The sequence below is a fragment of the Xyrauchen texanus genome, chromosome 12 (assembly GCF_025860055.1).
Source record: "Xyrauchen texanus isolate HMW12.3.18 chromosome 12, RBS_HiC_50CHRs, whole genome shotgun sequence".
NCBI classification, from domain to species: Eukaryota; Metazoa; Chordata; class Actinopteri; order Cypriniformes; family Catostomidae; genus Xyrauchen; species Xyrauchen texanus.
In genome coordinates, this window is record NC_068287.1 from 43,434,822 (window position 1) to 43,495,769 (window position 60,948).

The following is a 60,948-nucleotide window of genomic DNA, read 5'->3' on the forward strand; positions in this document are numbered from 1 at the left end:
TTCTTATAAAAACGCATCGCTTCGCTTCAGAAGGCCTTTATGAACCCTCTGGATTACTTCTATGATGGATGGATGAACTTTTTTAGGCTTCAAAATCTAAGGTACCATTCACTCCCATTATAAAGATTGGAAGAGCCAGGATATTTTTTAATATAACTTTGTGTTTGGCTGAAAGAAGAAAGTCATATACACCTAGGATGCCTTGAGGGTAAATTATGGGATAATTTTCATTTTTGGGTGAACTAACCCTTTAAAATGTGCTTCTAATAAGACACTATACTGGCATTATCCTGTCATATAATGTCAGCATAGTAAAGCATAAACATTTATTTTGTATGCTTTAAAATCTCTCACCTGTATGAATGTCAACTTCAGTCAGGTCCTGAAAGTGAACATGTTTAAAAAGAGAGAATGCTGTCTTTAAAATATTCTTATTTATGACTTTAAATATTCTTGAAAGGAATATTATAGGATTAACAAAAAGCATAATGTTGATGACCACAAAAAAATACTTTCAATTTACCCAATCTGGGAAAAGAATGTGTGTTAACATGAGTTTAGTGTGATAAAATCACTTACTAACATGTTCTGTATAAAGTTATATTCAATTTTACAGCTTATTTGCAGTAAATATTAAAACGCCTGTAAAATTGACGATTTAAACAAATCTAAATCAAATTTACAGCTCAAATTTTAACAGAAGAATTAATGCAAGTGCTTTTATAAAACTATAAGCTTCACATTTTTTGCCTTTAAACCCTCCAAAAATCGTCCCCATCACTTCCATTGTAAGGTCCTCACTGTTATCTCGATTTTTGCTTTTTTAAGGAAAAGGAGGAACGAGTCGAAATCAATTTTTGAGGTAATCAACATTGACACAAATGCTGTCGATTGAGCTCAACTTGTACTGAACCCGGACTAAACCTTTTTGTCTCTGTTCTTGATGACCATTTGGAAGTTATCCACCATCACAGCGATGATCACACTTGGAAGGAATAGCAAAAAAAATAGAAAGAATAAAGTAAAAGCACATTCCTTTACCAAAAATATAATTATAATTGACAGGAAATGGAGTGGTGTATTTCCTGGCTTACTTGAAAAAGATAAAGTATTCAATTATGATGAAAAGGGCCAAGAAGATGATAATATGAGGTGCACCTGTTAACACGTCAAAAGAAATGTGTCCTTTAACCTCAACTTAAAGTAAAATATTTATATGTGATGTCTGTCACCTACACGTCGTTTCAAACCTGCATGTCATGAAACAAATATTAAGAGATTTTTAAGAAATGTATTGATTGCATTTTCATGCAAACACAATGAATCAGCAACAAATAATTCAAGCTAGTTTTGTGAACAGGATTAACTGATTCTGATTTACCGAGCTCATTTACATGGACGCCAGAGAGCCATTTATTGCAAGAAAGCTGCATAAGAGACTAAACCGGTGCTCGTGTTGCCATGCAATGTGTTAGCATTTTAGGGTGTGTTCACACTTCTAGTTCGTTTCTCTTGGACCGAACCAAAAAAGAAAATGATACATTTACATTTATGCATTTGGCAGATGCTTTTATCCAAAGTGACTTACAGAGCCCTTATTACAGGGACAATCCCCCCCGGAGCAACCTGGAGTTAAGTGCCTTGCTCAAGGACACAACGGTGGTGGCTGTGGGGATTGAACCAGCGACCTTCTGATTACCAGATTACCAGTTATGTGCTTTAGACCACTACACCACCACATTTAGTCCTGGTTTGCTTTGCGTTCACACTGGCATTTTTAACACCGAACCTAACGATACAAAACCAAAAGGCATAAGGATAAGTTCACAACCTGGACAGCTTTTATGGCGTATATATTTTTGCGACAGAACTTGCCGATCATCCAAAACAATGCTGGCTGCTGGACGAAATGCTCTCGTTATATGTATGTATATATGGTGGTATTTTTACCAGCTGAGAACAAACGAAGAGTTAATAAAATGTGGAAAAGAGTTAAAACAGCACCATGAATTCCTCCGTTGTACACAGAAATGAAGATATGCTGCATCGGTTCCGATGCCAGTACCGAACTATAATGGGAAACATAGCTCCTATGATGAGAAGAACCAGGTATGCTTGAGGTCAGCATTAAAGGCAAATTACATCCTGTTTTTGGTCCGTTTATACGTCTTTGGTCCATGCTGCGTTCATATATCAATCGAACCACGCCAGAGTTAGTTTGGAAGCGGACCGAGACCCACTTTTCAGGCAGTCTCGGTCCGCTTGTTTGGTGCACACCAAGGTTCGGATGGCAGCGTTCACACTTGTTCAAATGAACCGCACTAACAGAGAAATCGCACCAGAGTTCGTTTTAATAAAATCAAACCTGCCAAGCGTGAACACTCCCTTAGTCTTTACCCCTGTATAAATATATATGCGGCTCAGTAAGCAGGGTAGGGTTGCACCAGCTGTGCGTAAGGTCTCACTTAAGTTAGGATGTAATGTTTACACCAAGGGCTTAGTAACTACTAGCCAGTTGTTACGTCCTCTGATGTATTGTGCAGCAGGTGGTGCTGTGTTGTTGTCTCCCTCTCTTTGACTCTCCTCCCCAGTCACAGGATTGGCCCATGGTAGGACTGGCTACTTTCTGGGACTGGTGCATGTTGGAGAGTCTGGGCTATTTAAATGGAGCTTGTCGCCCAGAACAGAGAGACTGCTCTCGAGGCCAAGGGGCAGCCCGGACGATATGCCGTATAGCTTCCCTTTTGTGTGTAATGGTTGATACTGAGAGTGTTTACAATCGTTGTTGATTTTATTGCTGTTAAGGTGTGTGCTAATGTGTTAACTTTGAGATTTCAGTAGGGCGCAGTGGGAGGTACGGGCCTTTACTTTTATCTTTGTAACAATTTTCTCTTGTTTATATTGAGTTAAGGTGATAGCGAAGTTGTCTGTATTTTGTTTTGATTAGGAAAGTGATATCTTATTTGGTGGAGGTATGAATGTTTTGCTAATTGTTTTTGCCATTGTTATCTCCAATGTCAGTGCTTCCTATCCTATTCCTATTGTTTGTGTTGCATCCTTACCCCTAGACGGAAAGAACACAGTGCTTAATTTGGTCACACTTTTCCACCACCTGTTCTTAAGGCAAGACTTTGCTAGTAGGTCGTAAACTCTCCATAATGCATAGTCGCGTAACAGTTGGCAGAACAATAACGTCACTTCATTTCATCACTATTTGTAGGCAACTAAGCGAAGACTGTTAAAACAGTAAATATAAATTAGCCTCTAAACCGCTTTCCCTTAATCCCTTAAAAGACGTAAGGAAAACGGCGTTTGCGTTTACATGCTATTTCAGAAGCCTGTGAATAATCCGTATGACAATTTGATGGTGCTTTTGCATCCTTTCTGAAAGCCAAACAGGTTTGGAATGACATGAAGGTGAGTGCATGAATCTGTAAACATGTGCTTGTACCATTATCTCGGCTGGTGTAATAGATGCTTGTCCACTCATCGAATGTCAAAACCTGGAAAAGTGTAAACACTGTATCTACCAGGGAACCAAAGCATTTCGGATCAGACTTGTTGAAGGTTTCTCGGAACATAATGATAAACATGAAATAGACGCAACACATGAGGATTAGGATGAATCCAATTGACTTGAAAGACTGTTGGAGGAAGGTCCCGATGAACTTGAGGCCCTGGAAAACACTGAGATTGAGACAAAGGTCTAATTAGACTCCATTTAATTTAGTGGGATAGAAAGAATCAAATACCATATAGCTACACCAGGCGTTTCAAACGTGTTGTCCTCCGGGTCAATAGAGTTTGAGACTCCTCCTAATCCACCCTAAGAAGTTAAAGGTTTCAACTTAATTTATTGAGTGGTAAAGATTGATGCAAACTCTCACCGTATAGCCCGTAAAATCCTGAAGACCCTGATGGCTCTAAATCCTTTGAAAATTTTGAGCAGGCGGAAAAAGTTGGAGATTTGACCAGTTCCAAAGTATTTACCATGGTTTATGAGGGGTAGTATCAGGTCTACCATACCCATCAGAGTGATCAAGAGGTCTGGAAAGTTGAGGGAACAACAAATCACATGAGAAGAGATTTCACGTTCGCTCCCATCGTGCTACACTGAATGCTTCTGGATGTTTTCAGTGACTCACCCAGAATATTCCATAGGCTTTTAAAGTACAGAAGACCAAATGTGATGATCTTCAGCATACACTCCACTGTATAAAAAGCCAGGAATACCGGATCCAGGGCTGACAAATGCCAAACTGGGAAAGACCAATGAGATTTCCTAATTTTAGGGCGGAGGACCACCCCACATTTAGTTGATCTTGTGAAAACGTGGTTCTCAGGGATTCTGAAGCAGGTTTTGATTTTCAGTTTTCAACACATTGCATGTACTAACACAAAAATAAATTATTGTGTTTATGGAATGTTCCAAGAAGCATTTCATTGAGTTGAATGGGGGGCTGTCATGGAGAGCTGATGACAGCAGCAGAGACATTTTTGGGATGTAGTGTTGTACCTGCTGTGACAGCGACCCTTTCAAATGTCAGGGCCACTTGCGTTCCAGTGTTGATCGCAACCACAACGAGCATGACATGCTCAAAGAACTTAGTGAAGATGGAAATTTTGTGATGCAGTCCGTGAGCCCAGTCCTTCAGGGTTTTCCACACCCTCAACATGCTCTCTGTAAAATAAAAGAAATTAAAAGGGGTTTGATGTAGGTATACACTTCCCAGTTGATGTCCCAGAATATAAATGCTGCTAAAACAGAAATTGTCCAAGCTCATTAATAAAAGACACAGCCTAGTATTTTACAAAAGCAAATGAAGACATTTTTTTGAGACATTTGGGACAGTGTTTTTATTTTTTTATTTTCTTTATTATATAATGCAAAATAAGTAAATATTAAATATGTTTATTAATTATAGAAAATACCATTCATATTATTATTTATAATTATAAATGTAATAATAATATTTTGTCTATTCATAAATTCTTTATAATTATTGTTATCAATAGATAGATCTATTAAATATTTTATAAAAAATATTTTAAATTGTGAAGTAATTGTTAATCATTGTAATATTTCGTACTGCCTTTAAATTAAGCTAATTTTAATTTGAAAAAAAAAATATATACACACACACACACACACACACACACACACACATACATACATACATAGATTCATACACACACAATATATATATATATATATATATATATATATATATATATATATATATATATATTTGTATCCAGCCAGAATGGTTTATATTACTAATAAAAGACATGGATTTAACCCTGTAAGCTCGGATGGGCCCACCAGGGCTTGGAAAAAAAAAAAAGTCAAAATATGAATAACTACAGCCTTGACCAACACAAAATAGGTATTGTTTGAAAGCTTATAAGCTCTATTTTCCAATGCATGCAGGCATTATGACCAAAACTGAAAAGTATAAATGTAAAATGAACTGAACTTTAAATATCACATACCATTACTTAGAGGAGGTGATTGTATTTCAAACGAGAACACACACACAAGGTATACAATGCATACATCATTAGATAATCCACATGAAGCACAATGTTACATATGGCCACCAGGAGATGGCGCCAAATACAAGACACAAACTCAATGATGACTCAAATGACACAGAATGAAACTCATTCTGTGAAATCTCATTACTATAATCGTGTCTGCATTCTATGCAAACCTTTAGTCATTGTTGTGTTTGCAAGTGTGATTAGTTCTTATGTACAATTATTATGTTTTATTTGTTTGGAGAGGCTTTTGGACTAGACTTGCCATGATATCATAATTTTGACACCGGTGCGGTGTTTACGTTCAAACCGACTAATACAGGTATTTCTGCTGGTTTGATGCTAAGTGGTACTATGGAGTCATTTTCATTAAGCAATAGCCTACACAATAACGCAAGGCAGCTTGATTTCAAACTTTTAACTTAATTTTTTATTTATTTGAACTAAAAATTATAACGAAACTGAAAAAGATGGAAGTGCAATTAAAATATGTGTTGTTCAGCTTTTCAAAAGTTGCGAAGGGCAACATCTCTTTGGCAACGAACGTACTTCATCCGTGCATTCTCTCCATCATGGGCTACTGGTCAGGTATTTAGTTGTCCGGGCAAATACATCAATTATTGTGGGTTGTTGCGGGATTAATGTTTTATTACCTTTCATCCCAGGACCTGCTTCGGAAGGGTAATGACTTTGAATGTGTATGAATATATTAATTTAGTTTACTCCTAGGTCTGGGCGATATGCAAGAAATATGTCGATATCACAATATCCAATTACATCGTCACAACTTTACATTTTTCTCAGATATAGTTGACATGATTGAGAACAAAACAAAAGCAGTTTTTCAGAGCCACACCCTGGGATATCTAATGTCACATAAGAAAAAAAAAACTTTAATTATAATATTATAGATACTAATATTAATAATAATATAAAATCTTAGATATAATATATTATTTATAATAAATATAAATACATATTTATAATAAAATATATTTATATTTAAATTGTAATGTAATTATAAATGATTGTAGTATGTTGCACTGCCGTTAGTGCCGTTAAAGTAAGCTGATTTTTATTTGAAAATAAATAAAATCCTTGTATCAGGGCGGGATGATTATCTTCCTTGTTGTGAGATCTTAATGCACACAGAATATGCGTTATTTTATTAATGCAACATATAATTGATCTTTTATTTTATTTTTGGGGTGAAAAACAATCAATGTCATGACAGGGTTTAGATAAACATCCTTGGGTACAAGATTACCTTGCGTTGATTTGTCGACCCGCGTCATGACGCTCATTTACTGTGCAAACAGGGTGTAAAAGAACATCATGTTAATAATAATAAAAAACAACAACAACATTGTAAAAAAAAAAGTGTAAGAACTTTAAACTAAAAGGTTTGCTGGCTGACCTCGCGCGCACGGTTTGTGCAGCGTTGAATGCGTTGTTCAAATCAAACTCTTGTCGTCTTGAAATGACATCCGCAAACTACGTTTAAAGGTACAGGTAGTGCGTTAATTTAAGACGTTATTACAATTTGATATCAGGTGCAATACCAAACATAACTATTCTTTTCTCCTAGAAGTAGAGTTTAGCTAAAAACCACGGCTTATATTTCTTAAAGGTGCAGTAAGCGATTTTCGAGTTCTGACAGAACCGTTGAATTTGCCACGCCCCCTCATTCCAAAACCCCGCCCTCCACAGATAATTTTGACACAAAAACTGAGCAAAAGAGCAGTGCTGTTTGTTCCTGTGGCTGTTAAATTCAACAGTGGCACAATAGCGTCCTCAACTGACAAACATTATGAATCATAGCCTCAGTGATCCACTTCAAACGAGAACGATCTAAATTATTGACAGGTGAAAAGCATCAATGGCCGCGGTCCACGGACACATCTTTGCTTGCTGTTTACAAAGTCTACAGCTGTCACAGAGACCGGTGAGATATCTCAGGACACGTATTTCATTCATATCTTTTAAGGAATAGGATTACCTTTCTTTTGTGGCGACACATAGGGGCGGAGCGACACGTATAGCTCCGCCCACATCTGTTTTCATTGGTTTATCCAAGTACTCCAGAGTTCAGTCTGAATGATGGGGCGTGGTGACACATTGGGGCAGTGACACGTGTAGCTCCACCCACATCTGTTTTCATTGGTTTATCCAAGTACTCCAGAGTGCATCTGGACGATGGGGCGTGGTGACACATTGGGGAAGTGACACGTGTAGCTCTGCCCACATCTGTTTTCATTGGTTTATCCAAGTACTCCAGAGTGCAATCTGGACAATGGGTCATGGTGACACATTGGGGCGGAGCGACACGTATAGCTCCGCCCACATCTATTTTCATTGGTTTATCCAAGTACTCCAGAGTTCAGTCTGGACGATGGGGTGTGGCGACACATTGGGGAAGTGACATGTATAGCTCCGCCCACATCTGTTTTCATTGGTTTATCCAAGTACTCCAGAGTTCAGTCTGGATGATGGGGTGTAGCTCCGTCCATATCTGTTTTCATTGGTTTATCCAAGTACTCCAGAGTTCAGTCTGGACGATGGGGCGTGGCGATACATTGGGGTAGAGCGACATGTGTAGCTCCGCCCACACACAACAAATATTTGTTATGAATTTAAAGATTAATGACTAATGTCTTTGAAGCCCATCGTGGATTAACTGCAGAAGTTCACAGAGATGCAATTGTCCTTGTTAATTGGCTGATGAAGGCTTTTGTTGGCAATTAAATGATAGTTTATGTATTCCATGTTAAGAGTGTAGTCCATCAATAGATAAAGGTGTTGCAGGTGGAGATTAATGAGGTGCATCTCAGTTCAACCTGCAGGTCATTTCGGTGAGGTCTATCCTAAGTCCAAGGTTCAGGCAGTGGCAGATGAAGTATCCCATGTCTTATGGTTGGAGTTGGCATCAGTTCATCCTCTGAAGTTCATCGTAATAGACTGAAGTGATGTCTGGCTGGCACCGGCTGCATTGAGTCCGACACCAAGCAGGAATGGAGGTGGATCCGGCCGGCTCGGGTAACCTCGGATATGAATCTCGAGGTTGAGACATGGAAACAAATAGAACAATATTAGCATAGATGCCATTCAATATTTTGAGTTATAGATCATGATCAATGTTTCTGGTTCCGCAGACCCAACTAAAGCAGCCCAATTGTGAGTTGATGGATAAATTAGGTGTATGTCTGGCTAAATAGACAAGTCTTTAGTCTAGTCTGAAACAGAGTGTGTGGCAGAAGCATGACAGAAGGTCACTTAAGTACTGTGGAGCTAAATCACTCAAAGCTTTGTATGTAGTTAACAGAATTAAAACATTAATACGCAATTTAACAGGTAGCCAATGTAACGATGATAAAAATGGGGCTAATATGATCATATTTCTTGGTTCTCGTCAGCACTCTGGCTGCTGCATTTTGAACCAATTGAAGTTTATTTATTGATCTTGCTGGACATCCTCCCAGTAATGCATTACAATAATCAAGTCATGAGGTCATGAACGCATTAATTAGTTTTTCAGCATCAGCAACAGAGAGCTTGTGTCATAACTTAGCTGGAAATGTTATTTTAAAAGGACAGATATAACACTCAAGTTCTTTCCTGTTAAAGATGATGTAACCGTTCATCCATCGAGAGTCAAATTATATTTTAGTGGCTTATTTTTAGAGGTTTTTGGTCCAATAATTAGTACCTCTGTTTTGTCAGAATTGTGTAGAAGGACATTTCTGGCCATCTGATCTTTGATTTAATTGATACACTTCGTTGGGTTTCGAAGAAATATAAAGTTGGGTATCGTCGGCACAGCAGTGGAAACATATTCCACAATTCCTGATAATATCTCCCAGGGGAAGCATAGATAAGGAGAAAAGCAGAGGCCCTAAAACTGATCCCTGTGGCACTCCATACTTTACTTTTGTTTGGTTTGACATTTCCTCGTTTACACAGACAAAGCGGCTGCGTTCTGATAAATAGGACCTAAACCATGCTAATGCAAGTCCACTAATGCCAACATAATTCTTCAGCCTATTCAAGTGAATGTCGTGATCTATTGTGTCAAATGCAGCACTGAGATCTAAAAGCACTAGAAGAGAAATGCAGCCGTGATCAGATGATAAGAGCAAGTCATTTGTAACTGATCAGTTTAATCTCTGTACTGGGGCCTAAATCCTGACTGAAATTGTTCATATATACAATTTCTCTGTAGAAATGAACATATTTGGGAGGATACTACCTAACAAACTGGAAATTTGATATTGTTCTATAATAGTTCTACAGGATCAAGTTGTGACTTCTTAATAAGCGGTTTGATAACTGACATGTTAAAGTTTATCGAGACGTGTCCTGAGGATAGCAAGGAGTTAATAATATTAAGAGGTTCTGAGATTATAGGGAATACCTCTTTTAAGAGATTAGTTGGTATTGGATCTAACATGTTGTGACTTGATTTTTTTTATGTTTTGTTAGCTCTTCATGACCCATGACAGCGAAGGATTGAAGTTGCTTTTGAGCAAAATTATTAGACACTGTTTTGTGAGGTGCTGTAACAGATGATTGCAAAGACATTCATTCACTCTTGTGCTCCAACGGAATATCTGAAAAGAATGGTGGCTGGAAATTTGAAGGTCCAAAAAGCACATAAAGCTGCATGAAGGTAATTCATGTGACTCCATTGGTTTAATCTATATATTCTGAAGCAATGTAAGTGTGGCTAAGAATCAGATCAATATTTAAGTGCTTTTTTTTTTACTATCAATCTCCACTTTCACATTCATCTTCGGTTTTGGCAATTCACATTCTTCATGCACATCACCCCCTACTGGGCAGGGAGGAGAATTTATAGTAAAAAAAGGACTTAAATATTAATGTTTCTCACCCATAAGACATGGATATAACCACTGGAGTCATATTTATTACTTTCATGCTGCATTTATGTGATTTTTGGAGCTTTAAATTATTGGTACTCATTCACTTGCATTTTATGGACCTTTGAGCTGAAATATTCTTCTAAAAACCTTTGTGTTCAGCCTAAGAAATTAAGTCACACATATCTGGGATGGCATGGGGGTAAGTAAATGAGCACATTTTTATTTTTGTTGAACCATCTCTATAATGTAAAAAATAATAAAAAATATAGCCAAAAGTATTAATTAGAAATGTATACCGTTTTAATAAATATTTGTATTAACATAATAAAATTGTGTAAACCTGTATGTGTATATATATATATATACACACACACAGGATGTTCAAAAGATTGAAGTCGCATGACTGAAATGTACTCATGATCTTAAAAATATTTTGATCTGAAGGCGTATGCTTAAATATTTGAAATTAGTTTTGTAGACAAAAATATAATTGTGCCAACATATGAATTTATTTCATTACAAAACTAAAATGTTATTTTAAAAAAAGATTTTCAAATGGATGACTTGACCAACTAATTAAGAAATGCAGCCAATAAGTGCCCAACATAAACAGTACTGTTCAAAAAGCATCCCAAGGTGAAACCTCAAGAAGTTGCTTGAGAAAATGCCAAGAGTACGTTTCTGGTTCCTTTTTCGCTTTGGAATTGTCGTCACCACATAATTCCATTTTTGCCATTCTATAGTTTGGATGACTTCATTATTATTCTAAAATGTGAAGAAAAAAATATTAATAAATAATGAGTGTGTGACCCCAAACCTTTGAACGGCAGTGTATATATACACATGTGGGGCGGCTGTGGCTCAGTTGGTAGAGCGGGTCAGTCCCATGTGTGGACCCTCTCCATGTAGAATAAAACAGCTTTTAAAAGGTTACTGACATGACTGGAGTCTTCATTTGAATGTGAGTGCTCATGATTTTCTACATGGGTTGTAAAATTACAATGCATGTCTTTAGGAGTTAGTCATTTTGAACTGATTAAATTTGTTTTGATTAGTTAAAATGGTTACCTAGAATAGTTAACTGAAATGAATACAACCCAATTGAATTGTGTTTAAAGACAAACATCTGTTTGTAGCCCAGCTGTGAACCCGTATAACACAACAGAACGAGACAGACAGAGAATGGGTTTAATTATAAAACTTTATTGAAGGCTTTTCCTTGATCAGGATGGAATGATATGAAAAAGACATGTGACTCCATCTCCATGGAAATAAGGAGTAGGAAATAAAACCAGACGATTAAAAGAAAGAAAAATTCAGTGCTCTGCATTGCACCTGTTCACATTAAAACCATTCAGCTCCAGAAATGCTTCACTCAATACCAGCCAAAATCCAAAAATCCACATTAAACCATTTCAAGATGCATTCGCTCACTCTACACCACTGCATTTCAAACAGCATCTGTTCATCTCAACAAAATAAGTGTGCTTTCAGTTACCAGTCCTTTTAAAACAGCAAGCAATTCGGAAAGCACCGCTACGATTCAAACCCACAACAGTGGATCCCGATCTGCAGTGCTTTTAAATCAGCTGATTTTGGATGACTTTTCAGTGCGCTCCAGACTCGACGGCAGCCGTAGAACGTCCACTTTGGCCTCTTGATCATTGGCAACGTGTAAAATCTAGCTGAGCTAAACACAAAACAAGCAGACGAACGCACACACCCCCAGTGAGATCACAGGCTGGCCTCTGGCGAAAGGCAATACGTGACCACCAAAGCAGTCATCTGCGTCCTAAGAAGGATGGGCCATGGTTTGGCTATGTGGGAGGTGTGATGTGCGGCTATAATTTCAGCGTTCCTGGCGGAAGACTTCCGTTACACAGTCTGTAGAAGCGCAGATCGTTCACCAGACGATACACTCCCTGAGAAAACGATGGCAGGTCCTGTGAGGGGTGGTAAAGACAGGAACAAGACATGACTCGCATGTTCAAACATGAGGAGAGTACATGCTGTACATTTGTACCTAATCGCACAAGTCTTGTTCGTATATTCTCATTACCTTAATGTCAATTAAACACATCATAGTAGTATTTGTTGTACTTTAATCTCTATATAGTCCATTTTGGATCACATGCATGTTCTCCACTGTTTCAACAAATATCTCGGCCTCTGAGTGGACTAGAAGCTCAATCTAGGTGTTGCTCTAAAGCCGAGATCCTAATCTTTTACGATGATATATAACATTACATCGATAGTTGTTAACATTATGCAGATTATTTGTTTATCATGCTTTATCATGCTGTACTGCAATTTATTTCTGGATATCTGAGATATAACATTACATTATTTAAACAAGCAAGCAAGCTCAAGGACAAATGAAAATAGCTAATTTGATTGAAAACAGCTGAAGGTAAGAGCTGATATAGAGTTTGTGGTTACTTTGGGCTTACAGAAGCAGTGATCGGAGCAGACATGAGACGTTTGTCTTTGTGGTCTTTAAGAGATCATATTTAACTTGTGAAAGGTTGACTTTTGATAAGCATTCAAACTCTGTACTGTTATTTTGTTGCCAAAACACCAGTCACATTACTGAGAACAAGACCTTTCATTTGATATATGACATGTCTATTAAAGGTCTATGTAAAAAGATTTGTATTTCCACATCATCTCCTCTAGGTGGCGATCATTTGGGAAGTGGAGGTTATTAGTAGAGGTCGAGTGATAGTGGATTTTGCCAAAACCGATAACTTAAGGTGGTGGGAAATACCAATAAACAATTAATTTGCCGACAGTTTTCAAAATCGATTTGTATTCTTTACTACGGTGGGCAAAGACAAAGACTTCAAAATGAATAAAATCCCAGATGCAGTTTTTATGTTCAACCAAAATGAATAATTGGTGCAAAAAAACGGGACTTTTAAGCATAAACAAGCCCGAAACACACTCTTATTTAAAAAAAAATAAAATAAATATTGGAAACTCTCGACATACATTTTTGCCAATAACCAATATTTAGATATATGGGTATACCTCTAGTTTTTAGTCTTTATATTGTTACTTCATGTAACAATATAAAGTTGATGGTATTGAACATTAAAGATTCTAAGCTTTTAAATGGTACCACATATGAGGGACTTTTATCTTATTTAAGTGTACACTTATCGCACACTTTTGGTCCTGCCAACAGACCCATCGGGAGGTCTGTAGAGTTTAAAAGGTTAAAGTAATATTTGGGGTTCGATACAAGTTAAGCTCAATCAACAGTGTTTGTGGAAAAATGTTGATAAATTATTTCGTCCCTTCCCTCCGATTCTTTAAGCAACATTTGAGGTTACAATTAGGCACTTACAATCAAGTGATAAGGTTTGCGTCGTAATGACAATAGTTGACAAGTTGTACAATTGGACATAAAAGGTAGTTAAGCAGTATCATTTAAACATGCCTATAGTAATTTTTGCTGATGTGTCAGATTTACTGTAATTACCAGACGACAAATTAAGAGCTTCTTCTCTGAGCCATTCACTTCCTTGGAAATTATTTGTTTCTATGGCAACTGTTTAATGCCAAAACAGATCCTTCTGTTGCTTTGTTGTTGATTACAGAAACATATTTAAATCACAACAATTATTTACTTCTATATGTTCTTGCAAAATGTTTAAGAACAAAGCGCACCAGTTACTATTATAAAATGGTAGGTACTATATACACAACCGAAAAATATGCTGGCTGACTTTAACTGTTGAGGCCGATGTTATTGTTTTTTCTCCCCAATTTGTAAAGCCCAATTCCCAATGCGCTCCAAGTCCTCGTGGTGGGGTAGTGACTCGCCTCAATCCGGGTGGCGGCGGACGAATCTCAGTTGCCTCCGCATCTGAGACCGTCAATCCGCGCATCTCATCACGTGGCTTGTTGAGCGCGTTACCACGGAGACCTAGCGTGTGTGGAGGCCTCACGCTATTCTCCGCGGCATTCACTCACAACTCACCTCGTGCCCCACTGAGAGCGAGAACCACACATTATAGCAACCACGAGGTGGTTACTCCAACGTGACTACCCACCCTAGCAACTGGCCAATTGGCTGCTTAGGAAGCCTGACTGGAGTCACTCAGCACACTGTAATTGGTTCTTTTTACATGATGTCACTACGGTCAAGTCGGAGCTTTCATAGAATTCAAAGTTTTCAACTTGTGAATACGAGTTCTTCTATGAAGGCACGAATACTTTTGGTGCTTTTGAAGTCGGAATCTCATAATTACTGTAATTCCACACCTTAACACTCTTAAAACTCTACAACAAACTGGGAAATCTAAAAATCTCATTGTTAAATCTACAATAAAACCACACATTTTTCCTCATGCAGTTAGTACCTCAGGTATTAAACACATGTAATGAGCGCTCACCCTCTCTGGCGTAAAGTTTCGGGCAAGATTTGTGCGTTGGTGTGGGTCGAGGCCTTGGCAACCGTTGAGGAACTCTGGCAAGAAGGAAGAGTAGAATGCTGTGAAATCCACGGCAGCCATGTTATAGAGGGCCAGTGTGATGTCATCCTGCAGGAGGTCATGACTCTTGTGCAGAAGGACTTGAAGCAGAACGTTTATGAAGTGGAAGAGCATTGCATTCTGAAACAGCTTCTGAAATGCACACATGACAACAGGTCGTGTGAAAATAATAGAGCGAGCCAACCAGGGGGGAGAAGTTTCTACAATGCCACAACTTGCTAAATTATCAGTTTGTTTGTATAGTATTTAATTAGGTGTAAATATTTCACCCAGAATTCAAAAGCTGGACTATTTACACTACATAAATCAATTTAATCCGAGACAATGTGCCATATGAGTGCGAGTTACCCTGTGGTACAGCTTGTGTTTTGTGTTCAGGACCTCCAGGTAACTCAAGTTTTGCTTGAAGATGTGAATATCCGGCTGCAGAAAAGACTGACCAAATGCCTAAATGTCGAGACACAACAATGGTCAGACACAAAACTAGTCCCACAATATGCACGCCTGTGTTTTTTGCTTAATATGACTAGCCATGGCAGTTGTGCAGTTGTATATTGTATGTTATTTTTTTTTTTTAAAGGCTGGGTCCAGGGAAATATTATTAATATATTGACAATATAAAATAAAGTAAAAACACTTAACATCTTCTCTGACACAAAAAAGCAATTTGCAAACAAAATCGCTTGATTGGTGCAGTTCTTAATGAATCAGACTGAATCAAACAGCAATCAGTGTCTGTCTCTAAATTGTTCATCGTTGATAATATTTTTATCCACACCTCACTTCAATGCATACATATATATGTATATATACGTGTGTGTGTGTATACATGTGTGTGTGTGTGTGTATACGTGTGTGTGTGTGTATACATGTGTGTGTATACATGTATACACACACACACACACACACACACACATTTATACACACATACACACACATACATGTATACACACACATACATGTATACACACACACACACGTATACACACACACACACACACGTATACACACACACACACACACACACACACACACACACACACACACACACACCTATATAAATATATAGTAACTCAATAAGGAATTTGGTTTAAAACAGTTACCGCCAATGGAACAAATGATCTTTAATACATGTTCTTTTTAGCCAGCGGTATATGCAGTCTACGCCCCGAAGGGAGGGCCTCAAAGCAGGAATGGTTGGGATGGGTCCGAATACTGCAATTGCCTTTTTTTCCAAAAAGTGTGAAAATAGATCTTGCAATGTGCTTCGATTCTGGCCGGTGATCTTATTTGCTTCGTTAATTACTCTTATTAATTTATTTTTCTGTCTCATTGTTAAATTATCATACCATGAAACAATGTTATATGTTAAAATACTTTCGATCATCGATCTGTAAACAATGCTTAGGACCCTCCTATCAATACTACAATTTCTTAATTACCCGAGTAGGCCTAAACTCTGTCTTGTTTTATGTATTGCATTTCAAAATAAGAGTCCCCGATGAATATCAGGCTTATTTACAGTTTAAAGTCCAACATCATGCACCAAAACGTAATTTTATTTATGCTTATTATTGGGATTTTGGTTGCACAATAAACGGCATCTAGGATTTTATTCCTTTTGGACTCTTGTAGTAAAAAAAAACTTTTGTTTTATTTTTTTAAACTTAATAAATCACATTTAAAAACTCGGCCACCCATTTCCACCACCTTAGTTATCGTATCGGCTAAATCCACCATCGTTCGCCCTCCATTTCATTGAATCGTGCCTAGTTAAGACTTCTATAGTGACGTCTGCATGTGCAGTTGATACCTGCATGGCAGTAGTGAACTGTGCCTGGTTCTCCATGGGTTCTTCATCTCCGGTTCTCTGCACACTGCTCAGCACAGAACTCTTGAAGAAGAACCTCCAGTTTTGTTGGAGAATCTGGAAGAGCAGCTCAAACATCTCGGCTTTCACGTCTGGACAGGAACGCTACAGAACACAGAGAAAAAGATGAGCTGAAATGTAAAGTTGATTTCCCTACGTAGAGTGTCTTTTGGCCATATACTGTACCTCTGACACTATTGGGTAAACCTGATCCAAACACAGACTGAGGATGCTGGGTAAGAGTGGTTTGAAGGTCTGACCTGGTTCCTGCACCACAACCTGAGACAATAACACCCAGATGAACAATGAATACAGTGCATTTAATAACAACAAACAGATATCTTGACAAAGTGATGTCTTGTTTATTATTAACCTGCAGAATCTTGAGAAACTTCTGGACCACTTTGGAGCCCGAGCTGCCCTCCTGTAAGATGCTCACCGCCAGCTGCTCTCTGAGGAACATGGTGAAGATCAACCAGTTAACCATATTCAGATTGACTTTTCTGATGGTTCCTCATCCCTAGCAACAACTGCACACAACTTTCAAAGCTTTATAAAAGTTTAAAGCTTCCATGTCACGCTAAAGAATGCCTCACACCTGGTGAACATGCTGAGGAAGGTCTGGATGATCTGCTCTGTGAATGCCATGCCCATCTGCACACGCAAGGCTTGAAACAGCGTGAGAAAGAAACTCAGCATCTCATCAGCCACATCTGAGAGGGAAAGAATCCAATAGATTCAATGAAACATCAGCAACGGGTCAACAACAGGTGTTCCAAGATCAAAAATGTTGCGCTCAATTAACATCATGTGTGGCATAATGATGATTTTGTATGTCATTTTGAGAGGACAGGAGAATTAAGGAGGCTAGGGTTGTGCCGATGGACAATATCATCGTCCATCGTGATGGCTGACCAACATCACGATGTAGAGCCACCATCGTGATGCCACGCCCCCTTTTGCGAGTCTTGCTAGTGTGACTCACTAATCCTAGTCTCTTCTATAGTTAACCTAAAAACTTTGCAGGGATTGCTCTGTAAATTAAATTGAGAATATAACTAATGCATATATGCTATTTTAAATACTGTAGTATATGCCAGAGACGTGACGTGTTAGTCTGTGAAAATACCGTGTCAGGCAGGCTACACAAATATTGATCTTGACATTGTTAGCTTCTTGTCTTTTTTTACATTTCTTCCACTGTACATTTAGATTAAAATATTTTATGTTGTAGGCTACAAGAAAATAGCCTTTATTAATTAATTATTAGTAGTTGTAGTGTCTCAGAAAATCTTGCTCATTGTCACATAGCTCTTGTATACACTGAAGCGGCAGTTTAAGATAAACCCAGACCAGCTGAACGTCAAATAACTTTTGTCTGGTTAATACTTTTAAAGAAAAATTTCCTTGGCCATAAATCCATAATGTCAAATCAAATGAAAGAAACAAGGTGAATATGAATAACACACATTTATTAAAACATAGAAGAACAAGAAAACAGGAACAACACTCAAGACCGAAACTCGGCATTAACATTTCACTTATAATTAGCAGCACAACTAACTTCAGCACAGGCTACAAAATAAATTATGTTATTGAAATATTGTAAAGTGGTCATATGAACTACACAAATGAACGTTTAAAATAATATTCAAAATCGAATAGCTCCGCAACGGATGGCGAAAAATGCGTAAAGAAGTCTAATATCTTTCACCATAGACCATGTTTAAATTTCGATGTTTCTGGCCAGAAATACCAACATATTCACTTTATCTGGTTTTAATAAGCTGCGGATTGGAGTAACTACACTACCGCTGTGCTGAAGACCCGCTCTGATGGAGTACTGGTAGCACATATGCACAGATAGTTCCGTGCTAATCTTGCCATGAACGGAAACCTTTTGTCGTTCGTTTTCACCAAGTCGGCGGGTCCTCTTCCCCATCAATGGCCATTTCCTGCAGGTACATGGTCATTTCTGCCTCCACCTTTTGCTCATCAGTGAGCGTGGCTGTGGCTGCTCTCTTCGCAAAAGGCTGCCCAAAGACAACTTTTTTTTCTTAGGCGCAATATATTAAAAAGCCCGGATGAGTAGGCTACTAATTAGTTGGGCTAGTAAAATAACGAAATTATAGTTTTTCAGTAGAAAAAAATATCTATGTAAAGAGATATATTAAAATAAAAAGTGCTTAAAAGTGCACAACTCTTCTTAAGTGGAAGAAATATTTTTCCCCTTACGTGCAACCTATTGGAAAGCTGGATGAGTCAGTTGGGATAGTAAAATAATGAAATTATAGTTTTTAAGTGGAAAATAGTATTTATGTAAAGAGATATATTAAAATAAAAAGTGCACAACTCTTCTTAAGTGAAAGCTAAAAAAAAAAAAATGCTTCACGTGTCGTGCAACCTACTGATAAAGCGCCGACGAGTCATTTAGTTGGGTTAGTAAAATAACGAAATTATAATTTGTCATATAATTTTTGAAAATTATATGAAATTATATAACCCCGCCCCCACCGACGATATCATCATCCATCGCGATGTTTTACTTTCAACATCGTCAACTGCCAATTTAGGGGACATCGCCCAACCCTAAAGTAGGCATTGAATGGGGTCAAAATCTTCGCAATTTAGCACCGCCAAGGCATTTAGATTAGACTGACCAAATATGATGTTGATCCGATTTATTCTGTAGGAGGAGTTAGTTATAGTACGGGGCCTAGAAATGGAAAAACGAATCAAAATGGCTGACTTCCTGTTGAGTTTAGGGCATGGGTCCAAGAGACTTTTTTGTAGGTATTGGCATCTTACACAAGCGTGCCAATTTTCGTACGTGTAAGTGAAACGCTCCGTAAAGCGCACATTGTTGAATGTTTGTTGGTGGCGCTATCGAGCCATTTTGCCACACCTAATTCTGAAACCCATATCAGATGTAAATGTTTGCCATTTCTGATGCATGTGCAAAGTTTCAGAGTTTGAGTATGTTTAAGCCTTTAAAAATGCAATTCATTTGGGGCAAAAATTATAAACGCCTAAAAGAACAATAGGGTCCTCGAACCATCGGTGCTTGGGCCCTAATTACAGTTACAGTGCGGCACTTACAATGGAAGCGAATGGGGCCAGTCCATAAACATTAAAATACACATACACGTTTCAAAAGTATAGCCACAAGATGTAAACATTACACATGATTTTAGAGTACAAAAATAACGTTAGTAAGCCATTTTATCAAAGTGAAAGTTAATGGGAATGGTGAAAGTTAACATTTCAATAATATCAGTTAACACATTAAACTTTGGCCACCCTAACACACTAAAACTATCACCACTGGTTCACATATTATAGTTTTTTTATTGTTCTTGAATTCAAAACATTTTTTTAAACGTATATAATGGAACAGACATAACACAAGAACGTATCCTTTGTGAACGGGGCAGTACAGCACTATCGCCACATATATTAGGGTCTAAACTGTGATTATTTACCTGGTTGTTGTATGAAGAGGGGGAACAGGGCGAGCGTGACCTGCACAGATTCCTGCAGACTGTGGTAACAGATCTGACGAGACTTGGTGGCTTCTCCAGATATACAGTCTACCAGATCCTTCAATAGACACAAAGTCTGCTGGATCACTGCTTTACCTAAAAGACAAAACAAAACAGGATACAAAACTTAATTGAATAAATAAGACTAGAGTAAATGAGACTGTGTGCAAAGTTATAGCCAATCTTTTCACTCGTGTCATGACCAAATGCAAAAAGTAGATTTGAAGTGAAGGGACAACAAAGATTGTAACATAGCGTAACTGTTTACATGGAGCAAACTCCACCCACAGGAATGCTACGTGCACCAATCTTGGTACAGACCTTCAGACTGTTCTGAAATAGTGTGCTCTGTCTTTTCTAACTGATTTGACTTATGGTTTTCGTACAGCGGATGATCAAAAATCAGAACAATCCTATTAACCCTGTTTCAGTGACATCACTTTTTTCCCGCACCCGCCATATTTGTGACCATCAGTGAGAGGAAACAACGGCAATAAATAGAAATACACCCGTAAAACGATTTCAAGAAAACCCTCAAACAACGCTTTTGATCCACGCCAAGTCCCAGGAAAGGTGTATACAGGTCTGAAGTCAGCACAAATATTGCCAAATTTGACTTTCGCAGACATTTCAATTGATTTTAACCACGATTTACCTCCATACACGGGAGAGTCTGTTGTGTGATTGGCGAGTACACACGTCTACCGATATATCACATTAAATATATACTAAAAATAATCTCCCCCTTCATCGCTGCTTGACTTTGGCAATATGAAGACATGTCACTCGAAAGATAAAAACTTTTATTGGAAAAAAAAAAAATGACAGTATCAACTTTTCAACATTTATAAATAGAAACTCAAATGTAGCTGGATTTTGCCGGATCCCACAGCGCCTCACAATGAAGAAATATGGAATTGTGGTCATACAGTGATGTCACATGAAACAGGTAAATGGATTTACACTGACGGAATGTTCAATTTGACCAACGGAATGCTCGTCAATTCAAACTACAGCGGTCAAAAATTCAAAAGTAAACAAACCCACAAAAGGTCTTTGATCTGCTATAGAGGAATAGTCCAGGTTCAATACAAGTTAAGCTCAATAGACAATATTTGTGGCATAATGTTAATTACAGGCTTGCCCCTCCTCATCTTAAGGGCACTTACAATGGAAGTGAATGGGGGCCAACGCGTAAATGTTAAGATAATCCCAGTTTAAAAGGATAGCCACAAGACATAAACAACATGCGTTAACATGATTTTGGTGCAGGGTTCCCCAATTCGATTTCACCAAGGGCCAAATTCTGTCAATACAAAGTCAAGGGCCACGGTACTTGATGTAATGACTGCTATTATTATTACTACTACTGTTGTAATTTTAATTATTTTTAATAATATTTTTTTTTATTATTAAAATCATTTTATTTATTCAAACAATTATGAACATTTTGTTTGTATATAGGATACACAAAACTACACCACTTTGCCTGCTGGGAAAAAAAAAAGAAAAAACCTGTAATGAAGACTCTGGATCTCCATGTCCTCCATGCGAGTCAACTGCATTTCAATAAAGAAAAGGCAGTGAGCCAGTGTTTTCTTATAAATTATTTTCAATATTAGGCCATGCATCAATTTGGGGTTTTTTGTGCAGTATTCCACATTAATTTGTATCACAGTACCTTGTGTTACATGATCCAGGCATTAATCCAGGCATTATAAAAATAATAACAGATGAGTCTAAATCATTTTTGTGGTATTCAACATTATGCCACAAATGCTCGATTACACTTCCTAGTGCTTAACTCATGACCAGAGCGCTAGGAAGTGTAATCAAGCTTAAAATCATGATCGCCAAGGACAATGTCAAGATTTATAGGTAAAAGCGAGTTACATTTTGGTCTGTTTTCAATCGCTTCAGAAAACATGGATTAAACCACTGGTGGATTACTTTTATGCTGCCTTTATGTGCTTTTTGGAGCTTCAAAGTTTTGGCCACCATTCACTTGCATTATATGGACCTGCAGAGCTGAGATATTCAGATATCGTCCATAAATCTTAAGTTGTATTTAACAAAGAATATTCCTATTAGTAATTTCAAAAGGTCTTCATACTCATGCTATGGTCAATGCACACTTGGTGGGGTTTATTTAATTAAGGCAAGTTTCTATCAATAGTAATCATCTGTAGCGCTCACTGTTGGGGTGATGGTTGGGTGGGCGGGGCAGGAGGCGGTACTGCTGCGTGAGACTGCTCAGAAGCCGTGTGTGATTGGTTGAGCGGCTCGGCCACTGTTGTTCTGCTTCTGGTAGGCTGGGCCACGGTAACAGTAACATGTTGGACAGAGCCCGACACACAAGGACATGAGCCTTAAAAACACAAAACAAGCATTACATCACAAACAAATTTAGACAAACTAAGTGCAAACCGTGCCATGCCATCCCATGTTTAAAAGCTGGCCCAAAATAAACTAATTCACACCCACACCTCTTGAGGTAATCTGTGGTTATGATTCTCTGTGATCATGTTGAAGATATTCTGCACCGCTTGCAATGACATCAAAAACACTGGCCGTACGGTGGTCGCCATGGAGACCAGGAGATGGCACGCAGATAACAGTAACTTCTCTGGAACCTGAAATAAATGTGGATAACCAGACAGTTGGTGCCAGAGAATCATATTTCATTTGGACTGAAAGAATGGAGAATAAACTGGACTTTTAGCACTTTACAGCTGTACATATAGCTGAATTACATAATGACTAAAAGACCATCACCTTGGCATTGATGAGAGGGGTCGTGGCGGCCATGCTCGACCTGATGAGATCCACAAATTGTGTTTGATCTTGTTGACGCTGCACCTCCCCGCAGAACTGAGCCAGCCAATGAGAATACGCCTGCAGAGCGGCCAACGACTGTGCATGGCTACAACACAGAAACATTTCACAAAGCACGAAAACAAAAAAGATTCAACATTGATGTGAACTGACAGCCAGAGTTGCGATTACTTACACGTCTATAAGGTCCGGTTTGAGCACAGAGGGAACAGCCATTTCTACATCGTACAAGCTGATCTGAGAACCGTAACAGGACACTTCCACCAGCCTGTGAAGATGAACAAGAATTCAAGTTGAGATAATGTCGTCAGCCGATTATGTATAACCAAACGTAGCAATTGACACATCTGTGGAGCATTTAAAAGGAACAGTTCACCCAAAAATAATGGACTCTCCCTCATGTTGCTCTAAACCTGTATGGCTTCACGGATTCACAACTTGCATTGTTTACAACTAAAAACATGCTATGAGATTCTCTCGATGCGCTCATGATGCACAAAGGCTATCAAGATTTTGACTGGAAAACTACTTAAATTTGAGATAGTTGCTAACCATAATCATCATATGCCTTCAGAAGACTTGGAATATGCTGCACGATATGCACGGAGTCTGCGATATTCATAAAATTATAAAGTACGTCATGCATGAGGTTGACTAAATTACAATTGTCATTTTTGGGCAAACATTTCACAAGATGTAATTTTAATTTTTGGTGTCCCCAGAATGTGTCTAAAGTTTCAGCTATAAACACCCCACAGATCGGCTATAAACACCCCACAGATCGGCTATAAACACCCCACAGATCGGCTATAAATACCCCACAGATCGGCTATAAACACCCCACAGATCGGCTATAAACACCCCACAGATCGGCTATAAATACCCCACAGATCGGCTATAAACACCCCACAGATCGGCTATAAATACCCCACAGATCGGCTATTATACCATGTTGAAAATGCCATTTTTGGGTGGGAATAAAAACAAGCTGTTTGTGTGTGTGTGTCTTTAAATGCAAATGAGCTGCTGGCTCCCAGCCCCGTATCCAGAATAGGGCGGAGTTTTGACATCTCTGCTTCAGATAATTAGACATCATAAGCATTATGACTGACAGTGAAAATAGTGACGTTCAGCCCGATATGTTTGAACCAGAGTCACACACTGATGAGGGAGAGACTCCGTCTAAAGTAACAACTTTGATCAAATAACCATTCGGAAACTTCCTGGTTCATTCTAAATTTCTTTATTTGTTGGGAGTTTTTTTCAGCAGTTTTGCAATGATGGATGAGCAACACACACACACACAAATACTGTTACAATGTTCACTATGCGCTATAACAAAACAACACACACAAACAAGCATGTCCGCCGGCAGTGTCCGTCAACAGAAGTGGGCGGGGCCTGTACTTATTGACGTCACTTTGTACATAATCTGCGAACGGCTTGTTCTGAGACAGTGCTTACGATTAATGGGGATTAAAAAAAAAAGGACTGGGTGGATTTTTATCATTATGGGGTGGTTGTGTACACACACTGCCAACACACATTTATGTTCAAACACAGTGTAAAGGTGAATTTAGTATAATATGTCCCCTTTAAAAATTCATCTTTGACCCATATAACTTTGTCTTGCGCGGAACACAGAAAAAGCCTTTTTAATACAATGGCAGTGGATAGTGACTCACTTTGACGCTATAAATTGCCATTGTATTGAAAAGACAGACCGCAATATATTCATCAACACATCTTTTTGTTTTGCTTCCAAAATAAATAATACGTGATGGGAACTAGATGAAGGTATGTCAATTAGGAAAACTTTCATTTTTGGGGTGAACTATTCCTTTAAGAAATGTGTTTGTTGTTGTTTTTCTAGGTTGCTAGGGTGTTACTAGGTGGTTGCTTAATGGCCCGATTCAAAGTTCACACTCAAGTGTCTGGGCTCTAGATATGGCTTGGGTTTAAAAGATAATTTGGCCCATTTTATCACTCCCCAAGTCTGATTGTTTAAAAAACACACACAAAAAACACCTCTCCTCTCAACAAGCCTTATGGTTTGAGGTTTCATGTGTGTAGCATAAACAGTGCGGGATGTGACGCACACCAAAGTTTAATACCTAATGTTAGGGGTTTGTTCAAATGCCCAACCCTGTTAGTGATGCTCGACATAGCAAACACCACTAATAATGAGACCAGAGATGTACAAACATGGTGTAAACACGAGCAAACCATTTGAAATGGAGAAGATAATTAAGTGCAGACATAAGTTAGTGTTGCTGTAGAATGAGGAACTGACCTCTGCACGATGGATAGAGCGTCGTTGAAGCGAGACGTGAAAACGTCCCCTGTGAAAAACTCAGCTAGTCGCCCGACCGCCTGCAGCAGAGAGCTCAAGTCTCTGAGAGCGCAGTGAAGCCTTCTACAGTCAGCTTCTGCCGTGATGTTCAGCCTGCGACCTACACACAGTGAGAAGTGCAAAACCATTCAACATCAGCTCACTATCAAGACCAGACCACCACAAACAACATTAAATATCAGAGCACAATCTACCGTCTCTGCTACTAAAACAGTAACACTTGTACACTTCAACTTCCTTAAACTAATTGTTCATATCATCTGCAGTTGCACAGCTTTATGCAAAGACATAGTATGTCTTTGTTAACATGGGTTGATTAAAGCCTCTCGTTATGAAAAGTCATTGCTCTAATGTAAACATTATGCAATTTAATTTGATGTTTGAGGCTTTGATAGAAGGAAGTCAGGCAGCACAAAATTACTGGCTGCATGAAGAACAAGGGAACTGAGATAAACATCATATGTCCAGCAAATTCCCCTTTGAGCTTTGGCACTACAAAAAAAAAAAGGTGATTGAATGAGTGAAAAAGTCTTGCTTTGTTTCAACCCCTAGCCGTGTGTCTACATGCTCAACCACCTTCGACCTCTAGCCGTGTGTCTACATGGTCAACCATCTTCGACCCCAAGCCGCTTGTCTACATGGTCAACCACCTTCGACCCCAAGCCGCTTGTCTACATGGTCAACCACCTTCGACCCCTAGCCGCTTGTCTACATGGTCAACCACCTTCGGCCCCTAGCCGCGTGTCTACATGGTCAACCACCTTCGGCCCCTAGCCGCGTGTCTACATGGTCAACCACCTTCGGCCCCTAGCCGCTTGTCTACATGGTCAACCACCTTCGACCCCTAGCTTGTCTACATGGTCAACCACCTTCGGCCCCTAGCCGCTTGTCTACATGGTCAACCACCTTCGACCCCTAGCTTGTCTACATGGTCAACCACCTTCGGCCCCTAGCCGCTTGTCTACATGGTCAACCACCTTCGGCCCCTAGCCGCTTGTCTACATGGTCAACCACCTTCGGCCCCTAGCCGCTTGTCTACATGGTCAACCACCTTCGACCCCTAGCCGCTTGTCTACATGGTCAACCACCTTCGGCCCCTAGCCGCTTGTCTACATGGTCAACCACCTTCGGCCCCTAGCGTTGTCTACATGGTCAACCACCTTCGGCCCCTAGCCGTTTGTCCACATGGTCAACCACCTTCGACCCCTATCCGTTTGTCTACATGGTCGACCCCAAGCCGCTTGTCTACATGGTCAACCCCTAGCCGTGTGTCTACATGGTCAACCACCTTCGGCCCCTAGCCGCTTGTCTACATGGTCAACCACCTTCGGCCCCTAGCCGTTTGTCTACATGGTCAACCACCTTCGGCCCCTAGCCGTTTGTCCACATGGTCAACCACCTTCAGCCCCTAGCCGTTTGTCCACATGGTCAACCACCTTCGACCCCTAGCCGTTTGTCCACATGGTCAACCACCTTCGGCCCCTATCCGTTTGTCTACATGGTCGACTCCAAGCCGCTTGTCTACATGGTCAACCCCTAGCCGTGTGTCTACAAGGTCAACCACCTTCGGCCAATGCCGCTTGTCTACAAGGTCAACCACCTTCGGCCCCTAGCCGCTTGTCTACATGGTCAACCACCTTCGGCCCCTAGCCGCTTGTCTACATGGTCAACCACCTTCGGCCCCTAGCCGCTTGTCCACATGGTCAACCACCTTCGGCCCCTAGCCGTTTGTCCACATGGTCAACCACCTTCGACCCCTAGCCATTTGTCTACATAGTCAACTACCTTCAAAGGCAGTCCCAACTTCCTCTTTAATAGGAAATGCATCAACGTCTTCAATTAGATGCATCTATTTTGCTTGTTATATTTAAATGCAACCAGGGATTGGCTTAACCGTTAAGGATAAATATGACGATGCCTTGGATTTCAATCAAAACGATGTCAAAGTCGAAAACAGCTCGTCTCTTCAAGCCTATCATGGCTTGAGGGCCGTTCACACCAAATGCATTTTTGCATCCATATGCACCAGATTTGAATTGTTTTCTTAAGTAAACATGAGCTAGAGGAACCTGATTGACTGTTGCGCTGCATCTCGTAATGAAGTTGAGAAAATGAAGAGAAACTCACTTGATCCGGATCTCACAATGTACTGTTGAAGTCCAAGATAAATGTCTAGATCTTCCTGGAGAACTGGAAACTAAAACATACAAAGACAATCGTGTTCTAGTCATAACATGTGGATTATAACAAGATTTACATTTGTGGATTATTGCATACTTTGATTTTAAATATTAAAAATAAGGTTCACCCAAAAATGAACATTGTCGTTATTATATTTATAAACAAAACCCAACCCTGACTCCACCCTAGCCCTAACAGTGTGTACACACTAATCTGTTTTTGTTTGTAAAATCAGGACTGTCAATCGAGTAAAATATTAATGAAGCAATTGTGTGCCGATTAATTAATCTAATTAAATCACAATTAATTACAAACCAATATTTACTGCAAAAGGCCCCCCAAAGAAGGTAATTTAGAATAGGATCATTAAAATATTTATAATTATAACGTATAATAAATATTGAGGATGTGCGGAACGACTTATTACATTGACATTTATATGTACATTTTGGTGTGGACTAGTGTAAAAAGTACGAAACCCTAAAACATTGTGTTTATGTGGCCCATATATAATACTTATTCTATTCCAACAACAGCCAAATCCGACACAGAACTAGGCTAAAAAGGGGCATTTATCTGCGACGCGATTACTTTGCATTATGATCATTGCACATTAAATATAAGGGAAGAAATAAAATTTTTTAATATGTAACTTTAACATGACAATCATTTAAGTGCAGCCTTAGTAAAATATAAAGCCAAATATAAATGTGTAAAAATGTTGAACAGTTCAGTGTCTACTAGCAGCATCAAAGCAGTTTAGTCGACGAGTCTCGCACACCCCCAATTATAATAAATACCAGTAAAGTAAAAAAAATCTTTCCGTTGTTGAATAGTCATTTGATGACATTGACAGCTGCACTACAGTTCACGACTGACTGATGACTGATCACAGTCCAGATGAACTCTAAACTTTCCAAACAGCTTCAGGTGATGTAGTTCGCAGAGTATGCAAAAATAGAAAGTTCGTAAATACAGAAGCACTCTCGATGTGGAATAAGTGGAGCTGGAGCAAAACTTGCGTGATGAGCGTCTTTAAAGGGAAACACCCGAACGTTACATCTTAAATGCAGTTATATTTAATTCGTTTTAGCTTTATTAAAGTTCAAATAATACGGTAGCAGATCATGTAAATAACTACAAACTCCGAAACAGGCATTTCTCTGTGCGGACAGCGCCTCTTCTATGAGTTGTGAATGTCCCGATCTAAGGGGGAGAGACTGAAACTGCACCCGGCTGATGCACACTCTGTCTCGGGGACGCTCATCCCTCGAGCGTGCATGCTTAATGCAGCTAGATTATAACGTGATGACCCTCGACTTATTGAGTCATAATATATGTCACTGTATTTCTTATCGTGATGAAAACTGGCAAGATGCAGCTTTATTAATAAGAGTGAGTTTGTTTTTGTGAGTTAATGATGGATTGAAGTGAATAGATGGGTGAGAGTCTTCACCCCAAAAATACGTTATTTTTTTGTCCTTTATGCAGCCCGAGTCACTATCAACCTTACATATATGTCAAAAACACATTTGAAGATTACACACACACACACAACATTAAAACCACATGCCTAATATTGTGTAGGTCCCCCTCGTGCCACCAAAACAGCGCATTCAAAATAGCATTCAGAGATGATATTCTTCTCATCACAATTGTACAGAGGGGTTATCTGAATTACTGTAGACTTTGTCAGTTCAAACCAGTCTGGCCATTCCCTGTTGACCTCTCACAACAACAAAACGTTTCCACCCACAGAACTGCCACTCACTGGATATTTTTTGTTTTTGCCACCATTCTATGCCAGAGCTTCTATGGGTTTTTTTTTAATGCCGAAATCAAAACTTTTTTTTTCATGAAAGCAAAAAAGTCTTATGGGTTTAGAACAAAGTATGGTGAGTAAACAATGACAGAATTTTCATTTTTGGGTGAACTTTCCCTTTAAATCATTCATGATTGCTTTGGATTTCACAGAGAATGAGATTCAAATCAAATCAAAGACTTGCTTCCATATTAAACACCTATTAGATTTGCCAATGAAGTGTCAATTGTTCCCAGTACAAAGGGAGAACACATGCGCTCGCACATGCACATGCACACCTACCAGAACAGAGAAGGTCTGAGAGGGCAGCAGTTCCATCACCTTGGCAACCACTTCCAAACTCTGACGCAGATATCTTTGCCATTCCGTCTGTCGCTATGGAAACAAGAGGGGGAAGAGAGTTGCATTCAAACATTCAGACAAACAAAACGCATGTTCTATCTAGAGAACACAAAACCGTGTATGTTGGTTTGATTCTTACATCATCATCAAGCGTCTCGTCATCAAGTTCTTCTAGTTGACTCTGGTTTATCCTGAACTGAATCCGGTTAAGAACTTCCCGCAGAAGCAGAACTAGAGCATCTTTATACCTGTAAACACCCATACAATTTTACAGCATTCGGTCAATCAATACAGGAAACAAACACAACATTTCATTGTTTACCTTCCCTTACAAAATATCTAAACTAGTCACAAACTAGCGGTTATTTTCACATGCAAATGTGCTTTTGATTAGACACAAATGATACCTAGATGTTTGTAGCTCTTTGACGGTGGTGGTGAACTTCCAGCATATCTCCGGCAAGTTTGCACCAAAGCACATTTGCATGTGAAAATTATCAGTGGAGAACTTGCGGCAAGTTTGCCATGATTCTTTTATTATGAGCACAGACATTTTCTCACACCTGTTAATGACGCTGTCCCTGTCGGCCAATCGGCTTCTGATCTTGGTGGTCAGGTAGTCCAGGAATATACTCCAGATATCAAGACAGACCAGATAGCCCTCGTGATTTGGCTGCAAGCAAATTCATATTTGCACTTGTTAATTTGGGACCAGGTGTACATAAGTCGCTGACCCCCCCTTTAGAATTATTCCATGTCAAAAATCTAATTTTACAAACTTCCCCAGCTAAAATGTTTGATTTTGTTCATACTTTGTATTGAAGAAAGTTTAACTTAAAAGGTGAAAGCCAAAATATCAAATGCCATGGATAAATATTTACGGAGTAATCCAATATTTTGTAGAGGGGACTCAAAATGACAATTTCTGCCTATGATTTTGGAACAAAATTACAAGTCAGAAAATAACCTTAGAAATGAGGAACCATCTTAATTTTATTTTTAGCCTATCACTAAAATAAGTTGACTTCAGCACCCTTGTTGCATTATATGACAATTGTGAGAGTCCAAAAATCTGAATAAACACGTAAATGCTAAAGTTTGAGTGCTTATCACTCCAGAAGATATCTTAATATAATTTTAGATTCTACAGAGCCCCTTAGGGGACATTTCTTTCTGAAATAGTTTGCGTGCCCTTGAAATTAGTTTTGTGAGCCCTTGCAATAAATTGACCATATTTTTACTAAAATAACCATATTTGAACCTTTATATTCATAGTAAAACAATTGTACCAATACAGGAAAATACAATGCCAGGCCACGCAAAACCAATGGCCAGGCCGCGCAAAACCAATGGCCAGGCCGCGCAAAACCAATGGCCAGGCCGCGCAAAACCAATGACCAGGTCACGCAAAACCAATGGCGAAGGGCGCGCAAAACCAATGGCCAGGCCACGCAAAACCAATGGCGAAGGCGCGCAAAACCAATGGCGAAGGCGCGCAAAACCAATGGCCAGGGCGCGCAAAACCAATGGCGAAGGGCGCGCAAAACCAATGGCCAGGTCGCGCAAAACCAATGGCCAGGCCGCGCAAAACCAATGGCGAAGGCACGCTGTTGTGTTTTCTGTGGAGTTTTGTTATTTTTTATTATTATTATTTATTTTTACATGTTTAATTCAAATGTGTACATTAAACTAAAGTTACAACTGTTATAAGGAATGTTTTGAGGTTAGTAGCCTAATGGTGTAGTGCCTCTTTAAGAGATGAGTGTGCTGTGGAACATGTGACCGGAGTTCACTGTGTGAAAAGGAAGCGCGATTCATTGATCTATAATGACTTCAATCCGGTGTGCAGCCACTTGGTGAGCTCTCTTAATTTTAAATGTTTCTTGTCTGCTTTATGATGTACGCTTCATGTTGTCTGTTGTCACCATGCTATGTTGTTGTACTGTGTTTGTGTCCGTTTCACGTTAAAGATAATGCTATGCTCCGTAGATCTAAACAGTCTAACGTTAGTTGACTGATAAATATATCGCTATGCTTCAAAGTTATAAGTTGACGAGGTAACCGTGAGACAAAGCTAACATTAGATTTACTTAGAACATCGCTATACTAGACGTGTCCAGTTGTTTACTTTATTTGAATGTATAAATGTTTGAAGTATGAATCGTGAACGGTATTTAATGTGAGTAATGTTATTCTTCCTGGTTTGCCGTGGAGCATTCTGGGAAATGTAGTTTCTTGCTTGCAGAGGTTTGGTAGGATTTGAGTATGGTGTATAATGTAAAGTGTGAAACGTGTACATGATAATTGTGAAATTATTATAGTATATTAATATTGTTATATGTAACATATGTGTGTGTATATATATATATATATATATATATATAATATAGTATATATATGATATATAATAATTAGTATTTTGATTAATGTTATTTATTGTTGCATGTTATTATTGGGCTATTGAATTGTGTTTGTACTAATACACATGAAAATTGAAATGTTGTATTCTTCTTATCTTCTCAGGTTTATTACCTGGTTATTTATTGGTGAGAAAAATAAACAAACAAAAGTGAACCAAGAAAAACCTGAGTAATATCCTTTTGTACACTGGGTTGCCCTTTCCGTGGGGAGAACATGGAACACACGCAAAACCAATGACCAGGTCACGCAAAACCAATGGCGAAGGCATGCAAAACCAATGACCAGGCCACGCAAAACCAATGGCCAGGCCACGCAAAACCAATGGTGAAGGCATGCAAAACGAATGACCAGGCCACGCAAAACCAATGGCGAAGGCATGCAAAACTAATGACCAGGCCACGCAAAACCAATGGCCAGGGCACGCAAAACCAATGACCAGGTCACGCAAAACCAATGGCGAAGGCATGCAAAACCAATGACCAGGTCACGCAAAACCAATGACCAGGTCACGCAAAACCAATGACCAGGTCACGCAAAACCAATGACCAGGTCACGCAAAACCAATGGCGAAGGCACGCAAAACCAATGACCAGGTCACGCAAAACCAATGGCCAAGGCCACGCAAAACCAATGACCAGGCCACGCAAAACCAATGGCGAAGGCACGCAAAACCAATGGCGAAGGCACGCAAAACCAATGACCAGGTCACGCAAAACCAATGACCAGGTCGCGCAAAACCAATGGCCAGGCCGCGCAAAACCAATGGCCAGGCCGCGCAAAACCAATGGCCAGGCCGCGCAAAACCAATGGCGAAGGGCGCGCAAAACCAATGGCGAAGGGCGCGCAAAACCAATGGCCAGGTCACGCAAAACCAATGGCCAGGTCACGCAAAACCAATGGCCAGGTCACGCAAAACCAATGGCCAGGTCACGCAAAACCAATGGCCAGGCCACGCAAAACCAATGGCCAGGCCACGCAAAACCAATGGCCAGGCCACGCAAAACCAATGGCCAGGTCACGCAAAACCAATGGCGAAGGCACGCAAAACCAATGGCGAAGGGCACGCAAAACCAATGGCGAAGGGCACGCAAAACCAATGGCGAAGGGCACGCAAAAACCAAATGGCGAGGACACGCAAAACTATTTCAGAAAAAAAATTATTCCCACCATGTCCTCTATTGGGCTCTGTAAGATTCTGGTTCAAAACAAACTTTCCTTTTTGTATCTTCATTTTTAAGGCCCCATATTGTTAAATCCCAGAGATTTGGGGCTCTCAAAGTGGTTACATGTGCAAACTGAACACATTCGAAAACCAAAATGAGGGTCACATGGTATGAAGCTAGTAATTTAACAAACAAAAAGGTCTGAAGTGCAAATGTTAAAACTAGAAATGTACATTTCTTTATTTACATAAAAATTATGTCAAAATCAAAAATATAAATTTGGCCCTCCTCTTCAAAATAATGGATTATGCAGTAAATATTGATCCATGGCATTTAATATTTTGGCTTTTATCATCATACATGTATTTCTTTAACCAGAATTTGATTTGACAAATTTAAACCTCTGGTTTAACTGACACAGAACAAACCTAAATATTTATAGGGAAGCGTGCCATTTCTGCACCACTAGTGACACCAAACTAAATCTCTATTGGAGGCAGAAATGTATTCTACAATTATCACAACCAAAGTAAACAACCACAGACACCAGATATGCATTTAATATATAGAAAACAAGAAGCGAAGAGAAAAAAAGGTGATAGTGTTGAAAATTAGGAATATTGAGGAACAGGGATAGATTGAGTAATCAAGGACAGGACAGGATGTTACATGGGAGATGTATATGGTAAATTAGAGCCAGCATTTCTGGAATGTTTTACCTGGTTAAAGGTGTATTTGAAGAGCAAAGCTAGAAATTCCACTAGAGGAAACTGCGCGTTAGATTCAATCCGCCGCAGATGAACGCTAACAAACAGCCGGAGGAAATCTGTGAACTTTTCCACATAGCTGAGAGAAATAGACAGACAAAAGAAGGTTAACAGTGATGTTATTAAAGGAAGAGGTCACCCAAAAAAGGCAATTCTGATTACTTATTCACCCTTATGTCATTTAAAACCCATATTAAGAAGTCGTCCATTTTTAAGAATACGTAGTCCATATGGCTTATGATAGCTTCTTGTGAGGAACAGACAGAAATTTCGAATTCACTTTTTATTATATAGAACAGAAACGGGAGATTCTTCAATTCACATTGTGTTGCACATCATGAGGGCGAGCAAATTTTCATTTTGGGGTGAACCATCCCTTTAAGATGTAGAGAAATGTAATTCCTTACCTTTCATCCAAGTCCTGCAGTCTGCTTTTGATAGTGTGTGTGTTGGTGTGCGTGTGTGTATTTGTGAGTCTTTGCAGCAGATAGAACGTTTGTTGAAACATGCGGAGCAAAAACTCCTCAAAGTCTACAGGGACGCAATTTTTGCACATAAGCTCGTTAATACAGTTCATTGCAATGATGCCCAGCCTGGCCCGTTCGGCATGGCCAACCATCTGACTAGTCCTGCTGCCGCCATTGGCTAGGAGGCTTCCTGGGGCGGAGTCTCCGTTTGAAGTGGGCAGAGGCTTGGATTTGATTGGTTGCTGGCATCCAAAGCGAGCGAAATGAAAGATCGACGCGAGGAGGGATGGCGTGATTGAAGACGAAAGAGGAATCCAGCTGAAGAGATGAGACAGACATTCCAGCGCGAGCAGACACAGAGCGGCGCTCTCAGAGTCCAGGGTCATCGGTGCGCTGTTGCCCGCCAAAACACCTACAGAACACATGCAGGTAAAGTTTGTCAAGACACACTTTGATGCTGGCTTGACGAATCCTTGTCTGAAATTTTAAACTAGTTTTAGAAGTCTGAAGGTTATAAAGACATTACAGTGAAACAAATCAACAGCTAGCTAGTCAGATAGATCAATCAGATTATAAGGCCTTTTGTGGGTTTGTTTACATTTGAATTTTTTGTACAATTGGAGTTTGAATTAACAAGCATTCCGTTTACATTTAAACATTATGCCAATGCAAGTCCTTCAGATTTCTTATCATCTACTGTGCGAAAAGTTTAGGTCCAATAAGGTAGAAAAGGCATAGCAAAGTTGGTGGACCTAGTTTGAAAGCTCTAGGGAGGAGTTATTGTTAGAAATTTTGGTATTGTAAAATAACAGTATGTTGGCCTTCTCAAACCAACATAATAACAGGAATTCATTCTACTGATAAGCACTGTTTTTCTTTTCTGGCACTGCAGAATAACTTTACCTTCAGGTGCCTTAAGAAGGCTTGAAATATGATGCGCGAGTTGCATGGACTACTTTTATGATACTTGAGTCCATTTTGTAGTTTTAAAGTGAGTCTCTAGAGGAAGCAAATTTGTTTTACGATGTTTGCGTACCTGTGATACGTCTATAAGACGTTTCCTAAGAAACAATTAAGGACATTCAGCAGTCTGAAGAGATATTTAGAACTTGAAATGTAAATCTAAAATGTTTTTCAGATGTTTCTACAAGCGTTGTCACTCAGGGGCCCATTTACATGACAATGTTTTCAATTAAAAACGGAAAACTTTATGCATTTCGGCTGTTCGTTTACACGACAATGTCGTTTTGGGGCCTGAAAACGCTAACTTTTGAAAACGCGTTTCAAAGTGCAAGTTTTTTTAAAACTATGCCGTTATTGTCTCCTTGTAAACATACAAAAAAGACAATGTGAAAACGACGATGTCATGCACACGCGTATTACGTGTTCAGTCTACAGGCATGAACTTCGAGAACTTCCTCCTTACCTCCAAGGCGAACAGACCAACATGAGATCACCGGTTGGATCATCCTTAAAAAGATGGCATGCTTTATATCGTCCGTCCAGACAAAATTGCAGGATGCTTTCGCCATCTTCATTATTTGCACTGGCCCGGCATGCATAATACAGCGGTTTTAGTCGTTTTCGCAGATCCATGTGAACGGGGATCATTTTGACAATGTTGTCATATGAATCGCGAAACTTTTCAAAAACGCAAAGGAAAACTTTAATTTTTGTACAACATTGTCGTGTAAACGTACGCTCAATAAAAATGTTTATCTAATTAATAACTAGGTGCCGATTTCGCATTACACTGGTTTTCAGTTGTTTTTTTGTCTAGCTGTATTTGAATGCAAGAATGCATCCTTTTGTGTGAGACTCTTCATTTTGTGTGTTTTGTTGCCAGTACAGCTGGATTTGCGCTGACTGCCCCCTGCTGACTGAGACTGCTTTGCGTTTTCATTTATTTCAGGGAATTGAGATGATAATAAATTAGTAATTTCAGTAATGTTTTGCAGGTCTCATTTGCAACCACAGAGACAAACAGACAAATAGATTTTAAAAAAAAGTGCAATGACCCAAATAACCAATTATGAGATTTGTTATCAATTTCATTTTTATTGATTTTATCGCTAATTTGTTGCAGCTCTGATTTCAGCCATTAACAACGCTTAATTATAGATATTGGTATCATCCATGGAAAACGTCATTCAAATGCTTCCCATGAATCCACTAATGATAAATAATAAAGACAAAATGCAGGTAACACTGAGGCAGAAGTGCCTTTCAATAAGGAGCCAGGCCAAAAGGTGTTGATTATATCAGAAGCTCACCTGTCTCTCTAGATGTGGGTGATGGAGGGGGGGTGGTGACTGTAACACTGTGTTTGTTCCATACGGTCTCGAGAATACCTGCCAGAAAGAAACTTTCAAAACACTGCCAGGACAAGCCAATTTAATCTTAAAAAGGCATTCATGTTCTTCAGCTGCACCAATGTGGAAATGAACTTGTCTTACGAGTCAGAAGGTTCAGTACGGTGGGGATTTGATCCAGCAGGAGTTTTTTAAGCTCCTCTTTTCGAGCGACACTCACGTCTTCTCTCGGACACACCAGCTCTTCTGAGGTCATCTTGAGCAGAACTAAACCCAGTGAAGCTAGAGACGGTGACTGCACCAACTACAACACAAATCACACAGATAGAAGCATGTCAGTTTTAGCCAAAAATCCATCAACAGTCGGAGTAAATAGGCATCTAAAGTCAGATTGCCAGATTCATCAGCCAATCAGATTGATGTATTTGTTCTTGGTGGGTGTGGTCTTTAGGATATGTCCCAGTCCAGGCCTTCTAGCGAGCCTTGAGTGACGCAATCATGCTTTAAGTGATGTACGTAATATGAAAGCGAAGAGCGTGAGATCTTACTGGCGAGTTGGTGGTCACTGCCGCCATCACCATTGTGATAAAAAAAAGATGCTTATGGATTTAAAAACCTGAGATGTAAACAGGAAAGGAGGGCTGATTTTCACTTCAAGTAAATTGGTAAGTGCTTTTCGCATTGTTATAGCAACATCAGGAGTTTGCGAAGTGTAAATTAGGCTGCTTGAGCATTCAGTATCGGATCAAGTTTTGAAAAGTAACCATGGACCGTTACGAATCAAATTATTGCAAGCAACATTTAGATTATTAAAAAGCTATTATTAAATAGCTTTTTCTTGGTCTTAGACCTTCTTGGTTCTGGCTTTCGTGCGTGGACGTGTTTTAAAAATGTCTGTTGGTATTATTATTTGGCTGCGATGTAATGTATGATATCCATAGGCATAGACTGGTGGTGGTATAGTGGGCTAAAGCACATAACTGGTAATCAGAAGGTTGCTGGTTCGAGCCCCACAGAACCATTGTGTCCTTGAGCAAGGCACTTAACTCCGGTTGCTCCGGGGGGGATTGTCCCTGTAATAAGTGCACTGTAAGTCGCTTTGGATAAAAGCATCTGCCAAATGCATAAATGTAAATGCAAATGCATAGGGTGTCTTATTCATTGTAAAACAGTGTTTTCATAATGGCATGAATCGCAATGAAGGACAAGACTTAAAAATGCAGGAGCCACCACTGGGCGCACGCGCACACACGGGGCCAAAAGTTTGGAATAATGCACAGATTTTGCTGTTTCAGAAGGAAATTGGTACTTTAATTCACCAAAGTGGCATTCAACTGATCACAAAGTATAGTCAGGACATTACTGATGTAGAAAACAAAACAGCTCTACTCTAACGGCAAGAACGGTGGGCGGGCCTAAGCAGTGTCGATGATAGAGTAGGCATTGATCGGTTTATGCAGAGGCTGGCCTGTGCTGATGTAATACCTCACTATGACGTATTAGTGAGGAGGAAGTCGAGAACAAGCCATTTTGGCACCTTGGTTTCAATAAAGCCCTTTTTTGGACTAATGTAGTAGTTTTCAGTTCTGAAATTTACAGTATGTTTTATAGTGCTATGAACTCTTATAAGTCAAGATATCATGGTAAGTTTGATTTTCCCATTCATGACCCCTTTAAGGTCAATATTAGGTCAAAAAACAGAAACTGCTTTCTTTAGAAACTCGTCAGTCAATCATTGTTTTGAGGAATGAAGGCGACACAATGCTTGAAATTGCCAAAAAACTGCAGATTTCATACTGTAGACTTAGTGTAACTACAGTCTAACAAGGACAGAAAGAGATGTGGAAGACCAGATGTACAACTAAACAAGAGGATAAGTACATCAGAGTCTCTAGTTTGAGAAATAGACGCCTCACATGTCCTCCGCTGACAGCTTCATTGAATTCTACCTGCTCAACACCAGTTTCATGTACAACAGTAAAGAGAAGACTCAGGAGGACTTATGGGAAGAACTGCAAAGAAAAAGACACTTCTGAAACAGAAAAACATAAAGAAAAGGTTGGAGTGGGCAAAGAAACACAGACATTGGACAACAGATAATTGGAAAAGAGTGTTACGGATCTTAACCCCATTGAGCTTTTGTGGGATCAGCTAGACTGTAAGGTGCATGAGAAGTGCCCGACAAGACAGACACATCTATGGCAAGTGCTACAGGAAGTGTGGGGTGAAAGGTCACCGGAGTATCTGGACAAACTGACCGCTAGAATAACAAGGATTACACGTTATTATTGTTCTGACTACACATTGTGATCAGTTGAATGCCACTTTGGTGAATTAAAGAACCGATTTCTTTCCATAAAGAGCAAAATCTGAACATTATTCCAAAATTTTGGCTGCCAGGGTGTGTGTGTGTATTATATATATATAAAAAATGTCACGTAGCGTAACCATCAAGTAAAAAGTTATTAAAGTACTTTCCTTGCACTTTGAATACATGACTGTACACAACTTAATGATTAATTTATCTGTTTTATGGTTTTTGTCAACGCAAATAACAAAATGTCTAACTACATATCAACACAGAAGAGTAACTGCTTTGTGTGAATTGCGTTATTAATGAATTTTTGAATAAATTAATAGATTAAGAAACAAATTTGCATCAAATAATTTTTGCTGCTTGCTCAGTTTAACTAAAATGAACTAAAGAAACACAAATCTAGAACATTTTGATTTTATTGTGTTCCATCCATTAAAATGTGTATAAATGAAGTTAACTTAATCCATTTGAGTTGGGACTACATGAATACTTTTTGTGGTGTTAATGTAGCATCGATGAAAGTGGGCATGTGACTTCCATTACCCAGCATGCATTGCATGGGACTGAATAGGGAGAGCGAGTGTTGAAATTAAGTGTTATTTTATGCATTTTTGAGCAAGATGAGAACATGAGATTTGTTCATGTTTAATGGTCTGTTATATTAGTATTTAAAGAGTGTCGTTACGCTGGAGTTTTGGGGGTTACCACTGTGGTGAAGAACGGTGCTTTTGCTTTGGTTGAAAATGGACGTTCGAGTGCTGCTTAGCTCTAGAATTAAAAAAGACAGTACAAATTTTTCACTGTCCTTACACTTGCTCACCTGGCCTATACTAATGACTAATACAATTAATCAAGTTGGACCAACATATGATAATTATTTGAATAAAACCCTTAGCAAATTGAGTTTGATGAACCTAATGAAGTTGAGTTAACACAACTAGAGCACATTGATTTGATCTAATCCAACTAAATGATGCTAGCTCAATGAAACTGAGGACATTCAATTACATTATATGTAAGGGCAATGACTTGACTTTGAGTGCATTGACCTTAGAAGCCTTTATTTTGGTCACACATTATACATCATTTTTTGCATTTATACAGTGAAATGTAGTTGTTTTTCACATATCACAGCTAAGCTGGGGTCAGAGTGCAGGGTCAGCCATGATACAGCAACCCAGGAGCAGATAGGGTCAAGGGCCATGCTCAAGGGCCCAACAGTGGCATCTTGGCGGTGGTGGGGCTTGAACCCCCGAGCCACCACTGCCATGATCTTAATGAAGAAAGACCTGAAGTCTAATGCCCAAGAAGACTTATGCCCAAGAAGAAAGTATAATAAGGACCTGTAATGTGTTGCTGAAGAAGTCGTGGTAGAACATTGGCCAGTCTTGTCGTCCGATGTCCACAATGACTTTGCAGAGTTTGTTTCTGATGAAGAAAGGCAGAAGTGCATGCTGTGATAGCAGAAGCTTCGGCAAACAGCTTCGGAGTTCTGCTTTATCTTCACTGGCTACACCAACCCACATCTTATTGACGAGATTCTGATGAGAAATCAATACAATCTATTGTAATATCTCAATTGTCCAATATGGATTAAAATAAGCCTGTGTCCAGACTTATGTTCCAGGTTCAAGACAGCTTAAGCTCTAGAAACAGCATTTGTAGAATAATGTTCATTAGCACAGAAAATTATTTAGACTAATTTCCGTAAAAATCGTGTTTACGGTAAAGCCCATGGGACCAGCGTTCCAGAGGGCATAAAAGCCAAGTCATGCCACAAATGCTGTCGATGGAGATTAACTTGAAGTGTCCTTTTAGTCCAAAACAAATCGGGTACACTTAACAAACAGAAGATTGTGAATTAAAGAGGAATTTTACCTCGAACACAGTAAGACTGTACATCATGACGTATTCATTTCTGCTGTTGGATAGGAAGTACAGACAGTGCCTCCACGATCCAGGCTGCCCAGCAAAACTATTCAACAGCTCTTCTGCAATAAACAACAGCCATTACAAAAACACGATTGTGGGAAAGTGCAATAATGTCTAGTTGCGATTGAGAAAGCTCATGCATTTAACAAAATGAAACAACCCGAAGATGTAAGTCAATAAAATGTTAAATTGTATGGTTTGTTGGTTAAAAAAAACAAACAAAAACACTCTGTGAAAGCATCCATCATTGCTTAACACTAAGCGTTTACCACAACACAACGAAAAAGGGTGTGTAGTTCATTTTGCCCGGACCTGTACAGATCATCTTCAGTTAAGTCTAAAAGAAAGGGCTCGTCTTAATCTAAACTGCACTAAGGTGGATGAAGTGGAGCATATCAGACAAGAGTATTACATACAAAAACCTTTGTGTAAAAGCAAAAACCTCTTCCAATAGGATCCAGCATTGTTGTAACAACACCACAGAACTCTCATCTGGTTTTGCATATTAGCATGAATAAGAAAATGGTGTTTAACGGCACACTTACGCATCCTTAACATACAATTTGGTTTAAAAGTCTGAGAAAAAGGGATATGAATTTCAAAATGTCTTTGGTTAGCCACCTCGTGGTTTAAAATAGGGGCTCTCAACGGGGGTGTTATACAATTATTAACTGTTGATCTGTTTTTCCACTCACACCTATCATATCACTTCTGAAGACATGGATTTAACCACTGGAGTCGTATGGATTTCTTTTATGCTGTCTTTATGTGCTTACTGGAGCTTAAAAGTTCTGGTCACCATTCACTCACATTGTATGGACCTACAGAGCTGAAATATACTTCAAGAAATCTTTGTGCTCAGCAGAAGAAAGTCATACACATCTGGGATGTCATGAGGGTGTGTAGATGAGAGAACGTCCATTTTTGTGTGAACTATCCCTGTAACGGTGTGCCACAAGGCTCTGTACTCAGTCCCCTCTTATTTACAATTTATATAAACAATCTTGATCATTTTTATGCTGCTGTGCTTCATCTCTGGTAAAAAGCTTTCGTGGAATTGCAAACTGCTTGTAATTCTGTTCAAACTTCATCTCAGTTGAAGCTTGTACTTTACACTGACAAAACCAAACTAATGGTATTTTCTAAAGCAAAGGGCCCCAGAAGCTTCCACCAATTACTACTTTTCAGGGTGATGCAACTGATTCTGTTACTTCAGATACATATCTTGGGATTTTAGTTGATAATAGTCTTTCTTTTCAGCTTCATATTCAGCAACTTACAAAAAAAACTGAAGCTGAAACTGGGATTTTATTTCAGAAATAACGCTTGTTTTTCTTTTGAGGTTAAAAGGAGGTTTGTGTTAGCCAGCTCTTTTTGCCTAGGCTGGACTATGGTGATAATATATAGATGAATACTTCTGCCCAGTGTTTGAAATCAATTGACACCCTTTACCATGGAGCACTGAGATTTATTCTAAGCTGCAAAACTGTTACTCATCATTGCACTTTATATGACAGGGTTGGCTGGCCTTCTCTAGGCACCCGTAGGCTCGGTCACTGCCATATTTTTATCTATAAAGCCATTCTGGGGTTTCACCGGTCTTATTTGTGCATTTTTAAAAGAAGCTGTTATGCACTTTGATCACAGGACCTTATTTTACTAACTGTCCCTAATGCTAGAACTAATCTTGGCAAAAGGGCTTGTATGTACTCTGCGCCATCGGCTTGGAAAATCTTACAAGGTAGCCTAAAATTGGGAAAACTTGTCCCACTAAGTGTTTCTTAAGTAACTGATGAAAGCTTTTGAGACTGATTCTTTGTCCAGTCAATGTTTTTAACTAGTGTTGTTAGGTTTTTGTTTTGCTTTTTCAGACATTTTATTTGTTATATGTTGTCTGTTTGTAACTGTGAAATGACTTGCTGTTCCCTATCTTGGCCAGGACGCTCTTGAAAAAGAGATCTGTAATCTCAAGAGCCTTTCCTGGTTAAATAAAGTTTAAATAAATAACAGTGTCATTAAAATCTGATCTTTCATATGTAGGAACTAGTGAACTAGAAATAAATATTTCTTATTATTCAATTTACGTCATAACGTAGCTTTATACATTTTAAATATGCTAAAATGTTACTTTCCCAGTTGAAACTAGATTTTAAATGACAGAGTTTTTTAAACCGACTTCAAGTGGTTATATTGAAAGCGGGAAAACATCCAATTTATTTTAGTTGGGCAACTACTTTACACTTGCATAACATTTATTAATTTGCCAGGTACTTGTTTTTTTCAGTGACTTGCAGTGCAAAGCAATAGGTCTATTGTGTTCTCTGGGAAGTGAACCCTTGACCTTTGACCTGTAGCTGGTGCAATACAGCAGTTTTTATCAGTGCCCGACCGATATAAGATAAGGGAGTTTAAGCGGTGTCTCCACGGTAAATTGCTAACTCGCTTGTGAAATACAAACTGGAAAGTTACCAAACAATGACCCCATAATCTGTGAATTTTCCACCTCTAAAATTAGTCTCAAAAATCCCATATCAGTTGAGCTCTAGTTTTTATAGTAAAATTTTATTTGCAACCATGGTGTAAAACAGTCAGTACATCTACATGCACATTAAACGTTCGATTTTAGTCGAACAGAAACGATAACTCCTCTTTTCAACACGTAAACGCACTCTGATTTTTCCGAAGACTAACAGACCTAGATAATGCGATTTTAACTTTGCTTAAACCACCACAGCTGGCCTATTTGGCATCCTTCCTACAAATATTCAATTCAATGTTGTGTCATACATACAAAAACTGATGTAGCTCGATTACAACGGCACATGCAAACATACAGAATGTGAAATAGACAGTTTTGTATGAGAATTTGTAAGGAGCTGTCATAAACAGACAAAGATTGACTCTGCAAAAATGTAAGTGTAGACATGATACTGTAAAGGGGCAATGTTAGTATGCTCACCGATCTCTCGCTTGCGGTCATTGGTGGTGCAGCTGTGAAAAAACTCTGTCATAAGACTCTCGAGGGCCCGTAAGGAGCCCTCCTCTGACGCCTTCAACAGATAGAGAGAAAGAAAGATGGTGGAAGGGCAGAAGAGAAAGATGACAAGTTAATATTTCCAGCTCAACCACATCTCGAATGCATATGCTCTAATATTCATACATAGCTCTTGATTTGATATCGATTCACATGGGTATATTTCATGTACCTTTTGATTAGTGAAATAAATGATCGCTCAGCTATTGCTGTTAATTATACAGGACACCTTTTAACCAGGTACATTATGAAAATTTTAATTTGACTAATATTTTATTAGTTTTTCATCATTTGGGTCACATTTTAGCTTTTTAACCATTAAATGCATGGTAATTGTCCCACACACTCTTACATATTCGAGTCTATAGAGACCTGGCACTTATATCTATAAAAAATGAATACATTTATCTTTTATTTGGGGGCTTTTTTCAGCAAATGTTAATATGCTAACTACTATAATAACTGACTTAATTCGATAAATTATATTAATCGTTTGACACCACTACTTGACATGAAGACAACATCATCTGCAAAAAGCAGCGATGAGGTGGTCATCATCGGTCCATGACCTTCAGCTCTCACTGGATCGCTTGGCAGTCGAGTGTGAGGCGGCTGGGATGAGGATTAGCACCTCTAAATCTGAGGCCATGGTTCTCAGCAGGAAACCGATGGAGTGCGTACTCCAGGTAGGGAAGGAGGTATTGCCCCAAGTGAAGGAGTTCAAGTACCTCGGGGTCTTGTTCACGCAGTGAGGGGACAATGGAGCCGGAGGTTGGCCGGAGAATCGGGGCAGCGGGGGCGGTATTGCACTCGCTCTATCGCACCGTTATCACGAAAAGAGAGCTGAGCCGAAAGGCAAAACTCTCGATCTACCGGTCAATTTTTGTTCCTACCCTCACCTATGGTCATGAAGGCTGGGTCATGACCGCAAGAACTAGGTCGCGAGTACAAGCGGCCGAAATGGGCTTCTTCAGGAGGGTGGCGGGCTTCTCCCTTAGAGATAGGGTGAGGAGCTCAGTCATCCGTGAGGAGCTCGGAGCAGAGCCGATGCTCCTTTGCGTTGAAAGGAGCCAGTTGAGGTGGTTTGGGCATCTGGTAAGGATGCCACCTGGGTGCCTCCCTAGGGAGGTGTTTCAGCCACGTCCAGCTGGGAGAAGGCCTCGGGGAAGACCCAGGATTAGGTGGAGAGATTACATCACCACACTGGCCTGGGAACGCCTCGGGGTCCCCCAGTCAGAGCTGGTTAATGTGCCTCGAGATAGGGAAGTTTGGGGCCCCCTGCTGGAGCAGCTGCCCCCGTGACCCGACTTCGGATAAGCGGTTGAAGATGGATGGACCACTACTTGATATTCAATAAACAACCCCAATTACGAAAAAGTTGGGACAGTATGAAAAATGCTAATAAATCAAAAAGGAGTGATTTGTAAATTATATTCAGCCTATTTACGTACAGTAATTTCAAATAAGATGATTGCAACATACTCCAAAAATGTTGGGACAGTCGAGTGTTTACCCTGTGAAGCATCACCATTTCTTCTAATAACACTTAAAGTATTTGGGCACTGAAGACAGTGTCCTGTCTGCATTCATGACATTCTCAAAGATGTGCCAGTTACCCATGCCATGGGCACTGACACACCCGTGGCCCATACAGACACTGGCTTTTGGACCTGATGCTAATAACAGCTTGGATGGTCCTTTTCCTCTTTGGACCGGAGAACACAACGGCAGTATTTTTCAAAAACTACTTGAAATGTGGACTCGAAGGACCAAATAACCCAGTTCCACTGTTCTACTTTCCATCTAAAATGAGACCGAGTCCAGAGAAGTCGGCAGCGCTGCTGGACAGTGATGATGTACGGCTTCTCCTTTACACAGTAAAGTCTTAACTTGCATCTGCTGATGCAGCGGCGAGTGGTGTTGACTAACAAAGGTTTACTACAGTAATCCCAAGCCCAGGTTCATGATATCCATTACAGATGAATGATGTTTTTTAAGACCGTGACGTCTGAGGGGTCAGAGATCACGAGCATTCAGAAGTGGTTTTCGTCTTGCCCTTTACGCACCGAGATTTGACCAGATTCCCTGAATCTTTTAATTATAATGTGCACCATAGAGGGTGAAATGCCCAACATCCTTGCAATATGTCTTTGGGGAACATTGTTCATTGCTAATCAAATTGTTATTAGCCTTAAATTGCCCCTGTCTCAACTTTTTTAGAGCGTGTTGCAATCATCTAATTTGAAATTACATTACATAAAAATTATTATTAAAAAAATGAAATTCACAAGGTAAAACATCATATAATGTTTAGTTGTAGTGCTTTCAATATAGCAACGGGTGAACATAATTTACAAATATATAGCTATCATATGCCTTCAGAAGACTTAGAATATTGCACAAGTGATGTGGACTACTTTTATGGTTTTGAATGACATTGGGGTTAGTAAATGATGGGGGGGGGGTATCCCTTTTAGACAATTGTAGGGGGAATTAAATATCAATGAATCTCGTTGCTTTTTTCCTATTCTTAACTTCTTGTTTACATTGCACTCTCAATATACTCCTCTCACATACAAGTGTGAGAGAGTGCACAGAAAAGTGAAAAAGGAGGAAGAGGAAAACAGGAAGTGGGCTTCTGGTGATGCTCAGGGTTCAGAATTCTTCGTATGAGTCATGACATGTCGCATAACTTCAGTGCGATTGTGACGTCAGAATGGAATTAGAACGCGTTTGATTTCCTGAATACTGCTCAGATTATCATGAACTCAGGACAGAGATGCAGAATCACATTTTCTTAACGAAGAGCTTCATTTATGTAAAAACTACCTGGTACTATTCGTTACTGGTTTAATATCTTGTGCATTTTGTTTGCTTTCATATCTAAAATATCTATAGCTACTGTAAATGCATTTCATAAGACACCGTATTATGCACACTCACCTACATTTCAAATTATTTGACAGCTACTTTTGGACAAAATCAAAATCAACCTTTAACATATAGTAGAGAGTCATATGATTATTTTCAAAAGCGTAAAAGTAAAAGTAAAAGCAACTTCCAGGCCTTGGTGGCGACATAAAAAGTGCATGTATTTTCAATTACACAGACATTGCACAATCCACATTCTAGATCAGACTGCTGATTGTTTGTATTGTGAATTTATATGCATGAACGTTGACTCACCATGCCTGGGCTCTGATCTTTAATGCGGCTATAATATGTGATGAATCCGGTTCTGTTCGCTCATGCTTCCTCGAGGGCCTGTTTTTCTCACCTCCTGGAAGCACCGAAAGTCCGCATCGCTGTCCCGCACACGCACGGGCCCGGTTTGAGCTGCCGGACACTTGTTATTATTGTTGATCTAGCGCGAGCTGTAGGGGGCGAGACTGTGGCTGCCGCTGCCCGAATCCACGGAGATAAGCCGAATGAAACGACTGCGCAAATTAGAGAAAATGAACACAACACCGGTGGTAAAAAAATATGTCGGGACTCTAGTCTTTGCGTCTCAGGGGGTGTTAGCTTCGTAAGGGGCCCGGTGCTTTAATTTGAGCCCTGTGAAGGCTGATAGAGCCACTCCTTGAGTTGGTCAGGTCGCTCTTTCCGTGCAGGCCTCTCGCAGCTTCCTCTCCTCTGCCCATTAAATTGGCGGAAGTGACGTTACATCGTAGAATTACTAAATAAGCGGGTAGAATTGCAAGTAGCGTGACAGTAGGTTGCTTCAATGGGCGGGGCTTAGAGGCTCGGAAGTTGTCTCTAATTGGTCAGCTTTGGCGAACTTTTGTGTCCCGCAGGATGATATCAGAAATGTAATTCATTTTAGGATTTTACATTGTGATCTGAGCTGGAATCAAATAATAATTTACTCAAAATCAACTATTTCTTAGCAAGTTAAATGTGTTAATTGGTTTTACATTGGAGGAGTTTCATTTTTGCACACTTTCAAAAAGTGCCCTCAGAGTTTAAAAATATTTTTACTATTTTACTTTCAATTTAATATATTATATATTATATTTTTTTCTTAGTGTTTTTATTTGTGTGTATTTTTATTGCAGTACTAATTATTGACTAATATAGCCAATAGTCCAGTCAACGAGAAAGAGTTTTTTATATATATATATATATATTTATTATTATTTGTGTGTGTGTGTGTGTGTATGTGTGTGTGTGTGTGTGTGTGTGTGTGTGTGTGTGCAAAAAAAACATATAGAGTACATGTTGCGGGATTCAAAAAAAATAATAATTTATCATAAACATATTAATACAAATGCAATAAAGCACTTTTTTTTTTCTTCAGTAATGTACACATTTTCTTTGCTTCCAATCATACAATAAAAAAAATTAAAACATTTTTTTTCAAAAGAATAAATTATTTAGTCGATTTTTTTATTACTTGACATTGTAATCATGTAGTCGTAAAAACTTATTTTAAACTATTCAAAATGAAAGAATAGCAAAAGTGGACCGTTGAATCGATGGTGCAATTGCGTGACACCTGTTACTTTTCTCAGCGCTGTTCAGGATTAACCAATCATAGTCGTTTGTAATTACTGGAAAAGGCATTTTTAAAAATTAGTTAACCAAGCTTTTATTTTTTATTTTTTATTTTTTTGTAGTAGGAACCAATCCGTGGGTTCAATAGATTTAAACGATTATACTTGTTATTGTACAAATGTCTCCAATAAGAAAAAAATCGTCCTGAGATTTACATGCAGCTCAATGGAGGACTCGGCTGTCTGAGCCGCCGTGCGCCCCCTGGAGGAAGACATCTTTGCGCACCATAAGAAACAGTTATTAGTAGCTAGTTAGCAGTAGCATTCACCACTAAATGTTCTGAACCCATTAAACAACCGGAAGTGAAATCTTAATCTTGGGCCGGATGAAACCGGCCGCAACGAGACACATGTATGCAGAGGATGCAGATATTACCTCATTATTACACAGTGTGCATCCTGTACCCACTGTGTTTTATTAATTCATTTGATTAATCATTGTATTATATATCATTAACAATACTAATAGGATAAGAGAGGTTTTAAATATTTAAATTATTTTATTCATTCAATAGCATATTTGTGTTTTTGCTGTCTGGATTTGGTTGGTGCTGATCTTACAAAAAATTACTGTTACTTACTATTATATAAAAAGTACTTTTATATAAATTGGCCATTCAGAAAAAGAATGGTGGTTAACCACTAGTTAATACCATGCTACCATGTTCAAATAATACCATGATACTGTCTGAGTGATCCGTTAGTGTGGTAGATTTGTGCCGGTAATTGGGCTCTTGTGAACAGTCATTTCTGGCTGTGAAAGTGAAGAGCTTGTGTTTGTCTTCTAGTTGTCTAATGTGGTTTGCTCAACGGCTTCATCTTTTGCAACCTGTCAACTCCACTACACGTAGATTAAGACTGCAAATTGAATGGTAAATAAACAGAGAAGCATACACTTTACGAGGAAAAGACTACACAAATAAATACATAAATACAGTTTATTTCTTTGCTCTATAAAAGATACATTTCTTGAAATATTGCACACACGACATTATCTAGGTCACATTAAAAAAACAGGAAGTGATCCACGGCTTAAAACACTTTAATGATCTCCCACAGACATCAACTTTGTTTTTGATTTGTTCTGAGTTGCATGACTTAAAGTTACAGCACAATATAAATTCTGTTGATTTAATTGTGTATACAGCTCTGGAAAATATTAAGAGACCACTGCAAAATTTGCGGTTTCTCTGGATTTACTATTTATAAGTATGTGTTTGAGTAAAATGAACATTTTTGTTTTATTCTGAAAAGTACTGACAACATTTCTCCCAAATTACAAATCAAAATATTGTCATTTAGAGCATTTATTTGCAGAATATGACAACTGGTAATGTTATTTTGACCCGTTGTCATATTCTGCAAATAAATGCTCTAAATGACAATATTTTGATTTGTAATTTGGGAGAAATGTTGTCAGTACTTTTCAGAATAAAACAAAAAAGTTCATTTTACTCAAACACATACTTATAAATAGTAAATCCAGAGAAACCGCAAATTTTGCAGTGGTCTCTTACTTTTTTGCAGAGCTTTATATACAGTAGATTTATATATATATATATATGATTTTATTGATATTTTATTGTATCATTATATATTTATATATATTATATATATATATATATTTCTAAATCCATTTAAAAAACATTTTGCACAATACATCTTTAAAAATACAATAAAACTGTTATAAAATCAAGCTAAAATAAATAAAACTATTAGTGTAGCTGAACAATTAGCTGGTTTAGTCTGTTACATTTTCATCCTTTGATTGGCAGCGTTGTCTCAGTTCTTGTACACGATAGGCCCATGCTCTGTCCGCGCCTTCCCCCTCTACCTTACACGCCGTCCAATCAGTGAACGGAAAGCGTCCCGCCACAATCAAAGCATCTTTAGGAAGTTCAGCCAGTAGCTTCTTTTGTAAAAGACTTAGCTGGTAAACACAAACCCACAGAACACAATATATATAAGACTTTACTCTCAATAATATCATGCAAATAAAGTTTTATTGATGAGGTCCTGCATTACTCAAAGCACTGTAGTCATAAATACAGATATTGGTAATTATTGGCATTATTGCTGCACTCATTCACACTAAATCTTATTAACGAAAATGTGATTCAAGAATCACTGCATTACTCACCACACTAGGGGCCAGAAATACCGTTACATTCTTATAAGTTGACAGATCAACCTAAAAACACACACAAATGCATACATTTTTGATAATGTCTATTAAACATAGTTTGTTTCTGTAAGATAATCTGTTTGACAATATAGTAGTATAGTATAGCATAGTATGTATAGTTTACATACAGTATAAGATAATTATAGTAGGCGTATATAGTTGTGTAGTATAGTGCATACATATACAATTATTTGTTTGAGTATATAGTAGTATAGTGTGGTAGAGTACAATATGGTATAGTGTAGTATAGTCTCTATATAAGATAATTATTTGAGTATATAGTAATGTAGTTTAGTATACAGTAGTATAGTATAATATAGTATAGAATAGTATAGTTTAGTATAGTCTATATATAAGATCATTTATTTGAGTATGTAGTAGTGTAGTTTAGTATACAGTAGTATAGTATAATATAGTGTAGATTAGTATAGTTTAGTATAGTCTATATATAAGATCATTTGTTTGAGTATGTAGTAGTGTAGTTTAGTACAGTAGTATAGTATAATATAGTATAGAATAGTATAGTTTAGTATAGTCTATATATAAGATCATTTCTTTGAGTATGTAATAGTGTAGTTTAGTATACAGTAGTACAGTATAATATAGTATAGAATAGTATAGTTTAATATAGACTATATATAAGATCATTTATTTGAGTATGTAGTAGTGTAGTTTAGTATTCAGTAGTATAGTATAATATAGTATAGAATAGTATAGTTTAGTATAGACTATATATAAGATCATTTATTTGAGTATGTAGTAGTGTAGTTTAGTATTCAGTAGTATAGTATAATATAGTATAGAATAGTATAGTTTAGTATAGACTATATATAAGATCATTTATTTGAGTATGTAGTAGTGTAGTTTAGTATTCAGTAGTATAGTATAATATAGTATAGAATAGTATAGTTTAATATAGACTATATATAAGATCATTTATTTGAGTATGTAGTAGTGTAGTTTAGTATTCAGTAGTATAGTATAATATAGTATAGAATAGTATAGTTTAGTATAGTCTATATATAAGATCATTTATTTGAGTATGTAGTAGTGTAGTTTAGTATACAGTAGTATAGTATAATATAGTATAGAATAGTATAGTTTAGTATAGACTATATATAAGATCATTTATTTGAGTATGTAGTAGTGTAGTTTAGTATTCAGTAGTATAGTATAATATAGTATAGAATAGTATAGTTTAGTATAGACTATATATAAGATCATTTATTTGAGTATGTAGTAGTGTAGTTTAGTATTCAGTAGTATAGTATAATATAGTATAGAATAGTATAGTTTAGTATAGACTATATATAAGATCATTTATTTGAGTATGTAGTAGTGTAGTTTAGTATTCAGTAGTATAGTATAATATAGTATAGAATAGTATAGTTTAGTATAGACTATATATAAGATCATTTATTTGAGTATGTAGTAGTGTAGTTTAGTATTCAGTAGTATAGTATAATATAGTATAGAATAGTATAGTTTAGTATAGTCTATATATAAGATCATTTATTTGAGTATGTAGTAGTGTAGTTTAGTATACAGTAGTATAGTATAATATAGTATAGAATAGTATAGTTTAGTATAGTCTATATATAAGATCATTTGTTTGAGTATGTAGTAGTGTAGTTTAGTATACAGTAGTATAGTATAATATAGTATAGAATAGTATAGTTTAGTATAGACTATATATAAGATCATTTATTTGAGTATGTAGTAGTGTAGTTTAGTATACAGTAGTACAGTATAATATAGTATAGAATAGTATAGTTTAATATAGACTATATATAAGATCATTTATTTGAGTATGTAGTAGTGTAGTTTAGTATTCAGTAGTATAGTATAATATAGTATAGAATAGTATAGTTTAGTATAGACTATATATAAGATCATTTGTTTGAGTATGTAGTAGTGTAGTTTAGTATACAGTAGTATAGTATAATATAGTATAGAATAGTATAGTTTAGTATAGTCTATATATAAGATCATTTCTTTGAGTATGTAATAGTGTAGTTTAGTATACAGTAGTACAGTATAATATAGTATAGAATAGTATAGTTTAATATAGACTATAAGATCATTTATTTGAGTATGTAGTAGTGTAGTTTAGTATTCAGTAGTATAGTATAATATAGTATAGAATAGTATAGTTTAGTATAGTCTATATATAAGATCATTTGTTTGAGTATGTAGTAGTGTAGTTTAGTATACAGTAGTATAGTATAATATAGTATAGAATAGTATAGTTTAGTATAGTCTATATATAAGATCATTTATTTGAGTATGTAGTAGTGTAGTTTAGTATACAGTAGTATAGTATAATATAGTGTAGATTAGTATAGTTTAGTATAGTCTATATATAAGATCATTTGTTTGAGTATGTAGTAGTGTAGTTTAGTATACAGTAGTATAGTATAATATAGTATAGAATAGTATAGTTTAGTATAGTCTATATATAAGATCATTTCTTTGAGTATGTAATAGTGTAGTTTAGTATACAGTAGTACAGTATAATATAGTATAGAATAGTATAGTTTAATATAGACTATATATAAGATCATTTATTTGAGTATGTAGTAGTGTAGTTTAGTATTCAGTAGTATAGTATAATATAGTATAGAATAGTATAGTTTAGTATAGTCTATATATAAGATCATTTCTTTGAGTATGTAGTAGTGTAGTTTAGTATACAGTAGTATAGTATAATATAGTATAGAATAGTATAGTTTAGTATAGTCTATATATAAGATCATTTCTTTGAGTATGTAATAGTGTAGTTTAGTATACAGTAGTACAGTATAATATAGTATAGAATAGTATAGTTTAATATAGACTATATATAAGATCATTTATTTGAGTATGTAGTAGTGTAGTTTAGTATTCAGTAGTATAGTATAATATAGTATAGAATAGTATAGTTTAGTATAGTCTATATATAAGATCATTTGTTTGAGTATGTAGTAGTGTAGTTTAGTATACAGTAGTATAGTATAATATAGTATAGAATAGTATAGTTTAATATAGACTATATATAAGATCATTTATTTGAGTATGTAGTAGTGTAGTTTAGTATTCAGTAGTATAGTATAATATAGTATAGAATAGTATAGTTTAGTATAGTCTATATATAAGATCATTTGTTTGAGTATGTAGTAGTGTAGTTTAGTATACAGTAGTATAGTATAATATAGTATAGAATAGTATAGTTTAGTATAGTCTATATATAAGATCATTTCTTTGAGTATGTAATAGTGTAGTTTAGTATACAGTAGTACAGTATAATATAGTATAGAATAGTATAGTTTAATATAGACTATATATAAGATCATTTATTTGAGTATGTAGTAGTGTAGTTTAGTATTCAGTAGTATAGTATAATATAGTATAGAATAGTATAGTTTAGTATAGACTATATATAAGATCATTTGTTTGAGTATGTAGTAGTGTAGTTTAGTATACAGTAGTACAGTATAATATAGTATAGAATAGTATAGTTTAGTATAGACTATATATAAGATCATTTATTTGAGTATGTAGTAGTGTAGTTTAGTATACAGTAGTATAGTATAATATAGTATAGAATAGTATAGTTTAGTATAGTCTATATATAAGATCATTTGGTTGAGTATGTAGTAGTGTAGTTTAGTATACAGTAGTATAGTATAATATAGTATAGAATAGTATAGTTTAGTATAGACTATATATAAGATCATTTATTTGAGTATGTAGTAGTGTAGTTTAGTATACAGTAGTACAGTATAATATAGTATAGAATAGTATAGTTTAGTATAGTCTATATATAAGATCATTTGGTTGAGTATGTAGTAGTGTAGTTTAGTATACAGTAGTATAGTATAATATAGTATAGAATAGTATAGTTTAGTATAGTCTATATATAAGATCATTTGGTTGAGTATGTAGTAGTGTAGTTTAGTATACAGTAGTATAGTATAATATAGTATAGAATAGTATAGTTTAGTATAGACTATATATAAGATAATTTATTTGAGTATGTATTAGTGTAGTTTAGTATACAGTAGTATAGTATAATATAGTATATATATATATATAAGATAATTTATTTGAGTATGTAATAGTGTAGTTTAGTATACAGTAGTATAGTATAATATAGTATAGAATAGTATAGTTTAGTATAGACTGTATATAAGATCATTTATTTGAGTATGTATTAGTGTAGTTTAGTATACAGTAGTATAGTATAATGTAGTATAGAATGGTATAGTTTAGTATAGACTATATATAAGATCATTTATTTGAGTATGTAGTAGTGTAGTTTAGCATACAGTAGTATAGTATAATATAGTATAGAATAGTATAGTTTAGTATAGACTATATATAAGATCATTTATTTGAGTATGTAGTAGTGTAGTTTAGTATACAGTAGTATAGTATAACATAGTATAGAATAGTATAGTTTAGTATAGACTATATATAAGATCATTTATTTGAGTATGTAGTAGTGTAGTTTAGTATACAGTAGTATAGCATAATGTAGTATGAGTATGTAGCATTACCTTCCACAGGTCCTCTCGTCGATATGAAACACTTCTGTGATGTCCGGCTCTCCACGCATGAAAGTATGCAAGACGAACAAGCCAGGGGTTGAGTTCATATCCTACTGCAGGAGAGAATCCATGACGATGTGCTTCTAATACCTGCACATATTAAAAACAAACATCAATACGTACATATACATAAACATCAAAACATACTGTACCAGGGACTGGGTAGCTCAGCGAGTATTGACGCTGAATATCTCCCCTGGAGTCGCGAGTTCGAATCTAGGGCATGCTGAGTGACTCCAGCCAGGTCTCCTAAGGAACCAAATTGGCCCGGTTGCTAGGGAGGATAGAGTCACATGGGGTAACCTCCTCATGGTCATGATTAGTGGTTCTCGCTCTCAATGGGGTGTGTGGTAAGTTGTGCGTGGATCGCGAATAGTAGCATGAGCCTCCACATGCTGTGAGTCTCTGCGGTGTCATGCACAACGAGTCACGTGATAAGATGCGCGGATTGATGGTCTCAGAGGGGGAGTTCAACTGAGACTCGTCCTCCACCACCCGGATTGAGGTGAGCAATCGCACCACCACGAGGACCTACTAAGTAGTGGGAATTGGGCATTCCAAAAATTGGGAGAACTTTTTTATATAAAATATAAAAAAACATGCAGTACCACTCCATTACATATACAATATGCACACAATATGCATATATATTTACCCATAGTTTATAGAGGGACAAATGGAGGCCTTTATGTCACCAAACAACACAACGGTAATAATACTTGTTAAGTCCTTAACACTAAGTATGAGCAACAGTAAGTGATGCTTCCCTTAGCGAATGCCACTAATAGTAATGTCTAGTCTGGGTTCAGATCAGGTCAAAAAGGACATTGACACTGTAATACAGTCTATGAACACAAAAAGGTAGTGCTACATTTAATACATTTAATCACTGAATCACTTACAATCCTGCCATCACCTGAGCCCAGGTCAGCGACGGCTCCAGATCGGCCTTTCATCAGAGTCATAACGTTACGTACTTGAGATCTGCTCGCTGGCATGTAAGGCACCTGCAACTCAGAAGCAATTATTAGGCTGACAAATCACTTACCATATGCAGCATTAATACCGACACACTCCTCGGGTCAAATCTCACCTGCAATTTGAGTGGCACTCTGCGAAAGCCTGGCATGAGAATTCCTGCCCAGACGGCATAGACTGCCAAACCACTGCCCGCTGTCAGCTGCAAGATTTGCCAACCTCCCAATCGCCTATCCTTAAATGGTGAAATGACTTCATCTTGTATGTCATCTTCCATGGCTAAAAATGAAAACCAGGCTGTGTTTTATTATTTATCTTAATAACCTCTCTTTATTGAATTATAAATGTTTATAGTGCACATGGGTTGATACCCGTCCCCTGAGGTCCAGGCTTGTATTAATGCATAGGGTGATTCTTAAGCTACCATGATTGTGCCTTTCAAGGAAAATTTTGGGTTCAATACAAGTTAAGCTCAATTGGATATAACTGGTTACACAGAAAACGTTATTAAGGGATTTTATCACACTAAAATCATGTTAACACACATAGGGCTCTATTTTCGTCTACATGCTACGACTGTGCACAACCTACATTCATATTAACCACATGTTCCATGCGTATAAAAGCAGCGTGTCCCAATTAACAAGGTGCACAATAAAAGTAAATCCCTTTTATTATTATTCCAATTCATTGCATACAGTCCATTTACACTCTTATGAATGTGCAGTCTTTGTTGAAATCGCTGGTGCTTGAGGGAATGGACTGTATAATAGGACGGAGACAGTGCAATAACCGGAGAAGAACCTCCATTGAGCTGATTAGCGGCTTGTGTGCATGATTTCACCAAACCCACTTGCACCTAGATTTAATGCACGCTTGCATGAAAATGCCAACACTTCATGCCCATTGACTTTGCGCTTATGAGTTAAGGCCTTGCGCTGCGAGAGGGCCTGTGTTGCTCAGCGAGTATTGACGCTGACTACCACACCAGGAGTCCCGAGTTCGAATCCAGGGCGTGCTGAGTGACTCCAGCCAGGTCTGCGAAGCAACCAAATTGGCCCGGTTGCTAGGGAGGGTAGAGTCACATGGGGTAACCCCCTCGGGGGTCACTATAATGTGGTTCGCTCTTGAAGGAGTTGGGCGTGGATGCCGCGGAGAATAGCGTGAAGCCTCCAAACGTGCTACGTCTCCGCGGTAACACTCTCAACAAGCCACGTGATAAGATGCACGGATTGACGGTCTCAGACGCGGAGGCAACTGAGATTCGTCCTCCGCCACCCGGATCGATGCGATGTGATTGAGTCACTATGACACCACGAGGACTTAGAGCGCATTGGGAATTGGGCGTTCCAAATTGGGGAGAAAGTTGCGCTGCGGCTAATGCTTGCATGCTTAAATATTGCCCTTATTGTTTATGTCTTGTGTCTATACTTTTGAAACGGTGAGTATTTTAACGTTTACCAACTGGCCCCATTGACTTCCATTGTAAGTGCCTCACTGTTACCCAGATTTATGCCGTTTGAGTATAATCTATTTATAAGGTAATTTGCTTGAGTTTGTAGTATAACTTATATCCCAAGAATATAGCCTATAAAAATCTATTTCTGCACATTGGATTTGAAAAGACTGTGAATGAAAAATGACAGATGTTCAGCTTTAATATGAAGTTATTCCATTATATAAATACCAATTATAGCCCTTTTTACATCATAACATGCATTTTAGAGGGGTCAAAAGGGAATTTAACATGCCTGGGGATATGTAACTACATTGGTAGTATATGAAGTGGAAGTAATGTGGTGACATGAAAATGAACTGGATTTATTCAATGTGAAATATGATTTAATATGGCTCAGAAAGTGCTAGATAAGTACAAAATGAACCTCACAATTGCAGGTTGCCCCTGTTTACAGTGTATATTCTGATTCTTGATGGTGTCTTTTGCTGCAGTCACTCAACATGAAGACACATGGAGCCTCTGTAAATCAGATGTGAGGATGAAAAATAAAGTTAAACTGTTCAAATAAAGTTAAACAAGAGACAAAGCTATTACGTCACTATCCAAACAAAGAAGACTGGAACCTGCCACTTTTACTGATCTATGACCTCACACCAAAAACACACCAAAAGCTTGTTTTAATAGTTTCCATTGATTAAAAATGCTCCATTTAATTTAGAACATTTATTAAAATTATTTGACATTAGAGAAAATCTGGGCATAAGCCACTTGTCATTATTATATACACGTCAGCACAGACAGGAAATGTGCAAAATATGCAATTCAAGAGAATAATATTAGTTTCAAAGCCGTGCAATGTACGTGTGTTGCACTCGTTCCTTTAAAAAAGGAAATAAAAATTAACATTCCCAAACTATCGACAACATTCAGAGGTGAGCGACTAACCTTCACTGTACGCGATGTGACATAATGTAGCTACAGCTGTAGAGATGACTGTAGGACACTTTCCGTTTCGGATATTTCAAAATAAAAGTCCCTGAGTTTATTAATGGCTGAATTCGAAAACATACTGTACATTGAACTCACATATTATTAAAACATAAAAAAAACACGTGCGACAAAGCTTAAAACAAAGCTATATCGCTTTCATTTTTAATTGTAGATAATAAACCTTTATTCTAGATGTGCTGGAATTAAAGGGCTGTAATACTTTAACGTATTACAGTATTTAATATTGAAAATTAGTAGTAAATATTTAAAATATAAAATCTTCAGTTAAATTTAATTTATTTTTTAATTTAATTTAATTTATAAAAAAAAAAAAATCAGCTATGATCACCTTAATACACGTCACACCAAAAGCTTGTTATTAACATTTCCCAATTAATTAAACATGCTTTATTTAATCAGGACGTTACATTTTATTTAATTTTTGTATTATTTCATTTTGTTTAATTTTATTTCACTTTAATTTAATTTTATTTTATTTTATTTATTATTTTATTTTATTTTAAACATTTGTTGAACTATGATGACCTCAATACACTTCACACCAAAAGCTTGTTTTTAATATTTACTAATTAATTAGACATGCTTTATTTAATTAGGACATTACATTGTATTTAATTTTTGTATTACTTAATTTTATTTAATTGAATTCGAATTAATTTTATTTTTTTTTATTTTTTTATTTTACACATTTGTTGAGCTATGATGACCTCAATACACTTGCAACTCACTACAAAAACTTGTTTTAAATATTTTCCAATTAATTAAACATGCTTTATTTAATTTAGGACATTAAATGTAATTTTATTTTTGTGTAATTTAATTTAATTTAACTTAACATAACTTAACTTAACTTAATTTAATTTAATTTAATTTAATGAATTTTACCACAGAAATTTAGGTATTCTAGAATTACGTTTTGTGCTCATCTTTTCTTTGTCTTTTTTTTTTACACGGCACCAAATTATTTGCAGTTTATATCTTGTCCATCGTTCAAAATGTTCTTTCAAGTTCAGTGTGATTGCTTCTTTCTTTAACAAAGAGATTATACAAAACAGAGTTTATTTTACAAACTTCTGTGAAATGGGCTAAATAAAATACAGCGTATCTCTTTATGTGACATCATTACTGATGGCTTAATTAGTCAGATTATTGAGTGATAGGATACTCAGTGATGCATCATTATCTAGTAGCGACAGCACAGATTTAAATGAATCAAGATTGAACAGAATTAAATCACTTTGAACCAGCTGATGACGTTATAACTCTTTTATAACTTGACAAGTGAACATGATAAAATACCTTGCATGCTACTGAACTACTGAAACTAACTGTGTAAAACAATATGTGGCAGAAGAAGTTATAGCCTATTAATTCAAACTCAATAATCAGACCATTGTTGAAAATGCCTTTATTTAAAACCTCAAAGCTTATTTCAAACCATTCCCTCTTCTTCTATTCATTTCAGTTGGAGATATTGGTCTTGCAGGAGAGGGTAGTCAACCCATCAGAAATATTTTAGAATATAGGATACATTTTAGAAATGTGATATCAACGAGCCTTTTATTGCTTTGTAGTAACTGGTATATTTTTCACCATAGTAATTGTAAGCTGATGTTTACTTTTCAAATGAGTTGTTTAGTTTATTATATCATAGTACCAAACATGTTAAAACATTCACACATATTTGTGTTTTTAAAATGCAAATCCATGTTTACAGTGTTAATATTTACATTATATGCTCTACTGAATCTGCAAATGAGTAAAACAGTAAACATTTGAATATTTAACACACCATTGCTTGTTCCCAAAAATCAAGATTCTGTCACCCGACATTTCACACTGTTCACAAAAAGCAATTTTATGACTTCAGAATACCTGGCATATAGTGCAAAAGT

General features: G+C 37.5%; 2 protein-coding genes across 2 annotated transcripts; both read right to left on the minus strand.

The window, feature by feature from the left end:
- Nucleotides 1-11,610: 11,610 nt before the first annotated feature.
- LOC127652794 (exportin-6-like) lies at nucleotides 11,611-47,656 on the minus strand. Its single transcript, XM_052139177.1, has 25 exons — nucleotides 47,465-47,656; nucleotides 44,204-44,294; nucleotides 41,191-41,303; nucleotides 40,656-40,853; nucleotides 37,140-37,299; nucleotides 36,957-37,034; nucleotides 34,624-35,095; nucleotides 34,169-34,295; nucleotides 30,429-30,538; nucleotides 30,005-30,113; nucleotides 29,806-29,898; nucleotides 27,648-27,717; nucleotides 25,461-25,620; nucleotides 23,343-23,435; nucleotides 23,108-23,255; nucleotides 22,819-22,965; nucleotides 22,529-22,700; nucleotides 20,273-20,428; nucleotides 17,389-17,503; nucleotides 17,164-17,242; nucleotides 16,977-17,069; nucleotides 16,734-16,895; nucleotides 15,269-15,367; nucleotides 14,822-15,052; nucleotides 11,611-12,364 (listed from the first exon to the last, which is right to left on the minus strand). The coding sequence occupies exons 1-25, from the start codon at nucleotides 47,465-47,467 to the stop codon at nucleotides 12,263-12,265; spliced, it is 3,381 nt and encodes a 1,126-aa protein (XP_051995137.1). The 5' UTR covers nucleotides 47,468-47,656; the 3' UTR covers nucleotides 11,611-12,262.
- A 2,668-nt stretch (nucleotides 47,657-50,324) lies between these two features.
- antkmt (adenine nucleotide translocase lysine methyltransferase) lies at nucleotides 50,325-59,053 on the minus strand. Its single transcript, XM_052139194.1, has 7 exons — nucleotides 58,988-59,053; nucleotides 58,472-58,561; nucleotides 56,699-56,862; nucleotides 56,508-56,612; nucleotides 55,555-55,695; nucleotides 50,972-51,022; nucleotides 50,325-50,761 (listed from the first exon to the last, which is right to left on the minus strand). Exons 3-7 carry the CDS (start codon nucleotides 56,858-56,860, stop codon nucleotides 50,573-50,575), a joined length of 648 nt encoding a protein of 215 aa, XP_051995154.1. The 5' UTR covers nucleotides 56,861-56,862; nucleotides 58,472-58,561; nucleotides 58,988-59,053; the 3' UTR covers nucleotides 50,325-50,572.
- Nucleotides 59,054-60,948: the final 1,895 nt, after the last annotated feature.

What these genes read in the sequence shown, in the direction of transcription:
- LOC127652794 (XM_052139177.1), bottom strand. An exon ending in ACGAGACGCTTGATGATGAT is followed by an intron (nt 29,899 to 30,004) that starts GTAAGAATCAAA and finishes TTGTTTCCATAG; the next exon opens with CGACAGACGGAATGGCAAAG. An exon ending in CCCCTCTCATCAATGCCAAG is followed by an intron (nt 22,966 to 23,107) that starts GTGATGGTCTTT and finishes CATTTATTTCAG; the next exon opens with GTTCCAGAGAAGTTACTGTT.
- antkmt (XM_052139194.1), bottom strand. Translation starts at nt 56,860, where the DNA reads ATGGAAGATGACATACAAGATGAAGTCATTTCACCATTTAAGGATAGG. An exon ending in GACGAGAGGACCTGTGGAAG is followed by an intron (nt 51,023 to 55,554) that starts GTAATGCTACAT and finishes GTGTGTTTTTAG; the next exon opens with GTTGATCTGTCAACTTATAA. An exon ending in TATTTCTGGCCCCTAGTGTG is followed by an intron (nt 50,762 to 50,971) that starts GTGAGTAATGCA and finishes TGTGTTTACCAG; the next exon opens with CTAAGTCTTTTACAAAAGAA.